Source organism: Ruditapes philippinarum, unplaced genomic scaffold, assembly GCF_026571515.1.
Source record: "Ruditapes philippinarum isolate M1 unplaced genomic scaffold, ASM2657151v2 ctg4999_1_1_1_1, whole genome shotgun sequence".
NCBI lineage: Eukaryota > Metazoa > Mollusca > Bivalvia > Venerida > Veneridae > Ruditapes > Ruditapes philippinarum.
This window is the reverse complement of record NW_026866231.1, coordinates 1-72089: the sequence shown is the minus strand read 5'-3', so window position 1 is coordinate 72089 and position 72089 is coordinate 1. Positions and strand designations below refer to the sequence as shown.

General features: G+C 32.0%; 3 protein-coding genes across 3 annotated transcripts; all 3 read left to right on the top strand.

Annotated features, from left to right (window-relative positions):
• The first annotated feature begins 4575 nt into the window (after positions 1-4575).
• On the top strand, positions 4576-11731 carry LOC132731862 (uncharacterized). The gene is made up of 5 exons (XM_060718159.1): positions 4576-5040; positions 5790-5948; positions 6321-6686; positions 6946-7003; positions 7698-11731. The coding sequence occupies exons 1-5, from the start codon at positions 4705-4707 to the stop codon at positions 9101-9103; spliced, it is 2325 nt and encodes a 774-aa protein (XP_060574142.1). The 5' UTR covers positions 4576-4704; the 3' UTR covers positions 9104-11731.
• Positions 11732-31879: 20148 nt separating this feature from the next.
• Positions 31880-37552, top strand: LOC132731863 (uncharacterized). The gene is made up of 4 exons (XM_060718160.1): positions 31880-32036; positions 32405-32770; positions 33069-33126; positions 33637-37552. The coding sequence occupies exons 1-4, from the start codon at positions 31902-31904 to the stop codon at positions 37191-37193; spliced, it is 4116 nt and encodes a 1371-aa protein (XP_060574143.1). The 5' UTR covers positions 31880-31901; the 3' UTR covers positions 37194-37552.
• Positions 37553-54310: 16758 nt separating this feature from the next.
• Positions 54311-66850, top strand: LOC132731864 (TBC1 domain family member 13-like; the record flags this gene model as incomplete). The annotated part of the gene is made up of 13 exons (XM_060718162.1): positions 54311-54399; positions 54529-54602; positions 56017-56057; positions 56507-56568; positions 57461-57557; positions 58045-58127; positions 58898-59054; positions 59613-59744; positions 62507-62573; positions 62940-63038; positions 65076-65219; positions 65900-65981; positions 66736-66850. Coding segments are annotated over exons 1-13 (1173 nt in total), but the record flags the coding sequence as incomplete, so codon positions are not given.
• Positions 66851-72089: the final 5239 nt, after the last annotated feature.

Genomic DNA, 72089 nt, shown 5'->3' with positions numbered 1-72089 from the left:
GCTAAGGCGTTAGAAAAATTACATATCGTATTGAATTATATCACGGCTTTAATTAAAGTCTTAATTATATTATGGATATCTCTCGGTTGTTATAAAAATTAGTTTTTTCAATATGTAAAACATCTAAAATGCTTGAGAATGAAGTGACCATGCATGCAGTGAGTAAAGAAAATTTAGTATTTTAATTGGAAATTTGGATTTGTGCTTGTTAGTAACATTAAACCTTGCTTCTAACTTCTAACTTTTTCTTCCATTCATAGTTAAACAAATTCAGTTGGTGATATTCGTATGTAATAAAATAGCAATATACAAATACACACAAAAACAAAGTAAAAAAAATTAAATTATCTTGAAGTTAATGTTGAAATGTATTTATAGTATTGATACAAAATTCAAGTTCTGTTTTAAACAGTTTTATTATGTCAAATTCATTTGATGAATTATAAATACAAACGTAAGCTTTATTAATACTAAATCCTTCAATGGCGAGTATAACATTTATCTTGACATATTTTATAACCGAAAATAAGGATGTCTAGTTTACGAATATATCTTTTAATTCCGCACTCTAGTAAATATAAATTTTCAACCAAAATACATTTAGTGCCATACAATCTATAAAAGGTGTTGATAATCTTCTGTTTTATTATATATCTAATAAATCTAACCAATAGACAATCTGCAATTATACCTCGTGACCGTCCAATATATTGGATCTAAATATACATTATTTTCATATTTGACGGTGGGGTGCATATGCAATAAATGATGCTGATCTGGTCTCTAACAAATTTAAGACCGGGAACGATGCTTGTATAAAGACGTTTACAACAGCTGATAAAGCGTCTTTCTGACCATGAAGCGTTGCTTTGTTTTTGTCCAAAAGGCAAAATGTTAACAGACGAAGGAATAAAAATAAAGTGAAAAAATAAGATATATGATAAAAAGGTTATTACACATTTTACCTTTCAGAACGGAATTTATTTGGACTCGTACTCAGCTTGAAAAGTCATATTAGACTCGCCTATCGGCTCGTCCAAATTGACTTTTCAAGCTACTTACTTGTCCAAATATATTCCCGTATTGTACAGTAAAATGTAAAATAACCTAAAATTGTTACATTTATTACAGAGTGGAGATGAGACCATTTCCCTTTTTTAGCGCGTTTCTTTGCTTGTAAATAGCATTTTACTTACTCTGAATTTGAATTGTCCAGATCAGTTTTCTCTCATATTATTTGACCAATACAAGCGAGTTTAATAAATATTTTGTATTCTAAAATTTGATATATAGCTTTTGATTCCATCATTTCAAAACGTATGTCATTTATGTTAAAAGCGTTTTCTTTCTTTATTTTCGTTTGCGAAAGTTTAAACGTTTCCAGGCTAGCGGTAAAGCCTTAAAGAGCAAGTTAAATTCAACGACGCAGTTGCATTTATCTATTAGCTTATTTAAAATAACATTTAGATCTATTTCACCCTGATCATTAAGGTCATAATTTAAGAAATATATACTCGATTCAATCCATGTTGTAAAAACAAACATTATTTATTAATTTTAATGAATCTATTGTCCAAAATTATTTGTTTTCTTGTTTGCTCAAATGTCAAATTTTGTTCTTTTTTTGTAAATTGCCTGTTTTTTATCCATATTTTGATAAGTTCTTGATAAAATTCAGTCAAATTTCTACAATTGAGACTTTTAATAGTGTCAGTGTTAAAATCAGATATTAAGAAATTTTCACCAATACCTTTCAGTAGGTATTACGGTATTAATTTACTGTTTGCTTCTGATTCATCAGTATATCTATTCCTCCTTGTAATTTATTGCCTACTAAAGTTGCACGTTTTTCTTGTTCTTGTTTATTGTCCTTTAAAAATTTGAATATCATTAAATTAATATATTTCACGATACTTTCTGGCACAACTAAAGAATGAAACAGGTAATTAAATTTAGGTACACATAATATTGAGATTGGTCGATAACTTTTTTATAAAAGTGGGTCCCATTTTTTTGTAAACCAAAGATAGACAACTATTTTGTTATGAATGAGACAATAGTTTTTTTTAATAACATTTATTTAGACACTCAGTGAGATGTGAACCTATGCAATAGAAAAGTTCTTAATATAATTCTGCAGGAAATACCATCAATTCCTGGGGATTTATTTGGCTTAAGTCCACATACTTGTAGTTTTTATTTCGTTCAAATTTAAAGAACCTTCGCACTTTCGCTTCATCATCGGATAGTTTTCATACTGAATATTGTTAAAAGTATGTTTTATATGATTTGTTGGAAGTGTACTAGAAAAGTAAAGTGGTCTGTAATAATTTACTGTTTCTTTTAAAATTGTCGTTAAATCTAAAATTACATTTCCATATATCTTAAGCATGTAAACCTTTTCCACGTTTTGCCTCGACTTTTCAGGATTCAAAATAAATGTTGTTTTTTTTTCCATTTTCAAGAAAGTTTAATCGAGATCTTATTTGTTTGCCTTTCGTCTTTGTTTCATACAGTTCTTGGATTTCGTTCTCTAAGTTTTCAGTTTGATTGGATTCTAATATACTGTTGTTTGTATTAATCTAAGTTTAATTAAAGTTCTATGATATACTCGTATTTAGCTGTAATGTGGGAAAATAATCTATTATAAGACTAAATTGTAGAAACGTGTTGTCTGCATAAATGTTGTAACTTAATACGACTTATTTATTCTTAAACCAGTATTGTTCACAATGATATATAATTGAAATTCAATGCTTAATATAAAATTGTATATTATTTTGCTTAGTAGAAGCTTGGCATCTTTATATTTTTATATTTATATTAAAATGATACCATGTACCCTGTACAAATGCAAAATATAACTACGCAGTTCATACGACCTAATCGATGTTCAGTTCATCTCTTATATATTTTAATGATCCGTTTAATTTCATACATAACTAGAAGACAATTATTTACACCCAGTAACCAAGTATCTACTTTGTTTTCAGTGTTCCCGCGGGGTCCGTCCTTTGTCGGTAATTCATCTAAAAAGTGTAATTACTATTTCTTTTTTTGAAATGATTGTTTCTTTATCAGGGTACTGACTTAAATTTCCTTTAATGGTGGACAAAGTCACGCGACGGCTGGGCTGTTACGCAAGGGAAGCCGCTCAGGGAAACGATAATACGAGTTAACCATTAAAACAGTCAGTGCAGAATTAACGTGCTTTTTTGTAATTGTTAAATGATTTTGATTACAAAAAAAAAATCTTTATTCACCATAATATTCATTAAGAAGTCCTAAATTTTTAAAATTATAATAATCTTTTTCGTATGAACTGGTAACGTATTTTCTTTAATTTGTATATTTAGCGGTGGGTTATTTTTACGTACTCTCAGAAAGAAAACATGATCACATAACACCATCTTCACAAAAACATACTTTATCAGATACTGAAACTTTAACAGAAAGTAAAAAAAAACTTTAAAACTTAAAATTACTTGTAAATTATTTGGTCGGTAAATCTGTTTTGACCGGTAACCAAATAAAGTCTTTCATTTTCATCTGACAAAAGAATAAATAAACCAGATCTTCTAGTATGTTTTTTTCTTTCTTTCTGTTTAAGGGATGGGGTTATATATAGCTTTTTCTAGGTTCTTGACATGATTGTCTTTAAATATGGAGGCTACAATTCTCGTGAGAGAAGTTACACAATTTTCGAAACCTAGTAAACGTTCATAGTTGTTGTTGTTATTTTCACATTGAATTTATTATTGTGAAAACAGAAACGGCCGTGAGTGTATTACATTGTAGCAGATGGCATCATTTAGGAAAATATATAGATGTAGCTAATAAAAAGCGACAAGAATAGTTATTACCCGTTGTTAATTCATAACACATTTTGAAATGTTAATTGGTTCAACTTATTATCCTTTTTATCGTTAAAAAGGCACATGTAATATTATACTTTTGACGCTGTTATTGTCACGTCTTTTCTTTTTTTGATGTTTTTCTCCTTACTGGAACTTTTTATTTCTATGAATGATAATGATATTGTGATGTTCTTTGTTCCTTTATTTGCAGCTGTCTGTTCTCCGTTAGAATGTCATCAGTTAAAACTTTTTATGTTCTTCTTATTATGTTTTACTTTGCTTTTGTCATGTGACCACAGAATTATTATATTTGTAATTATTGTATGTAACGAGATACTGTTAATGTATAAGTTACCGAAATAAACTATTTCTTCTTCTTCATCATCATCATCATAACAATAAACGTTTACAACGTTTTGAAAATTCGTAGCTTCTCTCACCATTTCGTATTAACGAGAATATGAGCCTCCATATTTTAAGATATTAATATTATATTTCGATGATTGCATGACATATATTATATTTAATGATAATATATTTATGATTGAACAATGTGTTTCGAATTAAAAACATTATTGCTTTTGATTCTTCAAATTCTGTAAAATTTATTTTGTTTTGTGATATTGAAGAAAACATATGAACTATTTCAGCAGGTATGTCTGCTTTTGAGGACCCGCTCTACAAGGACTGGGTGCGTGCTGCCCTAGGTCTTAAGTACCTTAAAGAAGGCATATATGGCTTTGTAGACCAATTTGCTAAACAACACCATAGCAACCTTCTTCAAAGTTACATAAAGGGTACTGGGTCCCCTGCGACCAGTTGCACTGAATGTACATCTGAAAATCTCATGCCAGATCATCCAAGACATCAATGTATTCAAAAATTTAGATCCAAGTGTTTCTGTAACAATCCTGTTGGACGACGAAAATGTCCTAACAACTTCTGCAGTTTATTGTATGACTTAATTGTCATTGCTCATGACGAAAGAAACCCTCTATGGATCAACACGGACCCAAGAAAATGGTATAGTGATCATTGGGAAATCGCTAAGTGTTATCTCTCAACTACTGGTTATTCAGAACAAGGGACAGCTGTAGACACGGACGCTGCTGGCCTGTTGTCAATTATTGTGAATAACATCGAGATCCGTAATTACGTTGATTGCATAGATAATATAAAAAAGGTATTTTTTATGTTGTTAAATTTCATTCCTATTTATATTTATGATAACTACATGATAGTCAATAAAATGTTGCACTCTGATTCATATCGATACCTGATTTTCTGTAATACTGGTATCCCACTCGGGGCTGTTTATACCGTCGCTAGAAGTTATAACGATATTTTCCCAATAGTCGTCGTTCTTAAACAGTGTTATTTCCAACAAATTTGCCATTTACTTCTGTCTTGTCAAAATTCATCCTCAGTTAATAAAGTTAATGTAAGAGGAACTCCACACTGTTTTTGACAAGACTGGACTGAATATAATTTTTCAAAATTTGTGTTAAATTTGATAGCAGTAAATACTTACGTGCAAAATTTAAGATAACGATTTAAAATTTGCTGATTATATTTTGCAGAGAGAGTATTAAAAATATGCAAAATAAGCCACATATGAAAGCTTTAACTCCAATAAATCAGACTAATAACGTCACAAAAAGTATTGAATTCAATTGTGAGATTATGTTTTAATTATGTGTTGCAATTTGTTCCGTTTAAATTTGCCCAAATTAATAAATACAAAACTTTCAAAGTTAATGTGTTTTAACTTTTGGGTCACAGAGGATTCCTTTAAACGTGTTTGGTGTTGACACTTAAAATGGATCTGTTTTATCTATATGATAACTTTGAATATGAATGCTCAACGTACTTGTAGACTTAGCGATACATTTGACATTACTTTGAATTATAATCACTTCATTTTATTTAAAGGTTCGGGATATCCGCAATGATATTATGCATTCAAAATCCTTCCAAGTCGATCAAAGTTCTTTATATCAATATATAGATCGGATGATTTTGGTTCTTCAAGATCCAAAGATATTAGTCACAGATGTAGCTGCCCAAAATGCCGTAATAAAATTGGAAAAGGTCACTATAACCTTGATTCTATTAATTCATCCTAAAAAATTACTTCTTTTTTCAGTTTTTACACTTGTTATTGTCCTACATATTTCTATTTATATTCGCGTGAAATATTCCTATAAATATTTAAAATAATCTTTGTCGATTCAGAATTAATTATTATGAAAAATAAGCCTCCAGATTAAGGCACATTTTCATAAATCAATAGAATGATCGAAAGGCCTTCAGTCATTTTTTTTAAGTTATAATAGTAACTGCGTGACCAGATATTGATAAAAGGTAAATTTAACTAATTCTTTAAATTCTTATATGTATTTTTTCTTGAGTCTTGTAGTTTTTAAGTCAAATGATAATATGCGTTTCGTTTCATGTATGCAGTTAAAGAAAAATCAGATACACATAAGCTTAGACGATGCTTATGAAATGCGAAGACAAGCTTTAAAAGCTGTTGAGGATGGTAAAACAAAGATCGAAAAAACTAAAGACGAAGCCATTCAACAAATCGAGATGAAGAGAAAAGAAATTCATGATGATTTAGATTCACGCTTTGACCAGCGGCTACTGGAACAGAACAAGGAAATCAAAGCTGAAACGATACGTATGCAAACAGAGAAGAATGAGTTCGAAAGTAGATATCAAACAGCTGTGAACGAAATTGAAACAAAGGGAAGGCAGATAACAGATAACATCGATACATACTTTGAGAGTCGAGTGAATGACCATGAAAACAAAATCGAAGAGCAGGTTGAACCTTTGTGTTCCATCATCTTTTATTTCCCTTTCATTAAATTCAAATGAAGACTTAGATACTTAAGATTTTTACATATATTTGGTAGACTTTAAAGTGAGTAATGTAACTATTGCTTATTTAATCTTGAAAAAAGTGCCAATTATTCAATAAAAGTATTTGACCGAATATGAATGATATTTCCTGTTTCCCCAAATAATTATATATATATGTTCCCTATTTCCCATTCACACCATTTTTCTGATATAATTTTAGTCTAAAGAAATTTCTGATGCTGAAACTGTATGTTCTGCGCTGACTGAAGATGAAAAAGGTAATGAATTCCGTTACAAATACTGATTTTTATCAAAAAATGCCATGTACTTCGATGTCTTATATAGTTTAATGCATAATATTGAATTGTCCATCTATGTTAAGGTTCTTGAAAGTAAAAAAATATTAACACACTTCTTGCGGAGTAGATTCCTGTTTCCGATTCTGTTTATATAGTATACCGGCCATATTTAAATTGCAACAATACATTCAATGGTCATGGGGACATACATGCAATCCATTTGATATTATTATCCTCATTCTAAAAGATATATTAGCATATCAACCTTTAAATCCATGTCAATGCATCTTTCAACACCTGAACGAGAGATGTCCGTGGCCGAGTGGTTAATGTCGTTGACTTCAAATTACTTTCCCCCTTACCTCTGTGTGTTCCAGTCCCCGACAGGAATATTTGATTCTTTCGTGTGAGGAGGATATCCAGCTAGCTTACGGAACGTCGGTGGTTCTACTCAGGAGCCCATATGTTCCTGAAATAATGCATGGGAGGGTACCTGAGGTCTTCCTTAACCATTGAAGCTGGAACGCCGCCATATGACCTATACTGTGCTATACTATACTATACGGCTTGACTTAAAACCTAATAAAAAAAAACAACACCAGAACGATAACTGTTATTATAATATATATATACATGCATTACACTATTGTTATGGTTTCTTACATTTTGACAGGTCTCCAAAGATATTTACTGGAATTTTATAGAAAGGAATATGTTCAGATACCAATATCTCCACTTTCTACAAAGTACAGAAAAAGCGTTGAGAAGCTTTATGTCCCGTTACAGGCAAAGATAATTTGCAAACACAAAAATTTAGCCGCAACCAAACTAGCCGATATGTTCCAGCAAGACAATAAAGTCATGCGCAACATATATCTAACCGGAGAAGCAGGGATAGGAAAATCAACTTTTTGCAGGAAATTGATTTCACTATGGTGTACTGTTAGAGCAAATGAAGGAAAACTTCCACTTGATTATACTCCTGTTTTTGGTTTTAAAAATCAACCATCAACAGAGAACAGCTCTATTCAGACTGTTGAATGTTTTGAAGATTATATGGATGATTATTTTTATGAGAGTTATATGTCTGATGAAAGTGATATGTCGCAGACAGAATACAGTGATGATAGTTCTCTATGTAATGAAGAACTAAGCACAAGTACAATAAATAATGCGTTCTCAAGTCATAACAACAATCAAGGTCCGCCAATTTCAGTCGCTAAAAGTTCACAGATCACAAGTGACGACACAAATAATGCATTAATCGAAAAGTTTGATTTCCTTTTCTTCATATCTCTTCGCGATACTAATCTAGAGGTCTCCATTGAAGACATGATAGTAAAACAGCTTCTTTTTCAAAATTTAAAACTTAACGAATGCTTCAAAAGCACCATAGTCAGAATTCCAGAAAAATGGCTTTGCATTCTTGATGGAGTGGACGAATGGCAACCGCCCACACCTTTGCCAACACATCCTACGGTCACAAGAGGTTTGCCTCTAAGCTCTGTTGGTGGAAAATATGTCAAATTGTTTACAACTCGGAGATGGAAATACGAGAGTCTCAGTCCATGCATTGAAGAACATGAATCAGAAGTTAGACTGACGGGCATTGGGAAAAAATCATCAAAGGCGCTCATTGAAAATATGTTAGTGTCACAAGATCACACAATTGCATTTGAAACGGCAGTTAGCTTGAGTGATACAAATGATTTGGTGTCTACTCCTCTCCTACTCAAATTACTAATTTGCTTATGGCAAGAAAACTCTAAACTTGAAAAATCTAAAACAGAGTTGTATTGTTCAATTATAAACATTATGCTACATCTGGCGGAAAAAAGAAATGATTTGCCTTATGTTATTTCAACTCGACAATTACCACAAATGTTGGAAGTGTTTCGCTACATTAAAGACAATAGCAACATTGTTTTCAAGCTTTCACAATTTGCATTTGATTCCTTGTTTAAAAAATCCCATGACTCTGCATTAGTTTTTTCTGTGTTTGATCTTTCACAGCAAGGTTTTAGTTCAAGAGAAATTCTTTTATTTCTGCAAACGGGAATTCTTACACAAAAGTCGTAATCTAGTGAATCAAATTTTATCCCAAAAACATCATTGTCATTTATCCATAAAAGTTTTCAAGAGTTTTTTGCAGCCGTGCATATTGCTACTGCTGACAGTGACAGAAATGAAATTAAAAGACTTATTGCCGGTATATGCGGTCAAACGTATCAAATTGTTGAGATGACAAATGTATTTTATTTCTTAGCAGACTTACGCCAAGACTTGTATCAAGAAATATTAAAAGAAATAGCGTCACATTGTCGAGACAGGGGAATCGCCTTTAGCCACGAATTAGATCTCACGTTGAAATTAGAGGAAGAAGATTGTTGTCTTACTGACATATTCTTATGGGGTAACCCAAACTCCGTTGTGATAGAATCAACAAATTACGGCATAAAGGGACCTTGGCTTTCAAGACAAAACCAGAAACTTCAAATTTTAGAGCTCAGATATGTAAGTTTGACACATACTGCATTCAAGACATTGCTAGAAAGTATTTCTATATCACGAAAAGGAGTTGATGTCACTCTTATATGCTTAGGTTGGATAGACGAACACTTTGAAAAAGAAGTGTTCCCACTATCTGTTCATGTACGGAACGTTGGAAAATTGAAAATCGAATTCACAAACCTTACCCAAGTGGAATTTATCCTGCCTGAAAATATGTGTACTGTTGAATTGACTGAGAATGATATGACGGAAAATGGTTTGAGCACAATGATAAATTCTGTTTCAAAAACAAAAGGTGATATTGAAATGACCTTCCGTCGTATAAAGCTCAGAAAATCTAAATATACGCATTGCAATTCTGATTGTTCACTTTTGAACATCCTTGTTAATGCTTGTGCAGTAAATAAACGCATCAAAATAGGGGAAATAAAAATTTGTAAAAGTGATTTTACTAATACAGGTACATGTTCTGATTTGCAGAATGTACAATTGAGAGAATTAACGATTGAACATGTTGACTTATCAAAAGTAAGGTTTCCTTCTAAAGAAATTGACAATTTTCATCTGATAAATGCCATATCAAAAGATTTAAGTAAGTTTAAAGTTTCAAGTCAAAATCTTCAGGTATTAGAGCTAGAGTGTGTATTTGTGAAAATGACAGCATTCGTGTCATTTCTAGAAAATATTCCTTTGTCGGATAATGGTGTTGATGTGACTCTAGTTAATGTCATTTGGATCGACGAAAACCTACACAAAGAGTTTGATTTAAAAAATATAAGGAAATTAAAAATTCAATCTACAAATCTTACAGAAATAAAATGGAAGCTGTCTAAGAATATTCGTACTGTTGAATTGATTGATACTACTCTAACATCCAGAAATCTGTCTGCAATAATCGAATCTTTTCGAGATACAGAAGTTGATGTTGAATTGTACTTGAAATATACATTGTGCTCTGTATCCAAAATAGTACTGAATCGTTCTCAGATAATCGATAATGTGATAAGATGCCCGCTTAACGAGTTATGGCTTAAAAGTACCGTTTTCACGGATGTGTTTTTAGGTTCAAAGGAATTTGACGTTATCAACTTGGAGGATGTTAAAATTAAAATCAAAGAACTACAGAATGTTCTAGGTGAAAAAAATAATTGGACATATTCGTACGGTCTTCAGAAAATTTGACCCAATTTCTATCGTTACATTTACAGGTAGCAATGCTGATAAAGTACTTATAAGTGATAAATTTAACCTTCGATATGACAGAGATTTCATTCGATTTGAGATTGGTGTAAGTAAATATATAGTGGTATCAGTGTTGACAGTACGTTTTCAGTTTCATGTCGATGAAAATAGTATATGTCCTGAACTATTACATGTATTAGGAATCGTTCCACGAATCGAGCGAATGAAATTGAAATTACAGTTTGAATATATTTCTGATTCAAATGTTTTAGACTATTTAAAAGTAATAGAACTAATAAGAGACAGTGCTATCAAAATATTTTCTGTAACGATTGGATATACAGAGAAAAATAAAAAAATGAAAGATTTTGAGACATATATATATGATACATTAAAACCCACCAAAATATTATTTTGTGAAGGACATTTGAGAATAGAACGTATTTTAAGGCTCTCAAGTCATTTATTTGATATCTTTTGAACATATGTTCTTCTGTATGTGCAATAATGTTTGTATTCCTGTCATATCAGTTGAGTTAATATATTAAAGAGCTTTTCACAATGAGAAACGAATACATTTGAATTCTTTTGATCCTTTTAACACATCACTTTTAGGGTTAAATCATTATGGATTTTAATACTTAACTTTTTGTAAATGTCTATTGAAATATTTTTTTAAATATTTCTTTGTTTTCGGATAAAAAAAATAGTGTACAACACATGTTTTGTGGCGGCGTCCTTGGTCGATGGTTAAGGTCGTTTACTTCAAACCACTTGCAACTCACCGCTATGTGTTCGGATTCCGCTAGGTACTGGATTCTTTATGAACTTTGAAACTGTGAGATCTTCCTTCTGTAAAGTTGAAAAGACGCCATGGTGTTGTGTCGTAAAACCCAAGCCAAAAAGAAAACACAGACAAAACATTGTTTTTTACGAATAAATCTTTCTATAGATATTTACTTAGTTAAAACTATATATTTGATTGAATAAATGCTCCCCGACCGGGGTTGGAAATCGATGCATTATTTCCTTACCTCCCCTCCCCTCTGTCAGTCCATTCGTGCACACGTCTCAAAATTTCAATCAGAATACATTTTATTTACACCAACAACTGCTCGATTTTATCGAAACTTTTGATTAACTTTCCCAAGAATGTGTTATGAACATTTATAGCATGTTTTATTTTGGTATCTGAAAGTCATTCTAGTCGGAATGAAAAATTGACGACCAAAATTTTTGACAAAAAGCCACTTGGTGATGAAACCCATTTTTATATTTTTGGCCTCCTTCCGTATGACGTATTTCTGTCAATTCGTGTTCTGGCCATAACTCAGCCATTCGTCAGAGATTTTGAAATGACTTGGCAAAGGTTATCACCTGTCATGCAAAAACAACATGACTGCGTAACTCCATGATCAAGGTCCAACTAACACATCAAAGGTCCATAACTATTTCGTTGATTTTCGGTGATTTTGTAATAACTCTGCACAAATGTTCACCAGACAAACCGTGTAATGCGAGACAACTAGACCCCTACCTCTGTGGTCAAGGTCGGACTTTGAAATCAAAGGTCAGCACTGTCTGATGGAGAGTACTTTCAGTGTCAGATCCATAACTTTAATATCTGTTAAGATTTTGAAATAGGTTTGCACTAATATTCACCATATTAAGACAATGCGTCATGAACAACACTCAGATCCCTACAAAGTTTAACATGGTCTTTATTTTCCTTGTCCAGAGAAAGTATCAGAGAGATTCCAGTGAAACTGTAAAAGAACCATAACTTAAATATTTTAACTTGTCTCCGATGTTTACATGACAAGCTTTTGTCGGCAGGATAAAATTCACGTTTAGTGATCGTTAATCGTGACGTGGCTGTAAGCCGTCCACACTGTAAGAGAACATAATTTAGAGCAAGCCATGCATTGTCGTAGACCGTACTAAGGTGTCATTCTAAATAGACGTCACTGACGTCTTCTTTGAGTCATAACAATCGCAAAATCTTCGTTTTAGTGACTATTCTCCTAAAATTCCTAACATCGAGGTGCTGGCTAGACATGTTATTGAGCATGCGCTATGTGCATATATTATGAATTAGCTAATCAACTGATATTACTTCAGTGACGATTCATTTTATTCAATGCTGGTGGGCGCGTACGGCTCCATAACTTTTTTGTAATGTTTAAATTAAACAGGGTTATAAGAAAGGTTTTGAAAAATATAAAAATTGAAGATATGAACATAAAATCAACTTACTCATGAATTATTAAATGTTATTCGAATTAAAAAAAGGAAATATCTAACTGATATAAAATTTATAATTTGTACTGATGATTATATAATGATTTCTGTTTCACGGTTTATTGAAATATCTATGGTTTTTACACCATGTGATAAAGACATTTAACAGGTACCAATCTAGGAGTCACCAAAATAGAATTATATTATGCGACCCTCTGGGAACTAAAATATTATTTTAATCAACGAGGTCAATAATTTATGTAATTAAGCAGCACGAATATAATATTATATTTATTCTATTCTATTTATCACATATCAAAAGTAAGACTGTTCAAAGGGCGAAAGAATCACTTTTCATTGGCGCGCCTATTAGTGTAAAGATAAGATAAGACAAGTTTTATTTCAAGTCGGCAAGTTTACAACAGACTTGTAACGGTAACATTTAGTATACCTTCACGTTTTAAAATGGCATCACGTCAAATATATGCACGGCCGTGCAAGGACTCAAATGATCGGCACGGGTATGTGATAAAATCGGAATATTCAATAATGTTTTAGAAAAAAAATGAATCAAAAGAAAGCAAGAGAAAAAAATCAAAGCACAGAAGGCGCGGAATTTGTTTGGGTCCCAGAATGTCAGAAAGTCGAAGGATGTGACATTATAAAACAATTTGTTTTTGTATAGTGCCAGTAATGCTGTTTCCAGTGTTATAACTGTAGTAAATTGGCTTTAAGGCTAATTGCAACACTGATATTCAATTCAATGTTTATTTGGCTTGAACAATTAAAAAAAATAACATGAGTTGCCTTCACTAGGATTTGAACCCCAGACCTCTTGCTTCTTAAACGAGCACGTAATCGGGAAATTATTAGAAAGCGGCATGAGGCAACCCACATTATTCTGAATTAGGGTTTGTAATTTCGAGATATTTTGTTCACGGTAAACCTGTTGTTAAACACTGAACAGATGTAAATAGTCATGGAGCTTAATATAATCATGTATATCTGTGAATTAATTTAGCAAATATCTTCTCACATGTATATGATATTTCACTTCTCTTTGTGTAATATGCGCTGTAAAGGCGGTCACAATAAACCGAAGCTTTACGAAAAAGCCGAGCAATTTTCATTGATTAAAATGATATTCATCCGCGTAACAAAATTATTTGAATATATTACTGGAATGTTAAAGAATAACACAAAATCAGAAATCTTCGACCACTCGGGAACTATTATTTCTTCCCTGAGAAGGATTGAAAATTAATGCGCCTGTCATTTGACAATCTTTACGCAGTGATCTCCCATTAATTTGTTTACGTTAGTGTACTTATAAAGGGAAGTAACCGCTTTGAGGAGTTTGTGACGGAATACTTGCGGATTTTGCAAATAAGTATGTCAAGGTCTGATATTTCGCTACCATTATTTGTTTGGACAGACGACCTAAACAAATAAAAACAACAGAAGAAAAGGAATATGCAGGTCATTGGCCAATGTGTATTTTTTCGGAATTTACATAAGTGCAAAACGCGAAAAAACGACTGAATTTATAATAACGCGTAGGAATACAACTAAATCAGTGACCCGAAAATACAAATAATCGGATGAACCCATAATTAGATAAAAGCAGACAATAACCGACGGAAATCAGATATGCTGATGGATTCAAAATAAACTGCAACTATCTTTAGATATGAAACAACATTGATTCTTAAATTAAGAACCACTAAAACAGGGGTCAAACCTGACCTTTTCTTAGAACCAAATGCAAAAACACTGAAAAAGAAGTTATGACCCTGCTATTTTAAGACAAAATGAAAATTTATACACAATTTTTTTCATCAATATTTCTCAATATTTTATTGATAAATAAGTGTTTAATGGTCAATTTTATTCTATTTAGACTATTTTTCATATATTTGTTTTCCATATTTATAAGTCATAAAGAAGAAACAAGAAGTACCTTTTAAAACGATACTCGGCCGAAGTAAATCTGTTAAACATGCAATTTTTTGTCATTTCTAAATTTCCAAAACAAAAAGAAATGTAAGCAATGCTTGCATAACAATGCCATAATAATTATTTCTTGTTACTATTAAGAAAATACCCATTTTGTAAACAATTTAATCAAATTATGTCAATCGAAACTATATATCTTTCTTTCATTCGGCCTCTTCCTGAATACTCAAATGTAGTCTGGAATAATATAACTTAACAAGATGAATTCGAGCTTGAAGCCTGCAGAATTATTACTATTTCTTTCTTAAAACTCTATTAAGATACTTGTCTAATACCCTTAAAAGTAAGACACTACAAACACAAACTAATTCTGCTATATAAAATGTCCAATCATCTATCGCCACAATATCTCTCTTCCATGGTTCCCAAAACATTAGGACAAACTTCAGTATACAAGTTACGAAATGCAAGTAAAACTAGAAATATCTTCTGTCAAGCTCAACTCTATTCAAATGTATTTTTACCATCTTCGATTAAAGACTGGAACGATCTCCCACTCGAACTAAGAAATGCACCATCGCATGCAATTTTCAACAACGATTAAATGAAGATGTCCAAAAGTCCCAGCTCACTACAATGTAGGTGAAAGAAGATATCACATAATACAAACACGATAAAGACCAATTTGCAGCTCTCTGAAAGAACATCTGTTTTTAAGAAAACATAATAGGAAGCCCTTTTGTATATGTTGTGAAAAAGAAAATACAGAACATTATTTCCTCCGCTGTCCCATGTATTAAGATGACCGCACTGTCCTAACGAACAATTTAAGTTAAATCACAACTGTTACATTGAATACTTTACTATATGGCGATAATTCACTTAGGTATGCTCTAAATGAAACAATTAACTCAAATATACATAAATATATACCCAAAAAAAATTTAAAAAAAGAAAAATAATGATTTGAGAGAGTTTCAAAAAATCTTTTTAAGCTTCCTACTCAATCCGTAAATTTTATCTTATGTACCTTATTATGTAAATGAATAGATGATAAATAAAATTGTTTAAACTAAATTATAGCATATTTAAATTGATTATTTTTCACAGAAGAGCAACTTCTATTTAAGGTGTTCCTTTTACTTGTTTTACTTTTGACTTAATATGAATTTTGTAATCAATTACAAATTAACCTAAAAATTTAAAAAACAATATTCTCATTCTTTTACATTTTATTTAAAAAAAAAAACTATTCTCTACATTTTATTTTATAGTGTCAAAACTATCTCTTACATTTTATCATAGAGCTATCGTTAAAATTTTATTTTAAGAACAATCCTTTTCATTTTATTTAGAATGGTTAGCACTGTCCTTTACATTTTGTTTAGAGTGACCAATGAGATTCACCGATTTAAAGTTGTAATTTTAAAATGACCAATGAAAACTCTTTTTATATTCAGTCCTTCCATGTTAATTTAACAAGAATTCAAATTGATAACAGACGGACTTCGTCCGAAAAATATCGAGTCGAAAAAGTTCTTTCTGATTAACAATATCCGGAATCGTTATGATCTCCGAATCTCTGCTATTGACTTATTCCGAAACAAATTGTAATGCTTGGTCAAGCGTACATTAAACTTAAACATCTTTCAACCAGTAACAAAACAAATTTTTAACGGTAAATTTGTTTGTTTTTTTTTCACTGAAATTCTAAATCATTTAGTTTACCAGTGAACCTAGAAACATCATAAATACGGGGAAACAATTGTTTGTTTTTTTGTTGTTGTTATTTGTTCAAGGGTCATCAAGATTATAACAACTATAAGTGATTTGACAACATCATAATGAACACAAGAACAACTTAAGCTCGATTTAAGCATTCTCTTAGAAATCAAGAACTTAAACTTCCTAATCGTTTAGTCATATAATGTTTCCGTAGGTTTCTGAACTAAATGAAAAGATAATTATTTAATGAAAGATAGGCTTAAAGGGCAATAACCAATAACAGGGAAGTTTTAACGCCGTAAATTAATGCAGACCCGGCCTAGGTATGTTAATACATGTCTTCAATTGTTGATCATATCATTTTTTATACGATCGGGCTATTATCGCACATCGTCGATCAATTACCAAGTACTCGTATTAGCCTTTACACAAAATCTTTAAAAATATATTCATACATATTCAATTTAGTTAAATAAATATTGAACGCTATAGAGTGTTTTTCTGAGCATGTAAAGATGCTTTTTTATACAGGGTAAGGATGCTCTGTTGTCAGTTGGTGCTTGTTTAACAAAGCTTTTCATATACTTTAATTATTTTTTGAAGGTGATGATCTTTTAACTAAAACAGTTTAAGAGTCTTTTCATGTACTTTAATTAATAATTTTAACAAGGTGATCAGAGCAAAAATAATGATATTTTAACTAAAACAGTTTAAGAGTTTTAAGTCATTTGCTTACGTTACAGCCTTTTGGTTTTAATATCTGTCAGTGTAAATATAAAGAAATGAAAGAAAATATTGTGACTATTTGTGGTAACCATTATGTTTATCAAATAAGTTGACGTGCAAGTATGCATACACCATATTCTATTTTAAAGTTTGTTTAATATTTTTTTGTAAATATTTTAAGTATATCTGACGATCCTTTAGGCTTTAGAATACCTGTAATTAGTCCTAGTTTTTTCTAGTTCGTTGTCAAAATACAGCAATCAATTGTCATATCCATTTAAATACATTTCTATTTTCAAATTGAATAACGAAAAAAAATATTTTACTGGAGTAATGCCAATGTCAGTTATTTTCCATTTTACAAGTTTATTGAACTGCGTATTTACAAAACTGTCACGATAAACACATATGACAGGTACAAATGTATACACTATTGAGTCATATTTTTTGAAAACTAAAATGTCATACAATGAGGTTTTTATTACAATGTTAAGAAAGCTGGCCAAGTCTGATTTGGGTTTTGAACAAAAGTCTTAGAATAGTATTGTTCTCAAAAATGTAAAGTGACCTCTTTTTTCAACTATTTGTTAGATATTGAAATTTTGGACTCTGGAAAAGGAAACATTGGTCAATTGGAAATTGTTAAACATGTTAACTTTGCTACTTTGCCTTGCTTCTCGGCGTTTTTTATATAAATCTTTAAGTAAATTAGCGCGCGTGCAAAATAACGTAAACAAGACACAATAATGCTGAGACAGTTGAATGAGCCTCCAGTAACTTGCAAACAAAATATTAAATTACAGATAAAGATGATATAATCCATCGCCATCTACAACGTTTTACATAAAACATTTGTAAAGAAGAAAAACAAACAGCCGAAAAGTCCTTCTGATTGACAGTACATATCTGCATCTCTGTTTTTGACTTATTCCAAACAATGTAATGCTCGGTCAAGCGTACGTTGAATTTAAACATATTTCAACCGGGAACAAAACAAACTGTTTGGGCAAATTTGTTTCTTTCACAGACATTCTATGTCATTTAGTTTACCATTTAAACTAGAAACATCAACAATACGGGGAAACATATAAACATTTAAAGCTAGATTTAAGCATTTTTCCCAGAAATCAAGTTAATTTAAACAACATTACAATTACAATTTTATATCTATCTTTTTTGTGGTATTATGTTTTCGGGGGTTTCTTGCCATTGTGTTAAACTGGATGAAATATAATTATTTACTGAACGGTAGGCTTAAAAGGGTGACAATATTAACATGAAAGTTTTAACGTGGACCCGGCCTGGGTTTAAAAACGTTAAAACTCAGTAGTTGATCACATCATTTTTTTATACGATCGGGCTATTATAATGTCGAACAATAACCAAGTAGTTGCCTTTCACAATATCTTTAAAATATATATTCATACATTTTCAAATAAGTTTAATAAAAATTCTGAGCATGTTACAATGTTTTTTCTACAGGTTTATATGTTCTGTTGTCAGTTTGTTTTTTCTTGAACAAAGTTGGAACAAAACTTGTCCGTGTCATCATCTCTTACATCCTTTTTACAGTATTCAATACATTGTTGGGGCAGTACCTCTATACTCTTGCAGAGATCACAGAATAGAAAAATATCGTTCTTTGGGCCGATATTTACCTTTTTCATTCGTTATCGTATATAAATCGGTGTGAAAAGATGAATTACACGTGTTAAAGTTCATTCCGTCGATGTTAGCATTTAATCATTCAATCGATTTGTCTGGTTAAAATCGGAATACGTATTTAGTTAGGTGCTCCAATCCTTTTTTAGTCTCACCCGTATTTAAATATTGATAAGGGGAGTAATGAAAACAAATGTGAGGAACATGGTTTATTCAATTCGCTTCTTATTGTTTCATTGTTTCCGGTCATGAAAGATATGGACAAGTATCATACTTCAAGCCATCTAGAACAACAGCTTAAACAGTATTCAATCTTCAACTTTTAACTACTGTAATGAAATCCCGAAGAAGCGGAGAAATATTATAACATAGAGATGTTCCGAGGTCAAACTTTTACAGCTGCTACACGGCACTTAACATCAGCCTATGTAGTAAAACCTGGACAAGGGATGATACTTCTAGAGCAGTTAAAACAAAACTAAACAGATGAAAATCAAGGACTCGGTTTAACTTTTTCTGTTCATGAGAGATAACGTATGAGGAACATATAAAAAGAATCTCGTGTATACAAGCTTATAAGTAAAAATAACTTGTAAGGTATATTTTGCGATGCAAAGCCATTTGTGAATATATGTGACGCACGTATTAAATGTAACTGTGAAATGAAGATCTTATATGAATTTCAACCTATGTTTGTCTGTGCTTTACAAAATTCTATCTCAAATAGCAGAATTTATTAATATGCTTCAAATTTATTTTGTATTGTGATTATCTTATCTACTTTCGTCTCGATATGCGCCCAAGGAAAAGTTTGTTTTTGCCATCGAATTTTGTCATCACAAATGATTCTTGATATTTTGTAAAGGCAATTATGTGAGAGTGTTTCAAGCGATACGGTCAAACATATTCTAATACATTGATTGCTGCGAAAAATATATAATAGGTAATAGCTTATTTGAAATATTGAAAAATATACAACTTAGTAAGTGACTAATAAACATAACTTTTATTTATTATTTCTAATGTAAATTTCACAAAAAAATGAGTTTAAAAAGTTAAATATCGATATTAAAATGTATTAAAAGATTCCTTATATTTACTGTTATTTCCTTATTTTGATAAATGATGATATATAAATATATATATATCATGGCATGTGTGGAAAAAGGTGTAGATTTTCCTGACTTTCTTCCATTAAACCAACTGACAAGATATGAAGAAATTATTTATGAGAAAAAAACAGTTAAACAATAAATTGTGGTATGGTACAAATATGAAAGTTGCTTCCCCTTAACCATTAAGTTTTATATTTATTAACAGGTTTCATCTGTTACGTCTATTAAAAACTTTATTCGCGTTTGATAAATGTAGTTGAATGATTTCGAACATATGCAAAATATATAGACCGAATTCTTTCGCATGAAGAGGGTGTGTTGAAATACGTAATGCCATAAAGATTGATATACAAATTGCATTGTTTATCTTATGTAGTGAATTTACAAAGGGAAATAAGTCTGCATGAACTACGTCGTTCCCTGCTAATGTATATATTGATAAGCAAGGTTTACTAAAGATAGATATCTTTATAAGACACAATTAAAGTATGTTGTATATTTAGATCTTTAGAAGTATTTTAAATCATAAAGACACTAAATTATACATGCAATTACGTTCTACAATAGGCAGGTTTAATTTCAATGCATGTTTAACTTCAAACAATGATTAACGATAAAGTATAATAGTTTAGTTACTTGGGCTTTGTAATTATGATCACGGATTCATATTTTTTGGCAACAAGCATCATGAACATAAAGGTAAACTTACATATTGCCATTTAAAATGTCCGCACACGTTAATTCAAGGACATGTTCAGCAAACAAACAAACTTTTGATAATACAACGTCCGTTGCAAATTATGATGATAAGTCGAAAGTACGATGATGAAATGATAAAATAACTTATTGTTATCATGATTTATATATTTAGATTTTTTAGAATATCAAATGGTAATCTGAAATAAGTGTACATGTGTGAAAAAGTCGAAAGCTCGATGGTTAAAAGTCGAAATAACGAAACCAAGATGGCGAAAAGTACGATAGTGAAAACACGAAATTATAACGTTTTTTTTTCGATTTTTTATCATCTTACATTCGACTGACCACCATTGAGGTTTCGTTGTTTTACTTCTCAACATCGAAATTGCATGTTTTCTATGGTACACCTTGCGCGTTGCGTTGTCGATAGCGACAACAAAACCTAACGCGTTATCACCTTTTCGTCTTGTCGTCTTGTCGATTACGAAACGGTCAAACGGCGCGTTGTCGCACTGTCGTCTTGTCATCCTGTCGCTAGCGAAGCACGCCAAACGGCGCGTTGTCGTGCGGTGCGATGTGGCCCTGTCGCTTGGCTTTTATATATCCAAATAGCTAATCCATCTATTTGATCCGAGTGTCAATGTGACATCGCGACAACACGCCGTACGACAAAGCGCCGTTTGGCGTGCATCGTTAGCGTCAGAACGACAAGACGACAGTGCGACAACGCGCCGTCTGGCACTTTGTTTTGCTGTCCACAGCGACAACACAACGCACAAAATGCACAAAATCAGCCACCATAGTTTTCGTTGTTTCAAATGTGTGCCGCGATGGCCCTAACAGGACACCGTTTCTAAACCTAAATCAAACGGTACATTAATCTCGAAAATAATTCAGTCCATGTAAAAACAAAACCATCAAGGTTAATATTGATCAATCTGTGTGGTATTTAGAATGATTGGAGAATATCAAATTACAATCTGGCAAAAAAGAAATAAATCTTAAGGTATTTAAGCTATTGTGTTTCGACATATTGTGTTTGTCAAATCTTATTATCTTTGTATGCTTTTTTTTTTTTTGGTTATCTTAATTCGATTCCCTGCTTTATAAACAGATCTTTAAATGCTGCTTTAAATGTTATTAGGACCACAGTTTTGTAACGGAGAGTAACGTTGCAGATCGGTAGTGTCCGGATCGTAAGAGCTTAAAACAAACTTCATTAAAGATCGTAAGTAGGGTAATGTTATCAAATATATATCAAATGTCTATAGTATTTCTAAAGAGTGTTTCTTTAACAAATACCTTTTCATTGTATTCTACATATATAAGATGTTCGATAAAGACATGTGTTGGAAAGCGGTAATTAAAGCGGATGAAGTTGATGTAAGTTAACTTTTTCAATTCACTCAGATTAATGATCATAAATAATTCTTTGTAGACTTATTGGTTTTAGCGTTTATATACTTTATGTGCAATTAAATTGTATCATTTTCAGAAAATAATACAATTTCAAAGAAGGGGCCTCAACGGCAAAAATATCACAAGTTCCATTAAAAGAATTTATTGCATATGTTACTATAATTAGTAATAAAAACTTTTTCTTTTTTCTGAATATGACATGCGAAAATCCCGTATTTGAGCAAGTGTGCCAATATACTCTATTGGCGCACTTGCCAAGTGTGCCAAAATCCCATATTGAAGCTATTTCCGGTTATCACGCACCTGTTGTACAGTAACAGCAGAACGTCCGCGTGTATACACGTTACGTAATTGACAACCGCATCGCAAAAAATGGCCGTCGAAAGGACGTTGAAATCTTTAGCGAATCGCTTGATGGATTTAGATAATATAATCGAACAACACGGACAACCAATTAATAAATATATTAGAACAATTACGTTTTTACTTGACTTTATTCCAGTCTGAAAAATTGCTGTGGAACATATGCAATAAACAGGTCATTACATGGGGCAAGTGTGCCTTTAGTCCATTTTGGCACACTTGGTTTAAATTTGCCCTCGGGCAAAAAAGTCACCAAGTGTGCCAATATGGACTAAAGGCACACTTGCCCTATGTTATAACCTCTACTTATCATACAGGCACAGATAAAATCTAATAACAAATTATCATTTTCGCGTGACTTGAAAAATATCAAATGCAAATTTACGTCATCAAAGACATAGTGTTCTAGTAACTTTTCGGGTTCGATAGTTTCTGTCGTTCATGTGTCGTTTACAAACGTTTCAATTAATTTAATTGTTGAAAATTGAGGCGTGAGGAATATTGAACTTTTTCATTATCCCTCATCAAACCAAGCCTGCATTTTTTTATTTGTTGTGATTAATGGTTCTATTTGAAAGACCCTGGTTTAACTAAAGACAAAAATATCTTACCATCACTTACACCTTGCTATATCCATGCATTAACAAACCTAGTGAACATAACAAATCTTTAAACATGAAACACCATTTTCGCCTATTTTCATGCTGTTCAAAATCATCTTTTTACAACAAGTAAATAATAAAGACATATTTGTTTGTTCCCAAATGTAATAGCGTTAACCAATATTAAATAATAATGATAAAAGTTACCAGAATAGACTTGAAACTATGTGTTTTTAATTGACAGAGTATACATTTTGTTAAATATTAAAAATGCACCGCTTGATGTTTCTTTGCCGCATATCTTTATCACACAAGTGTGAAAATGGAATTTAACAGGGTATTTGAGAAATCACTGATTTCAAAACTCAGGAGAATGTATCGAAATAAAGGAGTGGCACATTGCGAACCGGTTCACGTGTAGAGGTATTTGCGTAGTACTTTAACCATAAAGATATTTGAATAAAGATGGTTACAAGCTTTAACAATTTAGTTAGTATACCACGAATATTAGCATATCTTATATTTGTAAAACTTCAACGAACGGTGGTAAATAAGTACCACATTAACTAATTGTGCCGAAGGTGATAGCCTTATCGTATATTTTAACTTCGATGGTTTAACAAAAAGCACAGTCAGTGGATGGGTGGTTTATGACCCTGAATTCAAACCACCTCATGGGGTGAAGATATTTTGCAACCCTCCCCCCACACTCTGCCCCTTCCCCTTCACACATGCTTTTGTTGACAAAATCTCATTTTATTTAGTTCCGCCCTTTGTTTTCACATTTAGGACACACGTTTTTTTGGCACGGGCCGCTTTTCATGGAATGACTCGAGCATGTCACATTGAAGGTTCTGTGATATCTGCCGTATTTGCCGTAAACTGCGGATGTTTTTTAATTCAAACTTTCAACGTCATCGATATCATGTTTGAATGTTGAATTTAATTAAGCCAGTTCTAGGGGGGGGGGGGCATGAACGGTAATTTGCACTTTCCAGTACCGTCTAGTTCAACCCAGTCTGCAACATTTTCAAATTCATCCTGAACATTGCACTGCAAGGATTTTGTCGTGTTATGAAAACTTTAAAATGTATCAAAACCACAACAAAAATTTTAATTTGTTTCAGTCGCTTGTTAACAGTTATTTATTTTCATTTCGGGCTGTGTTACACAACTCTTGTTTTCGCACTTATACAAAAAATAATCCTTCGGTCATCATTTGTACATACTAGTATTACTTGTTTTGGATCGTCTTTTGAAGAATTACTGAAAATACAAATACGAATCTACAAATTTTAAATATTTTCATTTGCGCGTTATATTTGATTATTATGGCACTAAACACCAAAAAAAAAACATAATATTAGGATTAATTATTTCATCAAACGATAGTTCTGTCCACGGAATTATAAGTAATAATATTGAACGCAAACAATAATAAGAATAAGTTTGCCACCAAAATGCGCTTGACTAAGATAGTTTTGTACACTTAGATTTGATTTGAAACAAGCAAATTTACACAAGATTGACAGAAATGTATTTTGTCTTGACCAGAAAAGTCACTGGTCAAATCTCATAATATACACATGACCAGTTTATTTATTTATTTATTTATTTATTTATTTATTTATTTATTTATTCATCCATTTATTTATTTTCAATAACTTCGTCAAATCAGAAGCTAGGAAGATAAAACTTAAAACAGATTGGGCCATAAACATTGTCTTAAGAAATGGACAAAATAGAAAATACGTACCGGTGTTGCAAACCGTGTCTGTGCTCTTAGTTTGTGTTTATCGTCTTAAAATGAAAATAGTGTACGTTTAAAGTTTGTTTACATCTTACAGAAAATAACAGGAAGTCAAATAGTCAATCGTAGGTGCAATTTTAGACTTGTTTCAAGTATTAGCATTTACAAAAAGGCTAGAAATCGCCGTTTAGCCATTTGTTTCCGTACAATAGAATTTTCCTGAAAATTAGAGTTAATATTTCTTCTTTTAATGGAACCTTGCCAAAGATTGTTTACCCCATATCAGTCTTCCAGCTACACACTGGTTTCGAGCTTCGAACATGAAATAGTATTTCAATTCTATATAGAGGTAACCGAACAAAAGCATGGTGGATGGCGTGCCCGGTAAGCGGCCATTTTTGAGGTCTTTGTTCGTCCATTTTGTTATCAAATTTTCCGTTTCTATTGGCTTTGAGGAGGCGGTGTAGGGGTAGAATTGTCAAATTTTATAAATTGTATAGACCTTTTACGACGCGGTCCTTTGCTATAAAAAATAAACCGGAAGTAATTCTTTCTTGCGCATGTTCAATCTGCGTAGGGCAAAATGAGAGTCGCCCTACATAGAAATATAGGAGAAGTAAATAGACAAATCCAAATTAGTTTAAGGTAACAAGTGGAAAATTATATAAAATAGCTTTAAACAAAAACACCAAAGATACCTTCACAGCTTTGTGGCCAAGATTGCCATAGAAAGGCATGGAAAAGATGATTTTTTTTAAGAATCCTCCCCCCTTGCAATCCCGAACCTGACATTAAAATTTTTAAGTTAAAAAATCAATCTATTATCAAATAAAGAGATCAGTTTATTGGTTGTTAAACTTAAGCCTAGTAAGGATAGATTTTCGATAAACCTTGATGATTACTGTAGTGCGAATTTTATCTGAGATCATCTGTTTATGCGCACGACACTACTTAATTTGCTAGGGCGTGCGAAAAATTACAGATCGTATTGAATTATATCACGGCTTTAATTAAAGTCTTCATTATATTATGGATATCTCTCGTTTGTTATAAACATTAATTATTTCAATATGTAAAATATCTAAAATGCTGGAGAATGTAGTGAACATGCAGTGAGTAAAGAAAATTTAGTATTTTAATTTTATTTGGAAATTTGGATTTGTGCTTATAAGTTACATTAAACCTTGCTTCTAACTTTAAAACTTTTTTCTTCTATTCATAAATATTATACATAATATATACAAATACACACAAAAACAAAGTAAAAAAAAACACTTGAAATTATCTAGAAGTTAATGTTGATATGTATTTATAGTATTGATACATATTTCAAATTCTGTTTTAAACAGTTTTAACATGTCAAATTCATTTGACCAATTATTACTTATTATATCTAATAAATCTAACCAATCGACAATCTTTATTTGTACCTCGTGACCTTGCAATATATTCCCGTATTGGATCTAAAAATACATTATTTTCATATTGGACGGTTGGGTACATATGCAATAAATGATGCTGATCTGGTCTCTAACAAATTTAAGACCGAGAACCATGCTTGTATAAAGACGCTTGTAATTGTATGTTTACAACAGCTGGTAAAGCGTCTTTCTGACCATGAAGCGTTGTTTTGTTTTTTGTCTAAAAGGCAAAATATTAGCAGACGAAGAAATAAAATAAAGTAAAAAATATTAGATATATAATAAAAAGGTTATTTCACATTTTACTGTTCAAAACAGAATTTATTTGGACTCGTCCTCAGCTTGAAAAGTCAAATTGGACGAGCCGATGACTTTTCAAGCTACTTACTAGTCCATATATATTCCCGTATTGTACAGTAAAATGTAAAATAACCTATAATTATTACATTTATTACAGAGTGGAGAATAGACCATTTTCCTTTTATAGCTTTTTTATCTTTGCTGGTAAATACCAAGTTACCTACTCTGAATTTGAATTGTCCATCCAAATAAGTTTTCTCTCATATTTATTAGACCAATACAAATGTGCAGCGGGTTTAATGAATACTTTGTATTCTAATATTTAATATATACTTTTTGATTCCATCATTTCAAAACGCCTGTCATTTATGTTAAAAGCGTTTTTCTTTTTTTATTTTCGTTTGCGAAAGTTGAAACGTGTCCAGGCTAGCGGTATAGCTTTAAAGACGCAGTTGCATTTATATATTAGCTTATTTAAAATAACATTTAGATCTATTTCACCCGGATTAATAAGTTAATAATTTAAGAAATATATACTCGATTCAATCTATGTTGTAGAAACAAACATTTGTTATTAATTTTAATGAATCTATTGTCCAAAATTATTTGTCTTCTTATTTGTTCAAATGTCAAATTTTGTTCTTCTTTTTGTAAATTACCTGTTTGTTTTTATCCATATTTTGATAAGTTCTTGATATAAGTCACATTCTACAATTGAGACTTTTAATAGTGTCTGTGTTAAAATAAGATATTACATGTTAGAAATTTTCACCAATATCTTTCAGTAGGCATTTCGGTATTAATTTACTGTTTGATTCTGGCTCATCAGTTAAATCTTTTTACCCATTTATGTTTTAAAGAAGTTATATATGAGTCTAAGTCTAGCCTATCTATTCCTCCGTGTAATTTATTGCCTATTAATATTTCACGTTTTACATGTTTCTAAAAATTTAAATATCGTTGTATTTATTTCTTTCACGATACTTTCTGGCACAACTAAAGAATGAAACGGGTAATTAAATTAGGTAGCAGTAAAGATTTTATAACTTGAACTTTTCCATACATCGTTAACTATCGTTTCAACCATTTTTTATAAGACTTTGAAATTTAGTTAGATTTGATTGCCAATTAAGTTTAGAACGAATAGACTCCTAATGGTTTAATTGGTTTATTCGGCCATGTTATATTACCTTCTTTATAAGTTCGAGATTTACTTTTCCAGTCCACATAGCTTGTTGCTATTGAGTTGTAACCCCGAGTACTTGCCGAAGTGCTCTACCAGATTATTGCATTCAAAATATCTTGTTCAGATTTCAGAAAAAAGTAGTATCATCAGCAAGTTATGCTATTTTAATTAGTTTATTATTATCATTATATAATTTCTGTTCCTTCTATATTGTGAGTTTCTTATTTCAGTAGCCATTGTTTCAACCTCCAATATGAATAAAAGGCCCGATAATGGACATCCCTGTTTGATACCCTTATTTAAGTTAAACATCTATTATTTATGTCCATTGATAAAAATACACGACTCAATATCATTATAAATGTTTCCACCAGTTTATAAACAAATTGTTTAAGTAAATTAATTAAGAAATTTATTCTTGAGTATCACCATAACGAAAATCTAGAAACATTATTACCATCTATTTGAAGTTTTTCGGATCTAAATAATCTATTTTGTCTTATTTAAACGTATGTTATATACGATAAATCTGTTCTTAATATAACCTTGTTGGTCTAAGCTTACTTTTTTATGATATATAGTTTGCAATCTATTGGCAAGATTACAAGTTACAATTATTACATCAACACATAATATTGAGATTGGTCGATAATTTTTTCATAAAAGTGGATCCCATTTTTTGTAAACCAAAGATGAACAACTATTTTTTTTATGAATGAGACAATAGTTTTTTATCATAACATTTATTTAGAAACTCAGTGAGATGTGAACCTATGCAATAGAAAAATTCTTAATAGAATTCTGCAGGAATGCCATCAATTCCTGGCGATTTATTTGGCTTACCTCTATAAACTGCAATTTTTATTTATTTTCGCTTCATCATCGGATAATTCGTTTTCATACTGAATATTGCTTAAGGTGTGATTTTATATGATTTGTTGGAATTTTACTAGAAGTGTAAAGTGGTCTGTAATAATTTATTGTTTCTTTTAAAATGTTCGTTACATCTAAAATTACATTTCCATTTATCTTAAGCAAGTTAATCGTTTTCCGCGTTTGTGTAAAATTTAGTAAAATTTGCAAAACCTTAAATAACTTAAAAACTTTTCATACTCTCTGATGTAAATCTTTAATTTGTTTAATGTGTTGTTTGCTAAACAAGAAATTCGTCAGAAGTGAAATCTTTGAATTTTGAACATAAAGTTTAATAGAAGCATTACGCATACGATAGCATATAGTATTTATTCATTTTCGATTAACGTTTGGAAGCTCATCAGTATTTTCTTAATATAGTATCTTAAATTGGTAAAACCGATCTAAATTTAGCTTTAATGTGGGTAAATAATCATTATTATAAGACTAAATTGTAGACACGTGTTGTCTGCATAAATGTTGTAACTAAATACGACTTAATTTTTCTTAAACCAGTATTGTTCACAATGATATATAATTGAAATTTAATGTTTTATATAAAATTGTATATTATTTTGCAGAATAGAAACTTGACCTCTTTATATTTTTATAGTTATATTAAAATGATACCTTGTACCCTGTACAAATGCAAAAGATAAATATGCAGTTCATACAACCTAAACGATGTTCAGTTCATCTCTGTTATATATTTGAATGATCCGTTTAATTTCATATATTACTAGAAGACAATGAATTAAACCCAGCAACCAAGTGTCTTCTTTGTTTTCAGTGTTCTCGCAGAACTTATTTATATTAGGTCCTGTGTCGGTTATTCATCTAAAAATGATAATTACTATTTCATTTTTTGAAAGAAATGATTGTTTCTTTATCAGGGTACTGACTTAAATTGCCTTTAAAGATGGACAAAGTCACGCGACGGCTGGGCTGTTAAGCAAGGGAAGCCGCTCAGGGAAACGATAATACGAGTTAACCATTTAAACAGTAAGTGCAGAATTAACGTGCTTTTTTGCTTTTGTTAAAATGATTTTGATTACAAAAACAATTTAATCTTTGTCCAACCATAATATTCATTGAGAAGTCCTAAATTTTAATAGTCTTTTTCGTATGAACTGTTAACGTATTTTCTTTAATTTACATCTTTAGCGGTGGGTTATTTCTACGTACTCTTAGAAAGAAAACATAATAGAACACCATTTTCACAAGAACATACTTTATCAAATACTTAAACTTTAACAGAAAGTAAAAAAAAACTTTAAAACTTAAAATAACTTGTCGTAAAATATTTTGTCGTTAAATCTGTTTGGACCGGTAACCAAAATCTGTCTTAAAATATGGAGGCTCATATTCTCGTGAAATGTTACAAATTTTCAAAAATAGTTGTTGTTGTTGTTGTTTTTTTAATGAAATATAATTACTTCGGCATGTGCTCAGTGGACTGCTTTTGGGACTATATTTTCAAGTTGAATTTGTTATTGTGAAAGCAGAAACTGCCGTGAGTGTACTACATTGCAACAGATGGCATTATATAACAATGAACGTTTACTGCGTTTTGAAAATTCGTAGCTTCTCTCACCATTTCGTATTAACGAGAATATGAGCCTCCATATTTTAAGATATTAATATTATATTTCGATATGATTTGCAATGAACATATATTATATTTAAATGATTAATATATTTCATGATTGAACAATGTGTTCGAATTAAAAAACATTATTGGCTTTTGATTCTTTCAAATTCTGTAAAATTTACTTATTTGTGAATTGAAGAAAACATATGAAACTATTTCAGCAGGTATGTCTGATCTTGAAGACCCCGCTCTACAAGGACTGGGTGCGTGCTGCCTGAGTCTAAAGTACATTAAAAGAAGGCTTATATAGCTTTGTTGACAAATTTGCTAAACAACATCAATAGCAACCTTCTTCAGAGTTACCATGAAGGGTACCGGGGTCCCTCTGCGACCCAAAGTTGCACTGAAGTACATCCCGAAAACTTCATGCCAAAATCGAATTCCAAGATCATCAATGTATTCAATAAATTTAGATCCAAGTGTTTCTGTAACAATCCGTTGACGACTGAAAATGTCCCTACAACTTTGCAGCAGATTGTATGACTTAATTGTTATTGCTCATTTGACGAAAGAAACCCTCTATGGGTCAACACGGACCCAAGAAAATGGTATAGTGATCATTGGGAAATCGCTAAGTGTTATCTCTCAACTACTGGTTATTCAGAACAACATACAGCTGCAGACACGGACGCTGCTGGCCTATTGTCAATTATTGTGAATAACATCGAGATCCGTAATTACGTTGATTGCATAGATAATATAAAAAAGGTATTTTTTATGTTGTTAAATTTCATTCCTATTTATATTTATGATATAAAGATGTTTAAGTGAGAGTCCATAAAATGTCAAACTCTGATTCATATCAATACCTGATTTTCTGTAAGTCTGGTATCCCAATCTAGGCTGTTTATGCCGTCGCTAGAAGTTATAACGTTATTTCCCCCAATTTGTCGTCGTTCTTAAACAGTCTTATTCCCAACAAATTCGCCATTTACTTCTGTTTTGTCAAAATTTATCCTCAGTTAATAAAGTTAAATTTAAAGGAGCTCCACACTGTTTTTGACAAGACTGGACTGAAAATAATTTTTCAAAATTTGTGTAAAATTTGATAGCAGTAAAATCTTAAAAAACTTTAAACTTTAAAATTTGCTGATTATATTTTGCAGAAGATTATTATAATTGTGCAAAATATGCCACAACACAAATGAAAGCTTTCACATCAAGCTAATAACGTCACAAAAATTCATTTGTGAGATTATCTTTTAATAATCTGTTGCCATTTTTTTCCGTTTAAATTTGCCCAAATTAATCGACTTTATAAGTTTATGTTTTAAGCTTTTGAGCCTCAGCGGAATCCTTTAAACGTTTTTGGTGTTGACACTTAAAATGGATCTGTTTTAACTATATCATAATTTTGAACGTACCTGTAGACTCAACGATACATTTTATATTACATGTACTTTATATTATAATCACTTCATTTTATTTAAAGGTTAGGGATATACGCAATGATATCATGCATTCAAAGTCCTTCCAAGTGGATCAAAGATCTTTATATCAATATATCGATCAGATGATTTTGGTTCTTCAAGATCCCAAGATATTAGTTACAGATGTAGCTGCTCAAAATGCCGTTTTAAAATTGGAAAAGGTCACTATAATATTGATTCTGTTAATTTATCTTGATAACTTACTTTTGTTTGTCAGTTATTACACGGTTATTATCCTACATATTTTTTTTTATATTTGCTTGTAATATTCCTATAAATATTTAAAATAATCTTCTCTTTGTCGTTTTAGAATTATTTATTGTCAAAGGCAACCTCCAGGTTAAGGCACCTTTTATAAAACAATGGAATGAAAAACATTCAGTCATATATTTGAAGTAATTATAGTAACAGCGTGACTAGATATTGATAAAACGTATATTTAACTGATTTTTAAAATACTTATATGTATTTCTTTTTTCTTGAGTCTCAAAATTTAATGTTAATATGTTTTTTGTTTTCATGTATTCAGTTAAAGAGAGATCAAATATACATAAGCTTAGAAGATGCTTATGAAATGCGAAGACAAGCTTTAAAAGCTGGCGAGGATGGTTTAAAAATGATCGAAAAAACAAAAGACGAAGCCATTCAACAAATAGAAACGAAGAGAAAAGAAATTCATGATAATTTAGATTCACACTTTGGACAGCGGCTACTGGAACAGAACAAGGAAATCAAAGCTGTAACGATATGTATGCAAACAGAGAAGAATGAGTTCGAAAGTAGATATCAAACAGCTGTGAACGAAATTGAAACAAAGGGAAGGCAGATTACAGATAACATCGATGCATACTTTGAGAGTCGAGTGAATGAGCATGAAAACAAAGTCGAAGATCAGGTTAAACCTTTCTATAACGCCATCTTTTATTTCCTGCTATTAAATTAGGATAAAGTTAAAAACTTCAGATTTTTACATATAGTAGGTTTGATTTAAAGAGTAACGTAACTATTGCTTAATTCAATCATGAAAAGTAGTACCAATTACACACTAAGTTTATTTGACCAGATATGAATCAAAGTTCATTTGTTTCCAATAATTATCATAAATAAATATTCCTGTTGTGTTGTTGTGTATAATATTCTACAAGTGCTACCACTATCTTTCCTGTCCAACCAATTTCCTGATATAATTTTAGTCTAAAGAAATTTCTGATGTTGAAACTCTGAATTCTGGGCTGACAGAAGATGAAAAAGGTAATGAATTGTGTTACAAATATTGATGTTTATCAAAGAATGTCAAGTCCGTCGATGTCTAATAAATGCATTATATTGAATTGTCCATCAATCTATGGATTTAAGAAATATTTAAGTACTTTTTGCCTACCACTACAATACCAATGCTCTGACGTCATTTTCCTACTATTAAAATGTCAATGTTTTTGCTGTTTGTTTGTGTCAGAATGCCGAGAAATTTATCAATTAACGACGTTTTCTTTTTCTCTTTGTTATATAAAATGTGAGCAATATCTACATAGCATAAAAATTAAGAATAATTATGTTACAAGTCAGGGAGACAACCTAATCATGTCAACATGAAAGAAATAGTTCGAGTTATTTTTACATGCAACCCATTTCACATGCTATTCTTTCAGTTAGCATGTCATCCTTATCATGGCAATGTATTTTTTAACACAAGGACGAAAGTTGTAATTATTCATACATGCTTTACACATGATTTCTTATATTTTTCTTATTTTTTGACAGATCTCCAAAGATATTTACTAGAATCTTATAAAAAAGAATATATTAAGATACCAGTTTCTCCACTTTCTACAAAGAACAGAAAAAGCGTTGAGGAGCTTTATGTCCCGTTAAAGGCAAAGATATTTTGCAAACACAAAAAATTAGCCGCAACCAAACTAGCCGATATGTTCCAGCAAGACAATAAAGTCATGCTCAGCATATATCTTACCGGAGAAGCAGGGATAGGAAAATCAACTTTTTGCAGGAAATTGATTTCACTATGGTGTACGGTTAGAGAAAATGAAGGAAAATTTCCACATGATTATACTCCTGTTTTTGATTTTAAAAATCAATCATTGACAAAGAACAGCTCTATTCAGACCGTTGAAGGGTTTGCAGATTATATGGATGATTTTTATTATGAGAGTTATATGTCTGATGAAAGTGATACGTCGCAGACAGAATACAGTGATGATAGTTCTATATGTAACGAAGAACTAAGCAAAGGTATAATGGATAATGCATTATCAAGTCCTATAAACAATCAAGGTCAGCCCATTTCAGTCGCTAAAAGTTCACAGTTCACAGGTGACGACACAGATAATGCATTAATCGAAAAGTTTGATTTCCTTTTCTTCATATCTCTTCGCGATACTAATCTAGAGGTCTCCATTGAAGACATGATAGTAAAACAGCTTCTTTTTCAAAATTCAAAACTACACGAATGTTTTAAAAGCACCATAGTCAGAATTCCAGAAAAATGCCTTTGCATTCTTGATGGACTGGACGAATGGCAACCTCCAAAACCTTTGCCGACACATCCTACTGTCACAAGAGGTTTACCACTAAGCTCTGTTGGTGGAAAATATGTCAAATTGTTTACGGCTCGGAGATGGAAATACGAAAGTCTCAGTCCATGCATTGAAGAACATGAATCAGAAGTTAGACTGACGGGCATTGGGAAAAAATCATCAAAGGCGCTCATTGAAAATATGTTGGAGTCAAAAGATCACACAATTGCATTTGAAACGGCAGTTAGCTTGAGCGATACAAATGATTTGGCTTATATTCCTCTCCTACTCAAATTACTAATTTGCTTATGGCAAGAAAACTCTAAACTTGAAAAATATAAAACAGAGTTGTATTGTTCAATTATAAATATTATGCTACATCTGGCGGAAAAAAGAAATGATTTGCCTTTTGTTATTTCAACTCAACAATTACCACAAATGCTGGAAGTATTTCGCTACATAAATGACAATAGCAACATTGTTGTCAAGCTTTCAAAATTTGCATTTGATTCATTGTTTAAAACGCCCCATGAGTCTACGTTGGTTTTTTCTATGTTTGATCTTTCACAGCAAGGTTGGAATTCAAGAGAAATTCTTTTATTTCTGCAAACGGGAATTCTTTCACAAAAGTCTTTATCTGGTGAATCAACTTTTATGCCGAAAACATCATTGTCGTTTATCCATAAAAGTTTTCAAGAGTTTTTTGCAGCCGTGCATATTGCTACTGCTGACAGTGACAGAAATGAAATCAAAAGACTTATTGCCTATAGATGCGGTCAAACGTATCAAATTGTTGAGATGACAAATGTATTTTATTTCTTAGCAGACTTACGCCAAGACTTGTATCAAGAAATATTAAAAGAAATAGCGTCAAATTGTCGTGACAGGGGCATCGCCTTTGGCCACGAATTAGATCTCACGTTGAAATTAAAAGAAGAAGATATTTGTCTAACTGATATATTCTTAAGAGGTAACCCAAAATCCGTTGTGATAGAATCAACAAATTACGGCATAAAGCGGCTTTGGTTTTCAAGACAAAACCAGAAACTTCAAATGATAGAGCTCAGAAGTGTAAGTTTGACACATATGGCATTCAAGACATTGCTAGAGAGTATTTCTATGTCAGGAAAAGGAGTTGATGTCACTCTTATATGCATAGGTTGGATAGACGAACACTTTGAAAAAGAAATGTTCCCACTATCTGTTCATGTACGGAACGTTGGAAAATTGAAAATCAAATTCACAAACCTTACCAACGTGGAATTTATCCTGCCTCAAAATAGTTGTACTGTTGAATTAACTGAGAATGACATGACAGACAGTGGTTTGAGCACAATGATAAATTCTGTTTCAAAAACAAAAGGTGTCATTGAAATGACCTTCCATCGTATAAAGATCAGAAAATCTAAACACACGCATTTTAATTCTGATTGTCCTGTTTTGAACATCACTGTTAATGCTTGTGAAGTTAATAAACGCATCGAAATAGGGGAAATAAAAATTTGTAAAAGTGATATTACTCATACAGGTACATGTTCTGATTTGCAGAGTGTACAATTGAGAGAATTAACGATTGAACGTGTTGACCTATCAAACGTGTCGTTTTCTTCTGAAGAAATTGACAATTTTCATCTGATAAATGCAATATCAAAAGAGTTAGTTAAGTTTAAAGTTTCAAGTCAAAATCTACAGCTCCAGGTTTTAGAGCTAGAGTGTGTATGTTTGAAAATAACAGCATTCGCGTCATTTCTAGAAAATACTCCTTTGTCGGATAATGGTGTTGATGTGACTCTAGTTAATGTCATTTGGATCGAAGAAGACCTAAACCGAAAGTTTTGTATTGATTTAAAAAATATAAGGAAATTAAAAATTCAATCTACAAATTTCAAAGAAATAAATTGGAAGCTTTCCAAGAATATTCGTACTGTTGAATTGATTGATACTACTCTACCACTCAGAAATCTGTCTGCAATGATCAAATATTTTCGAGATACAGAAGTTGATGTTGAATTGAACTTGAATTATGCGTGGGAATCTGTATGCAAAATATCCAAAATAGTACTGAATCGTTCTCAGATAATCGATAATGTGACATTAGGGACAACCATTAAAGGCACAGAAAGCGTGTCCCAAAGAAACAACGGTAAAATTCAAAGTTGTCCGCTAAACGAGTTATGGATTAAAAATACCGATCTCGTAGCTGTGTTCTTTTGTTCAAGGGAATTTGACATTATTAACTTTGTGGATGTAACGATACGAATTAAGGAATTAAAGAAAATCCTAGGGAAGAAAATAATTGGGCATCTTTGTGCGATCTTAGGAAAATTCAACCCTTATGATATCGTTACATTTACAGGTCGCAATACTGATGAAGTACTTATTAGTGATAGATTTAAACTTCGATATCGAGAAGTTGGTATTCCTCTTGAGATAAGTGTTAAAGATAATAAGGTGGTATCAATGTTGACAATATCAAATCGTTTGACAGAATTGAATTGCCTTTCCCATGTTTTCAGCAATGTATTAGAGTTCATTCTCCAAATCGAGCAAATAAATTTGAATTTACATTTTGAAAATATAACTTATTCATCTACAGACAATTTTGAATGTTTAGTAAGACAACTAAGAGCTTTCAAAATATTTTCTGTAACGATGGACAATGATGAGGGAGATATACATGTGAACGATCGTGTGACATATTTATACGACACATTAAAACCTGAATATGTACAAGGTAAAGGAAGACCTGTGTTGAATAAAATAATATCTTTTTTGAAGATTTCATGAGGATTTCAAATAAACAATATGTTCTCTTAGAGGTTTCTAGCCACACATATATTAAAAGTAGAAAATGAACGTTCGAGTTTTCAAAACTTGAATCACTGACTTTGTCATTGTATAATAAAGAAAATTGAAACTTTGCATGCACTGTCTTCATGTTAAATGATATGACTTTTTGATGGTACTTAAATTAAAAGTGTAAATTGAGATTAAATTGAAACTGTTTTACATTTAATACCTTTTAATTTGTTTTAACACACCACTTTTGGTTCATGTTTGATTTAGGCGGAATTAAATCATTACGGATTTCATCTTTAACTATTTGAAAGGAAAATACCTATCGAAATATGTTTAAATATATCTTTGTTTTTTAATATAGAAAGATTGTGTGTAATACACTGTTTTGTATAGGCGTCATTGGCCGACAGTTCACGTCGTTGGCTTTAAACCACGTGCAGCTAACCGCTGTGTGTTCAAATTCCGCCATTGCCTGGATTCTTTATCTATGTAGCTATGAACGTCGGTGATTCTGCTCAGGTGCCTGTTAGTCCCTATTTAATGCAAGAAAGGGTACTTGAAGACTTCCTTCTCCTGTAAAGCTGGAAATTGACCATTTTTGTTGTTTCGTAACCCCCAGGCAAATTGAAAACAAACAAAAACATCGTTTTGTAAGAAGAAAGCGTTCTAAAGATATTAACGACCGGGGAGTAAAACCTATCGAAATATGTTTAAATATATCTTTGTTTTTTAATATAGAAAGATTGTGTGTAATACACTGTTTTGTATAGGCGTCATTGGCCGACAGTTCAGGTCGTTGGCTTTAAACCACGTGCAGCTAACCGCTGTGTGTTCAAATTCCGCCATTGAATGGATTCTTTATCTATGTAGCTATGAACGTCGGTGATTCTGCTCAGGTGCCTGTTAGTCCCTATTTAATGCAAGAAAGGGTACTTGAAGACTTCCTTCTCCTGTAAAGCTGGAAATTGACCATTTTTGTTGTTTCGTAACCCCCAGGCAAATTGAAAACAAACAAAAACATCGTTTTGTAAGAATAAAGCGTTCTAAAGATATTAACGACCGGGGAGTAAAATCGATGCATGGTTTCCTTACCTCTCGTCTGTCAATCCATTCGCCCGTAAGTCTCAAAATTTCAACCAGAGTACATTTTTATTTGCATCAACAACTGGCTCGACTTTATCGAAACTTTGAATTGAAATTCCAAAAAAAATGTTCTGAACATTTATACTAGTATGTTTCGTTTTGAATACTTTTTACAAAATTATTCCCCTTAAAACTCTGCTGTTAATGTTTTTCTTGCCTAGTCCGCACTGATCATTTATTAGATCAAAGCGTATCTATTTTATTGTATTATTGCGTATTACTTGTCATTGTGGCGCCGTTTTATGCCAAAACGCCGGTAAATACCGCAGTTGCAGCTAAATATCACACAGTTGTAGATATGTCGGTAAATATCGCAATCGCTACTGAATGTCGCAAAAATGCCGTTAAATGCCGCAAATTTAATGTTAAATGTCGCAACACCAACGTTAAATGTCACAAGTTTTAAATTCACTTATCCACTAGCTGATAGTATTATGTCAATAAAAACATTATGTCAGTAATATCATGGGGAAAACTATCATATAGGAAAGGATTTGCCATGGTGGCTGATTTGTGCCATATCGTAGTTTCGCACAAAAGTCACCACTTCGACGTATTTTCGTTTTGCAAGGCACCAGACGAAAATACGGCAATATAACCACTTTAACGTATCCGGCGGAGCGAAAGTACGACAAAATCTTTTCTTTGTCGTATTCCTTAATTGTCTTTACTTTAGCGTATTTTCGTGTATTCGCCTGGCGCCCAACGGAGCGAAAATACGTCATGGCACCATAATCAACAACCATTATTGTCTGTGGTATTTTAAATTAAAGTTATTTTAGTCTGAATAATAAATTGACGACAATAATTTATGCCAAAAAGCCACTTGGTGATGAAACCTTTTTGTATATGTTTTTGTCTCCTTCCGTATGCCTGTATTTCTGTCTGACCGTCACAATTCTAAAAAGTAACACATTTCATGCAAAAACAACCAGACTAGAGTAACTCCATGGTCAAGTTTCAACTAAAGCATCAAAGGTCCATAACTGTTTCGTTGATAAAGTGATTTTTTAATAACTCGGCACAAATGTTCACCAGACAAACCGTGTAATGCGGGACAACTAGACCCCTACCTCCGTGGTCAAGGTCGGACTTTGAGATCAAAGGTCAACATTGTCTGATGGTTGGTACATTTAGTGTGAGATCCATATCGATTGAGTCCATCAATAAATTTTGAAACAACTTAGCAGAAATATTCACTATAATAAGCCGACATATTCTGCGAAACAACCAACCCTGCATCACACTTTGAGATCAAGGTAATCATTGTCTGATTAGATTTATATTTCGGGTCCAGCCCATAAATTTTTATTCATCAAGGGATTTTGAAGTAACTTGGGACAAAAGAATATGTTAATAAGACTACATCCAGGCCGCTACCTCCAATGTCAATGTCACACGACAACAAGTTCAATAAATTCAGTAATGAACCATCACGAATATATTATTCTATTTGTCACATACCCAAAATTGCAAAGGAATTTTAAGTTCTGCGCGTTACGTAGTATAACCGCAGAGCGTATTTCTCAACGTTATGTCGCACAGTGCGCGGATCACTGATGCGTATATCACGTGATCAGTTATTGGTCATGTGGTTTTAGGCGGTAAAAATGCTCGTGGAAATCAGTTCTTCTCTCGGTTTCGATTGTGAAGGACATTTTTATTCAAATTCGAATATTGTATTTCAGCCAGTTGTTGCATATGGCTTTGCAGTAAATATTTGTGATAAATCGAAAACATAGGGCATAAAACAGATTTTATAAAAAAAATATGTAACAGTCATACAATCATTTATGTTGGTAAAATATTTGTAACAAGTTAAATAGGTATACTGTAACAACCCTGGTATGATAGGAACAGTTTTCCAGAGTCTTTTAACATTCCTTATAATGGGCTGATTGTTAAATCTCTGGTTTTTAACCTGACTTATCATACCTTGGTTCATATAGTTTGTAAGTATATTAACAAAACGATAATATACAAGTGACATTGTTTATCTTTTTATGTATATACGGTTTGTCATATCATAATGTATATTTGTATGTATGAAAATGAAGTTTTACAATAACATGTATTTGTACACACTGCTCAAATGATAAACAATCGTAAGCCTTGCCCATTGCAAAACTGTGTTTTGTGCTATATAAGGTTAAGACTTACTTTTCATTGGCGCTACTAATAGTATAACGATTACATTTAGCATATCTTTACACTTTTCGTATAATGTAAATGGCAACACGGTATAATGTAAATGGCATCACGTCAAAATATATGCACGGCCGTGCAATACCATTTTAACGACTCGCAAGGTCGGCACGGGTATGTTCAAAGAAATGGAATATTCAATAATGTTTTAGAAAAAAAGAATGTTTGATGCTTGTTACATGAAGAAATAAACACTGAATGTGAAATTATTTGTCATAAATGTAGCAAAATGAAAACAAAACATATAGTATAGACTTCCGTACAAAAAAATTTAACACTATAGCTGTACTTATTGCAAGAAAAATAACAGGTGAAAAGGAATGTGCAAGTAATTTTGCCAATGTGCAATTTTTCGGAAATTATAGAAGTGCACAAAAATAAAGATGCTTCTGAGTTATAGAGTTAAAGGCGTTTCTGGGGCATACTGGGCCTTTAAATGGTGTTTTCACAATGCTGGCCCTGCTTTAGTCCAAGTACATGTAGTAATAGTGTTGAAATCAAGCAAAACTGCACCTTAATTATACTTAAAATGCAATTAAAATGCAAAAAGGTGAAGTTTGGTGAGAAATGGAAGATAAAATTCAATCATTAGATTTAAAAACAACGTTTAATCTAAAACAAGAACCACTTAAACAGGGGTCAAGCCTGACTTTTTCTTACTATCAAATGCAAAAAAATTGAAAAAGAGGTTATGACCCTACTGTTTCAAGACATACCACATGCTTTTTGTTCAACCCTTTTACAGTTGGACACTATCCCTTCCTCTTTTGATTACACCTGACGGTGTGAGTGAGACTCTATGATGGACAATTCTTAAAACCCATTGGGTCTGAATTGTATTAATTTTCTTCTTCTGTGTTAAGCACTTCTTGTTGATTTTCTTGATGTTTTTCCTTCCTTTAAGACATTGAATATTTTTGAAATGGTCATTGTGTTTACTTTTTATATGAATCTACATGATCATTTCTGTGTTTACTTTTTCACCTTTTTATGCATAACTTGCAAGTGTTATAATTTTGCTTAGCGTTGATTCATTTTATAGATATTCTCGTTTAAAGGAACATGTTGTCCCTAAGAGTGAGGTTTTTGGGCACCAATAACCGGTTTAAACTCCCCAGCATTGCTTAGGTTGCTAGCGCCCCTCTAGCTGTGTTCCTCAGATGCATATAAATTATGTCTTGTTTAATGTTACATACACCTCTTTTGTGTCCCTTCTTGTTTTTCTGGTCAATTACCTTGCAAATAGGTTTCTACGATTTGCTTTTTTTTTTCTTTAAAAATTTATAATGACATCTCGTGCGAGGTTTGCCCGTGTACCCGTGTACCCTGTCCAGTTTGGTGGCCTCCTTCATTGGATCCTTGCTAGTGGTCTTGTCTTGTGTATAGAGGATATGCGAAGGACTTTTTGTTGTTGTTAGTGTTTTTTTTTTCTCTATAAATAAATTCTTTTTTATTATCTTGTGATATGAAAATTATCATTTTTCATCATTGGTTCATTTTCACACGTGAAATATTTATTTTCATACTAATACATGAAAATAAATTTATCCTGTATTTCTTCTTCTTTTTCTTCTTCTTCTTCTTCCAATCCACTTGTCTTCAACTAACTGAAGTTTACTGCCAGGTTAATGCGCAAGAGGGAAGGAAAGAGCAAAAAAATAGTAAGGAATATATACAGTGCAGGTTAAAAACGGACAAGAGTGTGGTTTAGATAAAGAGTTGGAACAGATGAGTACGGAATGTACCAGCTGACATTACATCCGGAGGGAGGCTGTTCCAATCTTTGATGGTCTGTGGGATGAAGGATTGTTGACGATATTGTGTGCTGCAGTAGATGATATTGTAGAATAGGTTATGTGGATTTCTTGTAGATGTGGAGTTGGAAGGTATGCGTTGAAAGTTGTCTACAACGACCCTGTTGTTGATGACTTTGTAGAGCATGGTCAGCCTGGCCTCCTTACGACGTTCCTGTAGTGATTTCCATTCCAGGTCTCCAAGCATGGCTGTGACGCTGGACCTGTTGTGATACTTGTTCTAAACATAACGTGCAGCTCGTCGTTGGACCATATCTAGACGGTGTATGTTTCCCTTCGTGTGGTGGTCCCAGACGGTGCTTGCATACTCCACTGTGGGCGGACTAAAGCTTTGAAGGCTGTTTCTTTGGTGGAAGTAGGAGCGATGTTAAGGTTTCTTCGCAGGAAGCTGATGGTACGGTTGACTTTGTTGCAGATGTTATGTATATGTTGGCCCCAGTCTAGGTTGTTATTCAGGGTCCATCAGAGGTATTTAGCTGATGTGACGTGCTTTAGAGTACGACCATGAAGAGTGAAGTTGTGGCAGATGGGGCTTCTTTTCTTGGAGATGGAGAGGACTTGGCATTTGTCTGAGTGGAATGACATTTTCCATTTTTCTTTCCAGACAGCTAATTTGTCGCGGTCATCACGAGAGTGGAACAGTCGGACCTGTTGTTGATGGCAAGGTAGGCCGGCGTGTCATCTGCAAATAGTCAGACGACTGCGTTGAGACCCTCTGGGATGTCATTGATGTAGAAAAGTCACAGACACGGGCCAAGAACTGAGCCCTGTAGGACGCCAGATATTACAGATACTGTATCTGAGGTTACCCCTTCCAAGACTACAGATTGGGATCGGTTGATTAGAAAAGCCTGAATCCACAGGCTGGTCTTGCCTCTGATGCCGTAGTGTTCCAGTTTGTGGGATAAGAGGCTGTGGCATACCTTGTCTGAGGCCTTCGCAAAGTCCATGATGAGAACATTAGTATGTTTGCCATTTTCCATCTTCGGGGTTATGTCATCTGTGAATTCAAGAAGTTGTGTTTCACAGGATCTGCCCTTTCTGAAACCGTGTTGGAGAGGATGAAGAATCATGTGTTTTTCGGCATGGTTCTTGATGTGACTGGTGACAATGTGCTCTAGCTAGGAGCTTGCAGCAGATGCAGGTAAGGGAGAGGGCGATAGTTTTCTGGTTTTATCTACCGCCTTTCTTGTAGACTGGGGATACATAGGCTTTCTTCCAGTCATTAGGGATGGTGCTATTTTCTAGTAATAGAGTGAAGATGGTGGTGAGTATGGGAGCGATGATAGTTGCAAATTCTTTGAGGATGCGAGGACTTATGGTGTCGGGTCCTGCAGCTTTATGCGGGTTCAGTGCGAGGAGTTTGGTGATTCCGTGAGTGGTTAAGGATATCTCAGCGGCTACTGGATGGGTTGACTGTGGATTGACGTTGCCCCCCTTCTTGAAGTCATCAGCAGTGATCGTGATGTTGTCTGTGAATACATATTAGAACTGCCGGTTTAGTACGTTAGCTTTGGATCGGAGTGGAGTTGTCCATGTTCTTTCAGTCCAGTTATTGTTTGATTGTCTTTCTTCTTGTGTTTATTGAAGGTCCAGAAACGTTTTTGACTGCTGTGTATGTTTGGATCCGTAGAATGCGGTGTCACATTATTGTCAACTTATGTACGTCCAGTAAGCTTGTCGGGGTTTCTTCTGCACTAAGTGTTTACAGTTCTTGTAATTTCTTTGATGTTGTTTCTCTTAACGTGATTTTTTTGTTTTCTTATGGAGACGGTCTCGTTTCCGAATTAGTCTTTGTGATGTTCTTGCCAATCCATGGTGATGTTTCTCTTGGTCTAGCAGTTTTGTGAGGGATATGTTGTTGTATACTTGTCTTCAGTGTAGTTGTGAATTTGTCCCAGATAGTGTTGATGTCGGTGTTGTTTCCCGCCATAGACTTGGTTGTTTGGTGAAGTGTTGCCATGTCTGCTTTCATGCTTTCCAATCTAGCCTTCTTGTACAGTTGGAACTTCCGGGTGTTTGGGGTATGGGTGACAGGGCAAAAGGTCAAGCTCAACGATGACAGTGTCATAATCATAATCAGATATGCCGGGCATTGTAGTGACTTGCTGTACTTTGCTAGGGAGGTTTGTTATAACGAGATCAAGACTGTTGTTATTTCTTTTTGTATCTTCAACAATTTGGATAAGTCCATTATTTGTCATCTAGGCAGTCTGAGAACTGAGAAATTTCATGTATTTATCGACTTGCATTTTCTGTTTATTATATACTTTCCCTTTTTTGACCTTACAATTTTTAGGACTTCTATTCTAATTTTGTGCATTGGTTAAATTTAGAAGAAAGTAGTTCGGCAACACACCAGTGAAAATACGGCAAATTTATATATGTTCACTTCAGTGGAAAATAAATTATTGACAGTAAAATTCGGAAAATGAAAATTTATACGCATTTTATTTCATCAATATTAAGAGGATATTTTTTCGTTTGCATGAAATATGGAATATATTTTCACGAAACATTTCGTGAAGTACCGGCTCGTGAAAATATGTGGCATTTTATCATGTTTCGTGAAAATATATTCCATATTTCACGAAAAACGAAAAAATAACATTTTTATTAAATTTCATTATCAAAGAAAATGCTAACGAATCCCCTTGCTTGCTACCAACTGCAATTGTACAGCGCGCAGTAATTTATGCGTAAGCACGCGCTGTTTGGCGCTACATTGTGACGTCATGTAAACAACTCTTTAAGCGTCTATACAGCGTTAATTACTGAATTAAAGATATTGGTGTTCGGATTTATTTTTCTTAGTTAGACCATTTTCTATCATGCTAGATAGTGTTCAAAACAATATTCAAGAAAAAGCTGTTTGTATTCATCAGATTTTTCAAACAGAACGGCGAAAGAAGTCCCTTAAAATAAATATGAGTTTTGACTCCGCCCACTTTCATATTTATATTTCTTATTACATGCTTTTCGATGGTTTATAGAAATATATCAGTAAATTAAAACTGATAATTTCACTGTTTGAAACAGTGAAATTATCAATTTGATAATTTCACTGTTTTGAATTTAAGCCCCTTGCGTTGTTTCAGTGAAATACCAGCGTACACAGAACTGGAAACCAACTTAATAACATCACGTCGTAAATGACGTCACGTTGTATAATTATTTGGCGCGCTATTCATTGATTATTAGATAAAAATGTCCTTTTTAACGTTTGATTGCATGTAATAAAAAGAAAATTTGTTTAGTTTAGTGTAAGATCGAAATAGATTTCACTTCGTGAACACCAAAAGTTCAATATACCTTTTGGTGCTCACTCGGTGAAATATATTCCGATCTTACACTGAACTTAACAAATATCCTCTATATAATACATTTTATTCTATTTAGACTTTTTCAGTAAAATATCTATTAATAAATATATAATTAATACCACATCTCCTTTTTTTTACGAAACCGTCTTGCCTCCCAGTCATAGTCAGAATTGATTGTTCGAGTCATCCGACGACAACCTTGCTTGAGGGTGGGGGGGGGATCCCGGGATCCGGGATCCGGGACGCCCGGGATCCGGGATCGTATTAGATATATAGGGAAAACTCATAAACTATATTTGTGTTGATTATTCTCGTAATGAGAGGCGATTAAACGTTAACTATTTATTTCTTTATTAGTTTTAATAGTATGTAATGAACAGTAAATGAATTTAACTTAAGATTTAAATATATTTCGAGTTATTTATTAACAAACTTAAAATGCGGAAATCACAATACTTGTAATTTTAGTATTATTGGAAAAATCAAAGTTTTTGTTAATATAATATTTGGCTTAATTTTATGTTCATGTATTTAAATATTATTTTTAGAAAAGATCAGAAGATATACTTAACATAATTGATAACAAAAAAAACAACTTTTGACGTGTATGACAGGTGGTAAATTCCCGGGATCTCTGTACTGTTTTATAGATTCGGCTTTTCTGAAAACAAGATGGTAATGGTCAATTTCCCGGGATAAATATATCTTAATTATACGATCCCGGCTTTTCTTAATGCGATTATCCGGGATCTCTTATATCTAATAAGGAAAATCAACTGTTTTTCGTGACTATTACGGTTAAGTATTTATACATTATTGTAAATACAAGTTCGACTTAATTGGCATGCTTATTTTACGTAAAAGGCGTGTAAAATACTATATAAAAATGCTTATTTATCTGCAAATTAACAAATGTCTTGTTGTTTTTTCTAATGATATATACTATACTAGAAGGCTTTCACGTTGAAGAAAAAAAGAAAGAATACAAATGTAAAACATAAGGTATATATTACAGATGTTTAACAAGTTATCATGCTAGTTCCATGGATCGTATAAAAATAACATATGGTTCACTTATAAACAGATATGAATGTCTAAAATGGATATTTTTAAAAGAAAAACAACATTATTTGTCAATGTTTAATATAAAATGAAAAAGAACTGTAGCGGACCTCATTTTCCTTAAAAAATATGTCCAGTACAGGACCCAAAACGTATCGTCCCTGGTGTTAATTAACATTGGTGTATGAAAGTTGTTTATTGACACTTCCGACATGGCCAATAGACCGAATGATATTTTACTCTTATCTGTACGTCTAATACGATCCCGGTTTTTCTGAAAACTATATTCTTGAACTGGTCAATACCCGGGATCCCTATGTGTTTTAATACGATCCCGGCTTATCTGAAAAATATCTTCTTGGACTGGTCAATTCCCGGGATCCCTATAATATAATTATGTTTAATACGATCCCGGCTTATCTGAAAAATATATTCTTGGACTGGTCAATTCCCGGGATCCCTGTGTGTTTTAATAGGATCCCGGCTTTTCTGGCTGCGGTTCGTATAACATTGAAAATAGTAATTCACGTTAGTTTAAACAATATTTTATTTATAAGTATTACATTTACATGATAATTGACAAATAATAAATAGTACGGGTTGAGTAGTAAGCTTGAAAGCTTTTTTAGAAACTCTTTCCGTAATCACTATCTCAAACAGTATGTAAAATGGTAACAATTATATGCATTTTTGAGTTAAATATACATAACATTTTCACCATAAACTTGCTTCTTTACATGTACAGGAAAGTTAGCAATTTACACTCTGGTTTTCCTTGTCGAAACGACCTTAATAATAGAATATTGACATAAAAATGTGAAAGAAAACCCTATAGTTCTATAGCATAAATACACGTAAGTGATAAATGCACAAATTAGCACGTTTAAACTTTTCAAGAAAAATAATAGAACTTTTAAGCATGTTTAAAAAAAAATTTAAAGAAAAATAAAGAAATGGAAACGTTAGTTAATTGTTGAAATTGTTGGGTAATAGATGGTAGGAAATAAGAGACAGATTTGAGAGAAAGAAAAAGAAAGACAACAGGAATGGTCACTAAAATACTATGGAGTTGATGGAACGAGTTTACAATATACTTTTGAGAAGATATTATGCATCTAAATCTCTATTTCATATTAGTCGAAAAAATAACTTTCTATTACATTTCAAAACGTTTTGTTCTGTGTAAATATGAGTGTACATGAAGGACTATTGCTTCATTTAAATCGTCAGCAATTGAATTATCACCATAGAGTAAAACGTTAAGTGTGACAGTTGTTATTTCACTTAAATTATTAAGGAGGACATTTCGTTCATCTTGGTACCTTGGACACGAGAAGAAGTAATGAGATGTGTTTTCTATGTCACCACATTCACATAGGGGACTTTATATTATGTTTTTTGAAATAAATGTTCTTTGAGAGAACTACAATGTGTTCTAAGTCGTGTGTGTATAATCTGGTATTTTCTCTCACCTACATAATAATGAGAAGGCACACCATGAACATCTTCATTAAGTCTTCTTTTGACAATTGAAATGGATGGTGAATTTCTGTAATTAACAGGAAGATTGTTCCAGTCTTTAATTGATGATGGCAAAAATGAATGAGAATAAAGTTGTGTGTGACAAAATATATTTCTAGTGTTGTCTGCATTATGTAAATTATAATCTGAAGATTCTCCTACTGTGTCGGGAACTAATGAAGAGAGGTAATGAGGAGAAAGATTATTGAACATTTTATAAAGAAGAATTTGTTTGTGTTTGTAGCGTCTTACTTTAAGGGGTTGGATGCAAGTATCTTCATAAAGATTAGAGATAGAAACTAGTTTTGCTGTACCGGTTATTATTCTGCAGGCTTCAAGTTGTATTTTTTCAAGTTCAAATTCATCTTGTTGAGTTATGTTGTCCCAAACAACATCCGAGTATTCCAGAAGGGGCCGAATGAAAGAGAGATATATAGTTTCAAGTGACTTACGATCAAGAATGAATTTCAAAGATCTCATTATATAAATTCTTTGCCAGGCTTTTTTGATAATATTTTGTATGTGAGAATGCCAATTTCTATCATTAGAAAATGTTACTCCAAGATGTTTGTGTGAGGTCACTTCATTTATTTGCACTCCGTTCATTGTCAATGGGGGATGAATTGGTTTGTTTACTTTACGAGAGATAATTACTGATTCCGTTTTACTTGGATTGAAATCTACAAGCCAACCATTTGCCCATTCTTTAATTTTTTTTCAGATCAGAATTAAGAGTAACCGCAGCATGAAGTGGATTATCAACAATGATATATAAACTTGTATCGTCTGCAAAGAGTCTGATATATGAGTTAATGTTAAGAACAATGTCATTTATATAGATTAAAAAGAGAAGAGGGCCTAGAATGGACCCTTGAGGAACTCCGGCTGAAATAAAAACGGTTTGGGAGGAACCGCCTGGAAGAACCACCTTTTGTTTTCTATCACTGAGATAGTCACTAAACCAGTTTAAAAGCCCACCATTTATTCCAGCAGACTGAAGCTTGAAAATGAGACCTTTATGCCAGACACGATCAAAGGCTTTTGAAATATCGCAAAAGACAGCTCTCACTTCTTTTCCATCATCAAGGGCTTTGCAAAATGTATTATATATAGAAACAAGTTGATTTGTTGTTGAGTCATTGGGAACAAACCCAGATTGTAATGAAGTTATTGTGTTATTAGCAACAAAGAAACTGAATATATGCTTATGTATAATTTTTTCTAAAGATTTGCTGATCGTGCTAAGAAGTGATATAGGTCTGTAATTAGAAACAATTAAGGGGTCACCTTTCTTGTAGACTGCACATACATTGGCAAGCTTCCGTTGTGAAGGGACTTTACAAGCTGTTAATGATTTTCTGAAAAGATGACAGAGAGGTACAGAGAGTTCTTCTGACAATTCCTTTAGTATCCTGTTGTTGATATTATCAGGTCCTGATGCTTTACCAACATTGAGAGTTTTAAGAGTATCACGTACCTCATCATAAGTTATATTTATTGTGTCAAGTTTATTAATATTTTGATGTACATGAAAGTTTGGTAAAGACTTATTTTTATCATCAAGTGAGGATTGTGATTGGAAAAATTGGTTAAGTAAATTTGCTTTTTCAGTGTCAGAAGTCAATATGGTGACATTATCATTCAAAATCTTAATTTTACTATTTACTGTTGGTTTAATGAATTGTTTGAGAATTTTCCAGTAATCTGTTGTTTTTAAATTTTCTCATTTTATTTTTTCTGATAATTGTTTAGTATAATCTGTTTTTGCATTTCTAAGTAGGTGAGTTGTTTTGTTTCTTAATGTTTTGTATTTGTTCCAGTGTTCAATATTATTTGATTTTTTAGCTCTGTCATATGCCCTTTTTCTTTTCCGTATATATTTTCTTATTTCATTATGCATCCAAGGAGGGTCTGTTTGTCTTATAGTAACTATTTTGTTTGGAATGTGTTTTTTTTTTTTTTTTTTGATAATGTAATCAAGGTTTCAGTAATATTACTAGCATAAGTATCGATATCGTCACTTTCAAGGGATTCCCAGTTATATGAAGCCGCTTCATGTCGCATATTATTAAAGTTGCATTGATCATATTTCCAGATAAGACGTTTAAATGATTTAGCATGTGACTTTTGACAGTAATTCACGTTACATAACTTGATGAAAAATATAATGATGAAGCAATTAAAAAATTCAACACCTTAATTCGAATTTAATAGCTATTGCATTAAATATTACTTATACTTAAAATTGATATTTTATAATACTGATATTTTTTTCTTTCTGAATGTAAAATAAACATATTTTAGTGCACACATGTAAGATATATTATCTTTACACACGATATCAGTAAACACAGTGTGAAACACGGTCCATAAAAGGCAATTTAAAAGAAAGACCAAATAACTTGACACTGTAAAATGCTTTTGCCAATAAAAACAAGTTTGAGTCTTGCAGCATCAAAATATTGTGTCACAAAGCGAATTAATTGAGAAAAGATAACAAAGGCATTATCATAAAATTATACTTCACGCCAGTTTAATGCACTGCATATTTATTGAAAGGTACAATGAATTATATTGTGATATTTTCAACTTAATATTTTTATATTTTTCATATTCTGCTTATTAGATAATGTAAAGAAAAAGATTTTTCTTCATTTAACGTATTTATAAACAAGGTCACAAACGTACACAGAAATTTCGTTAATAATTGAAAAATACTTATTTCTGTAACAACTGTGTTAATTAATACTAGTTGGAAGTCATTCTTTGGGATCAAATCAGTGAGACATGGCCAATGTCATAAAGCCCCTAGGAATATCATTTAGCTAAAGTCGGATCATAATTAAATAACTGGCATCTGATGTAATGTTATGCACCCGGTTGATTTATGATATCACGGCCCTGTGTCGCTTAATTGTAATTATAACATATGCACCCTGTTGATTGGCCCAGCGTCGCTTACAGATACAAATCTTTGTATTAATGAAATAATTTCTGTGACAGTAAAGATTATATTAATTTACATATTACTCTTAATCACATTTGCAAAATCTCTTTGAGTCAATTATAGTCAATTATTACCTGAAACTTTTATCCTTTTTCTACTTTTCTTAAAATCTTGGTACATTTTTCGCGAGTTTGGTTTTCTTGAAATATTTTGGTTTATCTGGAGGCATGCAACTTTAAAATGAATTATCATACTGAAACATGTGTTTATTTACATGTCTGTATATGTGATGTTTTGTAACGAAAGTTATTTAGATATATTGCCTGAACATTTGGGACGATTTGTAACTGGATTACGAACATCTGCACACAACCTAAGAATACAAACTGACAGATATGCTAGAAACAGAATACATACAATACAATAGAAATGAACGCTACTGCCAATGTTGTTCTTTAAAGCTGCATGCCTTCAGATGAGTCAAAATATTTCGATAAAATCAAACTTGAGAAATATGTACTACGACTTTAGGAAACATAAAATGGTTCAAGATTCAAGTAATATTTTACATGTTATGTGCAGTTAATGTCTGATTTTTTTTAATGTACAAATATTTTTCTACTGCGTTACTAACGCAGTAAGGTCTATTTATGCATATTTTGACCACTTTTTGGTAATTTACATGGCTTGTAAGTGCCTTTGATAATGTATAAATGGCTTCCTTTTGGTTATTTCACAATATAAAACATTCAAAAACATTTTCAATTTTTTTATGAAAATTAGCATGAATCTGGAGGCGTGCTGCTTTAAGAGACTTAGAAGACGAATTTCATTTTGATATTATATGCCCATGTTATACAAATATTCGTAGCCTTTATATTAAAGATATTATTTTGTTAACCCAAGTATGTACAAATTTATTGCATTGGTGCAAAGTAATAATAGAAATGAACTATGTAAATTAGCATTTTATTTCAAAAATGCTTTGACTGTTAGAACTTCACTATTAAATAATGTTCATTGATAGATCAAATTTTTTTTATTTTAAAGTTTTGATATTGATTTTCTTCCTTAAATATGTTAATTCTCACTTAACTGAGACTTAATAACAATCAACGTAAGTGTCATTTCAATTATTGATTTCTTTACATTGATTGCACTGAAAGTACATGTTACTTGAATATTATTATGTATGTGATTATGTACTATGTATAAATCCGAAATAAAAGTTCTGTTCTGTTTTGTGCTTGTTCAAAATGAACTAGCTACTTCTACCTTACTGATATATGATTTAGATACATGTATATTATCATAGAATTAATTGATTGCCAACTTGTATTGACCTTCGTTATATACCCATGGCATTATTATATATATTTAAACTATGCCGCATGTCACTCAATAATAATTTCCCCTATATTATAAAAACTTGATTATCACTTATTAGTGATGACGATAATGGTGATGACGACGATGATGATGGTGATGATGATAGACACTGCTTGTCTTAAACGATCCCGGCTTTTATAAATGTGATCCAGCTTGGATCTCTATATATCTAATACGATCCCGGCTTTTCTGAATATGACATGGCAGTGGACAAATCCCGGGATCTCTATATATCTAATACGATCCCGGCTTTTCTAAATGTGATATGGCAGACAGTCAATTCCCGGTATCTCTCTTTGTTAAATACGATCCCGGCTTTTCTGAATAGGACACGGCAGTGGTCAAATCCCGGGATCTCTATATATCTAATACAATCCCGGCTTTTCTAAATGTGATATGGTAGATCAAAGATATTCTAAAAATATTGTACAAGTATCGTAATGATTTTATAGAGAAAATGATAATTCGTTTGTTGTATTTTTTTAAAGGTACAATATATACTAATTTATTGATAGGATTAAAATGATTTGAACATTACAAGTCTGATTCTGTTTGACAAGTGGAAATCACTAAAAAAATAAAAGATTTATATCTAAGTAGGAAAATCAAAAGATTTATGTAAAAGGTCATCTTTTCCTGTGACGAATCAAACAAAATGTATTTAGATAAAATAAATAAAACCCGGCTTAATCTTACTTTACGTAGCAATCACACTTTGGTTCACCAGACAGGTGTCTCTACTATAATATTCATCATCATCATCTTCAGTAATCGCCTCACTCTTCATAGAGCATAATCGCGATGAAACTATGATATTATAAAAGGGCACTGTGTCATTTGCGTCAATATCTCGAAACCATCAAAACAAACTCCGTCAGAAAAAAGATACACAAGTCTACTTCATAATTTCTTTAAGAACACTGACATAAAATTACAAATGTAGGGGTTAATCATCAAATCGATAATTTACCAATGACACCTGCATTAATGATTTATGAAAATACATGTATATATCAATAAATGAATTGATTAACAACTTACATTTACTTTTTCTTATTAAAAAAATATCATATTATGATAAAAGTTTGGTAATATATGCATACATGTATATTAAACTTTTATCATGATGTTTATGATGGACACACCAACAGTCACGTGTTCAATAAGGGGCCCCGCAGCCTTGATAACCAATATACAATGACTTCCACTGCCAGTACATGTACTTCCAAAATAAGATTTTAGGTGTGTGACATTCTGAGGTCAATTAACTCTCTCATGTGTGAAAAAATACGTTAGCAGATTTTTTTTCATAACTTAGTACTACAAATCAAACTTATTCAAAAAGCTCTACAAAAACATTCAAATAATAATAATAATAATCTAAACTTTATTTCCGTACAAATTGTAGTATTTGTAGTACGGCTGTTATTAATTAAACGTTTTCATTATTAAACATATGAAATAACCAAATACAGTACCGAAAACCATTCAAATACAAAAATATATCATAGCCATCAACAAAAAAAAAACATCATTAAAATTTTCAACAAGCATATCACAAGATTGACAAGAATATCATTGACGAAATGCATGAGATAATCGATAATTTATCGTCGACACCGAGTCCCGGGATTACTATATGTTTAATACGATCCCGGATCCCGGCTTTTCTGTAGGCGATCCCGGGATTATCCCCCCACCCAACTTGAGTTTAGCTAATTCGTCAGTAGTTTAGTGCGACTACTGTTAATAGTAAACATCCGGTCAAAAATGTCCTCCTACAAAGCTCGGTAAGTAAAGTTAAAGATTTTGTCCCAATAACGCAGCATTTAACACCATATTATATCAATAATGATGTGATATTTTTATTTATAAAGTAATACATTCATTAATTATATTTAAACTTACTGTCATTTCAGAGTGGAGGAGTTTAAGTCGGTTCTTGAGGCGGAAGTGATTGATTTCAAAAAACTTAGAAAAATTGTTTTCAATGGTAAGACTTAACAAGCATGTTTTATATTCTATCTGGCTTTTAAAATGTTATACAAATTATCACAGAGAAAAATAGTCTTGATATCAGATACATTATTTTTTTTTATATAATTTGGAACAACTTGGCAATCAGCTTTGCCCACTGTCAGATTTCTCTTCTAGTTCTACTTGTTCTACATCTCCGGGCAATTTACTGTTTAGTGCAGACTTATTTAGTATTAAACGTGTCTCAGTCTGGATTACCTAACCCCCACCCCCCCCCCCCCCCCCCCCCGATTTTAATATTTTCTGTTGTCTTCAAAAGTTCTTGTATCTAGGCCTACTCATGTATACATTTATTACAGTCTACACTCAAATGCTGATTATGACATGGAGGTGATCATTTTCCCACTCTGACTTTTTTAGTGCAAACATGTTTTCTTTACAAGAGGTTTTTAAATAATAGGGAGGGTAAAGGCCTAACATAATACCAGCAGGTCCAGGAAGGTAGTGGTAGAGGGAGATGAATCCGAACCAGTCACAGTTCACTCTGGCTTGCCATAAGGTACAGTCCTCGGCCAGCTCCTCTGTCTTTGTCATATATATGATGTACCAGACTCAGTTAAGTCAACAGTACATTTATTTGCTGATGACTGCCTACTGTACTGAATGATAAAAAACAGCAAAAATCATTAAATTCTTCAGCAAGACCTCTGTCAGCTTGAAACATGGGCAAATAACTGGAGAATGCACTTTATGTGAAGAAATGCTACATAATGATACATTCTAGATTCTACCAGTTGGACAAACACATTCTTTAACATGTACCCAAATCAGCAAGATTACCTAGAAGGCAAAGTCAACCCTAGAATTTCTAAGAAGAAACCTGAAACACTGCCCTGAATCTTGTCGCTAAAAAGCATTTCAGTCTCTGGTACGCCCTACCCTTGAATACAGTTCAATCGTCTGAGATCCATACCTCCAGGACCGAAGGAAATCAAGCCAACAGACTGACAATGTTTTATAAGGTGGTCGGGGCTGGTGCCAGCCCTGCCAGCCCAAACCACAGATAAGCATTTAAAGCAGCATACCTCCAGATTCATGCTAATTTTTATGAAAATTTTGAAAATGTATTTAAAAGTAAAATATTGTGAAGTGAACAAAGAAAGTAATTTACACATTGCAAACGGCACTTACAATACAAGATCCTGATTCATTTTTCTAAAGATTAAATTTCTTGAAATATTTTGGCTCATCTGGAGGCTTGTCACTAATAGTTAGTAACTAAATTGAATTTTACACTGCTCATAACTCACTGTTGGCAGGTTTTTATTGTTTATAAAAAACATTTTAGAGATCTTTACGACTTGTTTTTGAAAAGAGATTGAATACAGTTTTTGTTTTTTTAATAGCATACCTGTTTTTATTATTCATAGGTTGTCCATTTGAAGCTGGATTGAGATCAAAATGCTGGAAGGTAATTATGTCTGATATTATGAGTTTCTGTGATGATTTTTTTAACTATTGCAGAAACTGAAAGTGATTAGATATACTTTTTATAGCTATTGCCACCTGCTCATCCATGCAGTCTGATCAAGCTTGAATTACTGTTGACTGAGCAACTTTAAATTTTCATCTTGATATCCCCATAGTGATAATGAACAGTAAAAAAATCAGAACAAATCTATTTAAGAAATTTAGAAGGCTATGGATTAATTTCAACTTTTGTTCTTTTTGTTAAAAAGTATATTAAATTTATAAATTAATTTTATACAAAAAAATATCATTCCTATTAGCAGAGGCCTCCTTTATACGTATGTATGTATGTGTATGCATAAGTGTTCACTGTGTAAACAAATATAACTTTTGATATTGCAATGAGATTTTAGCATCACTATTATAAAAGATTGTGTAAAACATTTACAGTTGCTGCTGTACTACTTACCAAAGAACAGATCAGACTGGGATACAGAACTTCTGAAACAAAGGTACTTTCTTAGTAACATTCTTACATAGAATTGAGGTCAAATCAGAATATATATGTAGTACTATACCAATACTAAATTTAAACATGGCATTTGATTTTTTTAGTGAAATAAGAAAGCAGATATAAAGATATCAAGTATGCCTAGTTTTGAATTATAGTAAGCAAGCTTCTTTGCTAACTCAATAATTGCTTTATTGTTTGAACTTTCCTGTACATTTACATGTATATTATATTGTTTGAACCAGTGATTCACATCTCATATGTACTACATTTAATACTGATGATGATAGAAAGCTTTGCCCTGTGCTCACTAAGATAACGGCACATAATTATGCCTCGGAAACAAATAAATCTTTACTTCTTTAGAAAGGGTGCACAAGAATTTTATGATGTTCAAATTATGGTTTTAGAGAACGTTAGATGCTTGTAACCTGAACAAACGTATCGATAAATGTGGAATCATTTGTCATAAAAGTAGTTATAATTAAACAAAGTAGTATTTTGACTTCCATACAAAATATAAATTCCCTATAACTGTACATGTACTTATTGCCTAAATGCAAATACCATACCAGACATGGGCATTTTACAGCTGATCTAAATATAGATCCTTATTTTGAGCCAATATTTTTCGTATTTGTTTTGTTTCTCATCCATTTTATCCCAAATTTTGTGTCTTTTCAAATCAGCAATATTTATATTTTGTTTATGTGCCATTTAATTCAAGCAAAACATGATTAAGTTAAGTTTGTATAAAACAATGAAAATAAAATCAGAAACATTTATATCCTGATTGTTATCGTTGCTTAGTGAACTTAGGACCTGGGTTATTGAGGATGATATCTTACTTACATGAATAACATGTAATTATATATATATATATATTATACCAGGGCTACATATGTTCAGTTTATTGATGAGATGATCATCAAACCGGGTACCGAGGCAACAGAGAATGGTGGGGTGTCTGATGTCACATTTGATGATCATGTAAGTTGAGGAATTAATTGTACAACTATATTTGACTTTCTTGTCGTTTTAGAGGAAAAAAATAGATAAAAATTCAAATTATTTATACAAGGGTTGGATAAAATTCTAATTTCTACCGTAGTAACACAGACATTATAGTTAGTTACATTGGATAATTCTCCAAACATGTTAAATTTATAATATTTATGGCTTTTATTTACATTTTATTGCAATACTGTAGAAAACCAAGTTAAGCAATTAATACACTATCAGAGATGTTAGCTCTATGCCAAACATTTCTAATCATTATTAACCTAATGTGATTAACATTTAATTTACTGAAATTATTATACAGTTTTCCGATGTTCTGCATTGGAGCACAAAACTTAAGCTACTGATAGTATAGAAATTATTTAAGCTGTACCAGGTGTGAGACATGATGTTTTTCATTTATCCTACTTTACCATGTTAAGTATCACTAGTCTAGGTTTTTGTTGTTTCTTTTCAGCCGTTGAACCCAAATCCAGAAAGTAAATGGAGGGCTTACTTTAAAGATAATGAAATGTTACTACAGATTGATAAAGATTGCAGGTATTTTATTTTTCTATAGATTTCCAATTAATTCTACAAATTAAATTGTTTGAGTTTTACAAAACATTAACACACAGAATTGCCCAATTAGAGTAGATACTACCAAATTTAATTTAAACAAAAGATCTTTGAAACTATTTTTTGTCATAAAGCAATGAATTAATCCAAGTTAAATTTTAGGTGTGAACTACCCCACCTGTTTTTTGGTTCTACCAGTTTTAAGATATTGAGTAGTATAGTTTCACATTCATACATACATGTACTTGCATCTTTTAACTACCATATAACTACATCATATAGCTTGCCTACCTGGTAGAGTGGATAAAATGTATTTATTTTGATTGCTTTAATTGTTACACAGGTTAAACTGGATTTCATTATTAATTAGTTGGCAATAACCTAACAAGAGTTTGACATATATTCTACAATAGGCCTTGTTTCTGAATGTAAGCTGTCCTCAAGTCATGTTAAATGGTTGAGGACGAATTCCATTACTGAATATATAGTTGTCAATCAGCAATAAAAAACATGCATGTTTCTCTCCTTGAACTCGATTTTCTCAATGCAATATTTATACACATAATACAACATCATCATACATAATCAGAGAGATCAAATAAAGATGTATACTATAAGATATAATAAATTGTTCTTTCTGTTTATTTGTTAAGAAGTCGATAATTTATTGTTATCTGGTTATAAATGGGGTTTTATTTTGTTGTTAAGTGTGTTATATAAATATTAGTTAACACTTGTTTGATGTATTTCAGGCGCCTTTGTCCCGACTTGAACTTCTTCCAGAGAGCAACAGATTACCCGTGCAATAGACTGTGTGGGGAGAATAGTTTCGAAACTTTGAGGAAACGTGTCGAGAATTCTGTGCTTCACTCGGAATCTGTGTCCCAAAATAGGCTAGGAATAACTAATGTATGACTTTAGACAACAACTTTGTTTATTTATACCTTAGACCTGTCAATTTTTGTCGCAGACAAAAGTCTTTTTTGATTTGAATAGGCTTATAAGATAGAAAGGCTTAAGTAAAATTATTGTGCAGAAAATTACTCAAAAGTGAACTCTTGTGAGAAAGTATATGTCCAGCATGCTCTGTCCATGAAGGTAGCAAGCATAACATTTTTCAACCATTCACATGTAAAAGTAAAGGCAAATAACATAACTCTAGTATGTATTTTAATTGAATTATAGCCCTTTCTGAAAAGTCTAGAATTATAGCCCTTTCTGAAAATTTCTAGTTAAATGTAACTAAGCAAGGTAAATATCCACAACAACTGAAGGTATTCATTTGATATTGTAGGCTACTGTCCAAGACCCATAATTCTAACACACATTTTTACTCAGTTATTCCAGATTGTAAAATATTCTTCATTTAGTTAGTATATTAATTGTTATTTGTGTAAACAAACAAAGTGATAACAATCTATGATATCAAATAACTAAAATATCATGGTACAATATTTTATGTTAAAGATGGCAACCAGTAGACGAAAGACGAGTGATGAATATATGCCTTTACCAGACGGTCAGGAAGCTCATTGGGAGGTGTGTGAGAGAATTCTGTTTGTGTATGCCAAACTTAACCCTGGTCTCGGTTATATACAGGTATGTGAACACTTCAAGATTAACCCTGGTCTTGGTTATATACAGGTATGTTAAAACTTCAAGTTTAACCCTGGTCACGGTTATATACAGGTATGTTAAAACTTCAAGCTTAACCCTGGTCTCGGTTATATACAGGTATGTTAAAACTTCAAGCTTAACCCTGGTCACGGTTATATACAGGTATGTTAAAACTTCAAGCTTAACCCTGGTCTCGGTTATATACAGGTATGTTAAAACTTCAAGTTTAACCCTGGTCACGGTTATATACAGGTATGTTAAAACTTCAAGCTTAACCCTGGTCTCGGTTATATACAGGTATGTTAAAACTTCAAGCTTAACCCTGGTCACGGTTATATACAGGTATGTTAGATCTTTCAAGTTGGCCAAATTTAACCCAGGTCTCCTTTATGTACAGGTATGTTAAAACTTCAAAGTTTAACCCTGGTATATGCCAAGTTTTACCCGTGACTTGATTATTGGCTTGGTTGCACAGGTGCAAACCCAGGTTACAAAATGGTGAATATTGGGTGGCGGGCCGATGGGCGGGGAAAATATAATCATAACAGTTTTCTGAGCAAATGCTAATTACAGCCTCTTGATATTTGGTATACAGTATCAACACTTGGTCCCATACTGTAGGATTCGATTTCAGGTCTGTCGTTCATCCACTTCCTGTTTACCGACTTAGTTAAATTTTCAACATTAATGGTGAATGGTAGGAATTTTTCGTAACAGTGTTCTACTACTTATGGTAAATAGAGGATATTTGTTTAGTTCAGTGTAAGATCGAAATATATTTCACCGAGTGAGTACCAAAAGGTATATTTCACGAGTGGCGCAGCCACGAATGAAATATGAACTTTTGGTGTTCACAAGGTGAAATATATTTCGATCTTACACTGAACTAAACAAATTTACTTTTTATTATATGCAAAGAAACATTTTAAAAAAACATTTTAACCCCATACTGAATGAAAAGCACGCCAAATAATAATACAACGTGACGTCATTTACGACGTCACATCATTAAGTTGGTACCCAGTACTGTGCAGGCTGGTAATTCACTGAAACAACATAAGGGGCTTAAATTCAAAACAGTGAAATTATCAAAGTTGTAATTTCACTGTTTCAAACAGTGAAATTACCAGTTTTAAATCACTGATATATTTCAATAAACCACCGAAAAGCATGTAATAAATAGAGGATATTGAATGAGTGTAAGTTCAATACTGAATTTATTGCACGAGTTGAATAAAATTATATTATGCGAGCCTCTGGCGAGCATAATATTATTTAATTCAACGAGTGCAATAAATTCAGTAATGAACTTACACAAATTTGATATTCTTTTTATCACATACCCAAAATGAAGACCGTTTAAAGTGAAATAAGAGTCATTTTTCATTGACGCGCCTATAGTATAACGTTAACATTTAGCGAGTCTTTACACTATGTTTGTATAACGCTAATGACGTCACGTCAAAATATATGCAGGGCCGTGCAATACCATATTTACGGAGTCGCAAAATAGGCACGGGTGTGTGATAAAGTCTTATATCGTGGGATTTGATTTCAGGTCTGTAGCTTATCCTCTTCCTGTTTACCAACTTAGTTAAATTTTCGACATTCATGGTCAATGGTAAACATTTTTTGTAACGTCACAGCCTCTTAATATTTGGTATACAAATGCAACCCTGCCTTTTCTGTCTTGATCCATTTTATATATTATAATATGACATTAAAATACATTAAATTAAGATATTGTATAGGAATATAACATAGCAGCAATACGAGGGGTGATCCAGAAATAACCGGACTAGGCGCATAGCTTAGAAATGGACAAAGAGTTAATCTTGAAAAGATATCTGACATTGATTTCAATTTAATGCATGACTCCTGAAAATTTCAATACATTATGGCAATAAACAACACTAATATACATAGAAACACACTATGTGTTCCGTGTGTGCTGGGGCAGTCATCCAACAAACGTTGACGGCGTTGACGTTACCCAAAGTTATTCTGACAGTCATTTTTCTATGTAATCACCGTTTACATCCACACACTTCTGATCTGGCACTGACTTTAGACATATTCAAATGTTCCGTGATCACTAGCTGTACAGTCCCGTAACTATATCCAGTAACATCACAAACATCTTGTATGGTTACACGCCTGTTGCTGAGAATGACGTCTTTGATTGTTTCAACAAACGTATAAAACCTTCTATTGAATCGTCTTCTAGAGATTGCCTGCCTTCACGGAATTGCCGATGCCATTCAAAAACTTGTGTTTTTGATACTATCTTTCCTGCAGATGACTTTTTTTTCATTTCATAAGTTTTTGTAGGTGAATAATCAATTTTGCACCAAAATTTAATAATTTTGCACTGTTCTGGATACTGATGTGAAGCCATTGTCAAGACACTAGCGGAGATGATGTCCAGTTTGTTGTTTGATAACGGACACATTATGACATTGAAACTTTGATAAAAAGACGTCAATGACGTTATGTCAAACTGATGTTAATTGGCTCCAAAATGCGAAGTTCGAACTATGTAGTCAAAATAAGCTACATGTATAAAATAGCAATTTGTGAATGAAAATTGTTTTTATGATTGAAAAAAAAAGCAATATTGTTTTATATTTTTATTTCAGAATTTTGAATTTGCATGCTTATTATATACAGTATATCTAATGAAAAGATACATTCTTATCTTTAAAATATATGTTATTCATATTATTTGTGTCTATTTTTTTCAGGGCATGAATGAGATTTTAGGGCCAATATATTATACATTTGCATCCGATTCAGATAAAGATTGTAAAGGTAATATATTCATATAGTTGAAATAAATACTGCTTACTATCTTAATAAAAGCCGTTTAACTTTATTTTAACATTTTTTTGTTCAACTAATTTATTTTCAAAGGAAGTGAAATGGTTTCCCCTACATTTTCTTGTTTTACAGACACATCTTGTTTTACCTAGTGCTGGCTTATGGTACAATGTAATTACATGTATATCTCTAGTCAAATTTAATTTTGGGGACACAATTTTTGACTGATTTGTGTTTTCATTCAACATATGCAGAGTTTATTGTTTTTTATATTAACTTGCTCCTTTAATATATTAAGAAAAATGAAATTGATAAAAAAAAATTTTTGAGTATTTTTGTGTTTATTTCTAATTTCAGAATTTGCAGAAGCAGATAGTTTCTTTTGTTTCACCACGTTAATGTCAGAGATTAGAGACAACTTTATTAAAACATTAGATGATTCACAATGTGGGATAGGTATAATGTTTGTTGTAATTTCAATAAGATATTATTATCTTATTGTATAGAAGTAATATAGATTTCCTTTTGTTGTATTTTCTGAAATAAATTTCTCATAGTGTATGTATTCTTGTGAACATTTCTAATTCTTAACACAAAAATCCAAATGTGTTAGGAGGAAAATACTACCCCATGTGGGATTTGATCACATCAAACATTTAAGTTATCATAAATATAATGTTTAAATGAAGATTTATCAGTATTGTAAGTTCCAAAAAGCATTATTTGTAAAGATTTTACTGAAATTACTTTTTCATGGTAATAAAGGGAGGTAATTATACCCCCACCACAAAATGTGGGGGGGGGCTATAATGGATTCGCTTTGTCATATATTAGACAGTATGTTGTGTCCACTCTGTAGGTCCTACAATAATTGAAAGATTTTCTTCAAACTTGGCTAAAATGTTCACCTCAACAAGGGGATATGCAGAACTCATGTTGCCCATGTGTCATTTTAAGGTCAAGGCCACAATTGAAGGTCAAATATCAAACAATCAAATATTTCACAATATTACATGTCCGCTCTGTAAGTCCTACTCTAATTGAAAGATTTTCTTCAAACTTGGCTCAAATGTTCATTTCAACAATGGGATGTGCAGAACCCATGTTGCTCATGTGTCAGCTCAAGGTCAAGGTCACAATTGAAGGTCAAATATCAAACAATCAAATATTACACAGTATGTCGTGTCCGCTCTGTAAGTCCTACACTTATGGAAAGATTTTCTTCAAACTTGGCTCAAATGTTCACCTCAACAAGGTTATGTGCAGAACCCATGTCACTCTTTTGCCGGCTTCAGGTCAAGGTCACACTTGAAGGTCAAAAATTTACTTAGAAAATATTCTTTAATTTTAACATATATCTGAATATTTCTGAATCTAGGAAAGGTATTTGCTTGAAACTTAAAATATAAATGAACTGTCACAATTAAGATATGCTGGTGAAGTTTCATAACTCTGTATTGCATTTTAACAAAGTTATGCCCCTTTTTAATCTTCAAATTTACATACAATCACATATTAGACAATATGTTGTGTCCGCTCTATAAATCCTATACTAATGGAAGAATTTTCTTCAAACTTTTCTCAAATGTTCACCTAAACAAGGTTATGTGCAGAATCTATGTCACCTTTGTGCAGACTAAAGGTCAAGGTCAGACTTGAAGGTCAAAAATTGACTTAGAAAATGTTCTTAGATTAAAACATGTTCTTGAATATTTCGGAAACTAGCATAGGTATTTGCTTGAAACTTAAAAGATATATGAGATGTCACAATTACAATATGCAGATCAAGTTTCATAACTCTGTATTGGATTTTGACAAAGTTATGCCCCTTTTTAAGTCTTTAAATTTACATACAATCAATACTAGACAATATGTTGTGTCCGCTCTATAAATTCTATACTAATGGAAGGATTTTCTTCAAACTTTACTCAAATGTTCACTCCAATTGGGCGATGTGCAGAACCCATCTTACCCTTGTGCCAGCTGAAGGTCAAGGCCACACTTGAAGGTCAAAAATTGACTTATAAAAAGTTTAGTATATTGGGAAAATGAAAGGTTATTTGTAACTGTTTCGAACATGATTTGATAATACATATTTTTACTATTACCTGTACAATTAGTCTTTTTTTCATCAGAGATAATTTCTTTTTATGTATTTGTGTCACTTAATTTATTCCCTTAACCACCTTTCCAAGTTGTCTTCTGTCAAGGACATTGGTAGGGGTATGAATCGCATTCAGCGATAGTTCTAGTTAGAAATTATTTTCTATAAAGTCTAAGTCAAATTTTCCAATAAGAAATAAGTGCATACATTTTAATGATTACATATAATGTGGACAAATATTTGCAGTACAACATATTTTACATTTTCTTCGATGTTCGAAAATCGTTTTAGAAGCATAATTATATACATATATAAATTTCACTTTAAGGTTTAACCTTAAATACACCATACAGGATCTTTAATACATGTTATATAACTATATATTTCAGGTAATTTAATGAATCAGTTAATGACCACATTAAAGGAGACCGACTCAACATTGTGGTATAAACTAAAGGAACAAGACTTGAAACCACAGTTCTATGCTTTCAGATGGCTAACACTTTTACTGTCTCAGGAATTTCCGTTGCCAGGTAACTGAATTATGACTGTATACCAGGTTTCTGAATTATGACTTTATGTGATGTTTTAAGTTGTTCTTTAAAGACACATGCCACCAGAAGTGTTATCATATTTTCAAAGTGAAAGTGAAGAAAAATGAGTAAAGAATTTTTTTTAAAAACTATGAATATATGTACGGCCTTTGTTTTTAATTCATATGTATCAGAACTTTATGTCTGTGTTAAATAGCTGATAAACACCATTCAGACTGATATTCTTTCTAAAAACCAAAAAAGAAAGCTCATAAGGTTAGGGGCATACAGTAGTATTTTGGCTAATGTTACTTCATGTGGAAAACATTTAGCTGAATTTATGAATAATTTTCTCTGACTAGGTTTTGAACATGTAAGAAAGCAATGCTTTTAGATGATTTTGACAGATTTACACCACAACCACTGTGTATTAATGATATCAAAGATAGACTGTGATTGTGTTTCAGCAGTTGGTAATTTATTTGATACATGATTCCTGTAGTAGAAACATGTGTTTTATATATAAAAAAATAGTAGTCTTTGGCAGCTCAAACTTATCTTATTTGGATTTTCTTATTTAGAATAGTTAAATAATGATATTTGGGATACAGTAAAACTGACCTTGGTATAAACTTATTCCCTGTAGCAATAGTAATAGCAGTATTTTTATATATTTACAGATGTGTTACGTATTTGGGACTCACTGTTTGCAGATGACAAGAGGTTTCATTTCCTGATCAAAATAGGATGTGCAATGTTACTGTAAGTCACATACAGTAAAACTGTTACTTAATGTCCAGTATAGAGATATTTTCAAACATTACCTTTTGTTGACTGGTTTTCTAGATATAGGATAATGTATTTTTGCATAGCAGTCTGGCATTTCTGTTAGTTTTACCCATACCGATGCCAGATGAGTCACATGCTATATAAAAACGTCATTTTAGGGCATTTTATGAATGGACGGCATTAATTAAAATTGCATCACTTTGGTGCATTTTAGAAGGGAACTATGGGCTTAGTATGACATCATTTTGCCGTTGTTATTAAAGTTGACAATTTCAAAGGCTATTGTAAGAAAATAATTATGTATGAATTGACATTAATTTCCATGTCCAAATATCTTGAGGTAAACCATTTTTAATATGTAAGAATATGGCAAAATATGCAAGAAAAAATACCTGACATATGTTTGAGGTTCAAATTGAAATAATCGCCCCTTGGGGTACCCTTCCGGGATGGATATTCCGATCCGACACCACAACATATGACAGATATTAAGATGTCCTAGACACAGGTTTGATTGCATATATATGTAGGAAAGATCAATCTGTTTAACTAATGGTCCATTGAACTGTGTTTTTGTGCGTTGCTTGGTCCTTTGAATTGTGTATTAAATTTTGTGGGTTCCTTGGGCTATGTTTAATAACCTTTGATTACTTCTGTGATGTAAAATTTGCTGTATTTTGCACTGTTTGTATAACTATATGATGTATAACATTTACATAATTTACAGGTTGTTAAAACAAGATTTACTCACGGGTGATTTTCCTCATAATATGAAACTTGTACAGGTAATTATAAAAAAACATTTTTGTCTCCTTACTGACAAATTTATAAATTCATCACCTACAGGAAGATTTTTTAAAAGGAATAAAAAAATTGTTTGTGTTCCCATTGTTGTTTAAAAATGCAGGGTTGGGTTTTTCAAAAGGGGTACGGGTTTTTTTAACAGGGAAGGCAGATACACTTGGGATAAATTTTGGGAAAGCATTTGAACAAAAAAAACCCATGCATGTTTTAAAATTACAATCGAAAAAAAAAAATTTAAAATCTATTTCCCCATTCAAACTTGCTAATAAAAAAGAGAATTGATAAAAATATGCTCAACTACATTGAGTGTAATAGTAATTTTCCTGACATCATCATTCATTGACGTCATATTTGATGACACATGGCTTGTGTGTTGATTTTTTTACCGTAACTTTACAAGATGTTTATGATGATTTGTAAATTACGAACTGTTAAGACATCAGAAAAAATGCTATGATGGTCTTACGTCAGTGTAACGAATGTTGTAAGGGATACGAGGCTTTCCAGAAATCCACCCCTGATCTCTCAATGAAAGAGATTTGGGTTCTTGTGCACTGTTAACTAATTGTCTGTGTAAATCTAATTCTGAGAAATAATCGGGAAAATGTTGATTTTATTGATACCAGTATAGAGTCAGACAAGCTCGATATTTTTGGGATGAAAAACTTCAATTTTGGGCCCCCAAAAATTGGGTTTAAATGGATTTTTCCCAAAGGAATAGAAGGGGGAAACATTGCCCAAATTTTGGGTTTTAAAAAAGGGTTTAAGGGTTAAGGGCCCTTTTAATTAAGATAATTGTAAAAAAGTGCAAAATTTTAAATCCCTTCGTGGGGGTTATTTTTTTGCCCAAAGGTTTTTCCCTGGGTTTATTTAATAAATCATTTTCTGGACATATTCACATAGAACCTTATGATTTTTGATTTAAAAGTAAAGGGGAAGGGGAGTGTCACCCTCAATACTTTTATAGATGTACTGGTACTCCACACAATGTTTTTTATTATAGTGTAAAAAACATGAATATACGGGTCAGTTGGTTTAACCCGGGCAAGGGGAAGAAAAAAAAAAAAGAAAATTTGTTTCTTTTTACGGGAATTTCCTATTTACTACCAAAAGATTGTGCGGGGTTTTGGGGTTTAAAAAAGGCAGTAGAAATCAGGTACATTGTGAGAAAAAAAAGAATTCAATATTTTTAAGGTTATATGGTCCAATATAAAGAGTTTTTAGCTGGTATAGTTTTAACACACATAAAAAACCCTTTTATTAAATATAATAATTTATAAATTCGCAACTGCAGTGTATATAAAAGGTATAAATGCAATGAAGGGTAAAAGAATATGAATGATTTCTAATATTTTATTTATATTTGATAAAAAGAAATGCATGTACCTTACTGGTATGCGTACTCTACAAAACAGTATTTAGAATCAGTCATATAACTATTTATAGCAGAGTGGTAGAAGTCACTCATTAATTTTTGGATGCTGTTAAGATTGAATCCCTGACCGGGACTTTTAGATTTTTTGAAGGAGGAACAGTGAGGAAGCTTCAAGCTAGCAAAACAGTTTGGGTTAGTCGTTCTACTCAGATACCTGCTTGTGCCGAAAATATTGCAATTAAGGTACTTGAGGTTTTCCTCGATGAGAAAGAGCTTGGGGAAAGGGTTGGGCCATATTACCTTTACTTTTCCTATGTAAGTTAAAACATAAGCAAACAAACCAAAAACAAAAAGAAGCAATGTTTCAGGAATAGTGTTGAAATCAAAGAAATATAAATTGTTAACTGCTTTTGCACTGAATTTATAATTATATTGCTACATGTAAAATAAATGTATTTCAAATATATTCTAATAAATGTTATTTTTCAGATGATAAAGAAGATAATGTTGGTTAATACTGGATATAATGGTGATACAAATGCTGCCACATTGCCATGTATTGCTCAAAGCATCAGTACTTCAACAAAATGCTTTCACAGGGCAAAATTACGCAAGAACTTTTTTTTATATTTTTCTATAAACTAGACCTTAATATATTATAAACTGAAAATAGAAACCATGTTACAACATGTTTTGAACCTAATCCTCTGTCACTGGTCAATTCAAATTTAATATATCCAATGAGATGCCAGTTTGAGACTGGTTTCATTATTCAAGTTTTATTCTATTGTCTTGTTCTATAAACTGTGATCTCGAGATTACCCAGTCTGCCATCTTGTATATACAGTGTTGATTGTAAACTATAATTGGACAGAACTAATTCTTCTTAAATTTTGATTTTACAAAATATATATTAGTAAATCATTAACTTGTAAAAAGTAATCAAAGCATAATTATGGTGATTTATTGATATAAGACTTTTTTTTTATAAGATATGTAATTGAATAGTTTGAAAATCAAGTTTTTGGGAACTAATTGATATTTATGTTATTAATTAATCAGTGCAATGATTGTTTTGTAATAATGAATTTACAACCCTGCACAACAGATTTGTAAGGGTCAACAGTCTGGTTTTTGTTTGTCCTGGGAATAACTCGTAAACTATTTGAGGTTAAACATCCAACTTCGTAGATTTGGGAAAAATCTCATTTTAGAAGGTTCTGCCTCACAAAGAACATTGTTACTTTCCCTTTCCCACATATAATAAAACCATTTGTTACATGCCTGACATTTCACATTTTGAGGAAAAGTGCATTAGTAATAAGCCAAATATTGTTGTTTTTTAAAAATTTTTAAGGGGCTTTTTTTGGGAATTTTTTTATGTTTAAAAATTTTATGAATAACCTAGGCCGATACTGGGTTGAAAATTTTTTCATTTGGGTTGGGGGGAAAATTTTGGGACGGAAAAAATTTTTTATAAATTAAATTTTTTCAAATTTGGGAAACCCCCAACCCAAAAAGTATTTCTTCTAAAGAAAATTTTTTTTAAGGGTCATGTGACAAAATTATAAAAGAAAATTGAAATTTTTTTACAAATTTGTTTTAACTTGTTAAGATCATGGGTTTTAAAAAAATTTTTGGTAATTCCCAATTTTTTTAAAAATGTCAGTTTTTGAATTAAAAAATGCTAATGCCTTTTTTCTCAGAAATGCCTTTTTAATTTTTTACTTATCAAAAGCACTGTTTTTTTTTCGTTTGGCCTTTTTAAAATGGGAGTGATTTTTTGTTTTTAAATAGAAATTTAAGATACTACTTTGTTTCCATTTTGCCTGATTAAACAGATTTTGTAAAGTTATCATATAATCAAATCATACAGCACCTAGTTGTCTCCCTTCCTCCCTGTTATTACTAAAATTTTTTAAAAAAATTTATTCTTTATTTGAGTTTTTTTCAAAAAATTATTTATCGGAAACAATGCTTACTTTGTTTTTTTTATTTTTTTTTACAATAATTATTTATTTGTATAGATTTTTAAAAGATGTTTCATATTTTGTTCTTTTTATCAAATGTTGATGAAAGGGGGATGAATGTTCATATGCAGACAAGGCCCCAAAAATTTTTAATGTGAATATATTTATTAATGTTTCTTTGAGAAATTTTTTTTAGTTTCTTATAGAAAACAAACAAGACTAAATCCTAAAGTCTGTTGTCTGTGGTTGTGCCCTAATTTTGTTCCTAGAGCCATCCAGGGGCCCCCAGGGCCCGAGTGTTTAAAGGCATGGACTACAAACCCACTTCTTCACACCATGTAGGTTTAACCCTCCCAGCGCCCTTCGGTTTTCCTTCATGTCAAAAAAAGCTAGCTACTGAACTTTTGGTGGCTCTTTTTTTTTTTTTTTTCCTTTTTCCCTTTTTTTTTTTTTTTCCTTTTCTTTTTTTTTCCCCCCCTTTTTTTTTTCCCCTTTTTTTTTTTCTTTTTTTTTTTTTTGTTTTTTTTTTTTTTTTTTTTTTTTTTTTTTTTTTTTTTTTTTTTATTTTGACCTGGGTTTCACGGGCTATAAAAATGATGAATGGCGGGGGGGCTGGGTAAAAAGATTTATTTTTATTTTATGTAATATTTATAGCTTACAAGAGTTGAGGTTCTGCCTGTACCCACATTGTTCTTTAATAAATCATGGGAATGCACCAGAGGTCTATTTCGTACAGTGTCATAAGGCCCTTTTTAACTGTTAATTTGAAAAATGCACCCCTTTTTCTGTCAGTAAAAGTCGAAATTTTTTTTATAAATCATTACCCATTGGTTGCATTTTTAGCATTATTTTTTGATTGACATAAGGGAAATACTCCCATGCAATGAAATTTGTAAATATAGTAAATAAATTGTTAATAAAATTGCAAAATTTTTTCTAGTGTCTTCTCTGACAAATTCCCCAAATCCCCTTATGAGGGAATCTTAACCCCTCTTTGCAATTCATCCCCTTTCCAGATTGGTCCCAAAACATATTTGGAAAATAGCTTTATCTTGCAAAAAAAAAGTCAATTACGTCAGGTGGTTTTTCCATAGCAATAAAATATTGCCCCCAACATAAAAAACTGTAAATATCAATTTTAACTTGTTGACGGGAGGAAAATCAAACTTGACTTTTGTTTTGATATTATATACTTGAATTCCATATATGAACACAATCACTGAAATTTAAGTTATTCTGCAGAAACCAATAATTTCACAGAAAATTTGCTAAAATGGGGGCATAATTCTACCAATAAGAAGATGATTGTAGACAAAATAGAAATTGACATGTGTTTTGATACAACATACTTGCATGCCAAATATAAACACAATTATAATAATTTTAGTAGTTTATTAATATTTTTAAAAAGTATCATGTGAAAAATCAATTGTTAACAGACAGACAAACAATGTAACCATAACAGCAATTAAATTTGTCTGGCAAATACTCTACAGAACGGAAGGGCTTCTGAAGTCTTCCTCCACCAGTAAAGCTGGATCTATACTGTCTCGGTATGATGTAAAATCTAAACAAACAGACTCTATTTGGGGAAGATTCCCAAAATTTTATATAAATGTATAGGCAACTTTAAAACTGATGTTCAGATGGCATTGTGGTTAACAAATATCATTGTACTTCATGTATAAATTTCCCTAATTAAATATTTAAGGTTATTGTGGCCATGTATTTGGTTTTTCCAAATAAATGTTATCAAATATTATTACTACCCTTTTGGTCTCCAAGGTTTTCAGACAAATTAACTCCCTTGACCTCCAAATAATCTCCCCTGATGATGCTTCTCAAAGGGTTTATAATGCCCCGTTAAAAAGGGAAAAGGTAAAAAAAAATAAAGAAAACAAAGTAGGAATCAAAAACTATATTACTGGGCCA

Excerpts from the sequence above, each read along its gene's own strand:
- LOC132731863 (XM_060718160.1), top strand. The coding sequence starts at position 31,902 with ATGCATTCAAAGTCCTTCCAAGTGGATCAAAGATCTTTATATCAATAT. Across the intron at positions 32,037-32,404 it reads CCGTTTTAAAATTGGAAAAG|TTAAAGAGAGATCAAATATA; the intron begins GTCACTATAATA and ends TCATGTATTCAG. Across the intron at positions 33,127-33,636 it reads GCTGACAGAAGATGAAAAAG|ATCTCCAAAGATATTTACTA; the intron begins GTAATGAATTGT and ends ATTTTTTGACAG.
- LOC132731862 (XM_060718159.1), top strand. The coding sequence starts at position 4,705 with ATGCCAGATCATCCAAGACATCAATGTATTCAAAAATTTAGATCCAAG. Across the intron at positions 5,041-5,789 it reads GCATAGATAATATAAAAAAG|GTTCGGGATATCCGCAATGA; the intron begins GTATTTTTTATG and ends TTTTATTTAAAG. Across the intron at positions 5,949-6,320 it reads CCGTAATAAAATTGGAAAAG|TTAAAGAAAAATCAGATACA; the intron begins GTCACTATAACC and ends TCATGTATGCAG.